The sequence below is a fragment of the Chamaea fasciata genome, unplaced genomic scaffold, assembly GCF_029207755.1.
Source record: "Chamaea fasciata isolate MVZ Bird 193981 ecotype frontalis unplaced genomic scaffold, bChaFas1.0.hap1 SCAF_22, whole genome shotgun sequence".
NCBI lineage: Eukaryota > Metazoa > Chordata > Aves > Passeriformes > Sylviidae > Chamaea > Chamaea fasciata.
Window position 1 is genome coordinate 1,866,492 of NW_027094107.1, and position 70,426 is coordinate 1,936,917.

General features: G+C 48.8%; 2 protein-coding genes across 3 annotated transcripts in view; both read left to right on the plus strand.

The window, feature by feature from the left end:
- Positions 1 to 1,834: 1,834 nt before the first annotated feature.
- NEXMIF (neurite extension and migration factor) lies at positions 1,835 to 49,192 on the plus strand. Its single transcript, XM_066202485.1, has 3 exons — positions 1,835 to 1,921; positions 40,366 to 40,490; positions 44,111 to 49,192. The coding sequence occupies exons 2-3, from the start codon at positions 40,415 to 40,417 to the stop codon at positions 48,388 to 48,390; spliced, it is 4,356 nt and encodes a 1,451-aa protein (XP_066058582.1). The 5' UTR covers positions 1,835 to 1,921; positions 40,366 to 40,414; the 3' UTR covers positions 48,391 to 49,192.
- A 21,081-nt stretch (positions 49,193 to 70,273) lies between these two features.
- RLIM (ring finger protein, LIM domain interacting) overlaps positions 70,274 to 70,426 on the plus strand; it is a 13,896-nt gene continuing 13,743 nt past the window's right edge. For both annotated transcript variants that reach the window (XM_066202459.1, XM_066202460.1), the window contains exon 1: positions 70,274 to 70,426. This exon is cut by the window's right edge and continues 8 nt beyond it. The gene's annotated coding sequence lies outside the window, so the exon portion shown is untranslated.

Consider the following 70,426-nt stretch of genomic DNA (forward strand, 5'->3'; position numbering starts at 1 on the left):
TCACAAATAAACACCCACACTCATTAAAAACGTGGGAAACGATACTTCGGGGGATTCTGCTGTCCACGAGTAATTAAAATCAACAATGTTTTTAGATTTCCCTCTCACTGAACAACCTGGGAGCAGAAGCAGGGGCAGGGAATTGCATGTGCTGGGTAGCTGGAGGCGCCCTGACTCTCCCACAGCCTCTGAGACGGTCGCTTGTCTTTCCAGGAGGTCTCAAATCTCCCTGGAAAAGCTGGGACATCTTGAAAATATGCTCGGAGCTTTTAGCACTTCCTCCAGATTATTTCTTCAAGTATTTAAAAATATATTTTATAGCACTAAAATAAATGTCAATGAGTCTGCATGGCTCGGGGCTAACAATAGTATTTCTATTTCCACCCAGCAGCCTGGCAGGGCATTTGGCGATGGAAGAGCTGGATGTGGAGACCTGGCTGTTTTCTTTCTGACTCGGTCCTTGATGTCTTGAACAGTTTTATTCTCTTGTGCTTTACTTTCCCTGTTTTGCTAAATAGCAATGAAAAAGCTTCCTCGCTTTGTTCAGGCACCTGGGATTTATCAAAGGCCTCCGGGCAAGTGTTAAATGCTGAGCTGGGTCTAAAAAGCGTTATTTAGTGTTATGTTTATACCTCTTCAATGTTAGCATGTATTTTTATATACTCCTTGCGGTGACCTTTGTGTTTTTCCAACCAAGCAGACAATCTCCTTGACTCAGGGGGTTGGTTTTTTCCACTGCCTGCCGTGGCATCTTCCAAGTGATTTTGTAAATACGCTTTTTTGGGGGGTGTTTTCAGTGCTCGGGCTGGGACTCACGGTGCTGGAGGTGCCAGTTGCATGCAGAGGGTGGGAGAATTGCCACGAGGAAAATAATAGCACGGCAATCCATTCCTCTCATTCCTTCACCTTCCTTGATTTTCTCAGCTACAACCAAAGGATGTTTCAAGGATCCCAGGCTGCCATGTTTGATGGGCAGTGATGTGGGGGGTACCCCAAGCCTTAAGGAGCCCGCAGAGGAGCAGGGCACGGAGTTGGTGTGGGGAGAGGTGTAGGAGTAAATGGGATGGCAGGAATTCAACCCTGGCGCCGTGTCAAAGGCAGCGAGCCCTGCTCGGAGCAGCTGCGTTCCCCGGGACTGCGGGAAGCCAAATGGTTTGTTTGTCTGTTTACACGGATCTGTGGGGCTGTGTAGGGGAAAACCACTTAGCAGAAATTCTGCTATTAAAGCAGATGGTGGGAGATTAATCTGATTTTTAGGGGGGTACTTGCTGCTACGATGACCACGTTACTAATTCCTTCCCGTGCTAGGAGTCCTTCCGTCATTCCAGGGGATGGGGGGGATTGTGTTTCCTGAAGCTCTCGGCTCCTTCCTCGCTTTCTCCCAGGCTGATGTGGTGTTTTGGGAAGAGCAGGAGCGTTTTGTGAGGGTTGCCGTTGCAGTTTCTCTACCCATGTGCTCTCCACGCTGTCCTCTGCTCCAGCCCTTTCCAGCGGCCTCCCGGCCCTCCTGCAGACCAGCAGCAGCCCCCCTCCGCTGCTGCTCAAACGCTGCTTGTTAGCCTAGATTTCCCTTTTTTTTCCCCTTCCATTTTAGAAATTGCTCTTTTTTCCCCCCTGCCGTATCACTGACAGCCGCATTCTCCTTGACAGTTGTGATATTTGTATGTGTGCATAAAAACAGTAGGAAGCATTTATGTAGGTGTCACTAATTTAATTTAATATAATCTGATCTGTGCGTATAGGGGAGGACTGCTCTGCGCTGAAAATGCTTCTCTCTGTTTTACAGTCTCCATCGTCATCAAATACAACTCCTGTCATTCTCCTCTTCCATTCACCTACCCAAAGACCAAATCTGGAAATAGTAACCAAAAGAGAAGCCCACGTCACGCACAGAGCAGGGAAAGGTTGAAATAATTGAAGGGTAAGTGATATTTTTTTTTTTTTCCACTCTTATTCTGTGTGTAAAGCTACAATAGGAAGTGCAAGACTGTGTAAAGAAGCTGTTAAGCACACACACAGCTGCTCTGGGTGCAAAGCAGGGGGGGGAAAAAAAAAACCCGACTGAAACGCTGGTTTGCTGATCAAAGGAAGGTGAGAAAGTGCCCGGGAGGGGCAGTTTGGAGTGTTGGTGCTGCTTCTGCCCGCCCTGGATCCCTGTGTGCCCCTGGCCGGCTGGAAGCAGAGGCTCTGCACAGGCTGGCATGGCTTTGGCTGGTCTGAAGGAGCTTCCCAGCTGAGAGGGAGCCGGGATATCGGAGCCTCCCGCTGCTGAAGAGCTCTTGTGTCATTTCCTTCTCTCTTCCCCACTTCAAACCCCTCTCAGCTGGGGTGGTGAGCCGTGTGCGTGGGGCAGGATGGTTGGGGTTTTTTTTTTTAAATTGCCTTGCTCCTGCTCTCTGCAGTCCCTCAGCTCCGTGAGCTTTTCCTGGAGAGCAGCCTGTGCCGGGATTTTCCGCAGGGAAGCGTTGATGGGGGCTGGAGGAGGCCTCTCCCTGGAAATGTTTGCCTTCGGGCTTTCCTTTCGCTGCGAGCGTGGCCAGTGAGATGGGAGGAGATAGAAAATCAGCTTCTGTGAAATTCAGAACCCTGGCTGAAGCATTAGTGAGCTCCAAATGGTGGGGAGTTCGTTTTCCCACCCCAATCCCAGCTCTGTGCTTGCATATATTGTATTTCCACACGTGTTCTCATGTAGATGGACAGGATCCGCCTTCACTCTCATTTGAGAACTTCTCTTTAAACATCTGGGTTTTTCTGGCTTATTGCTGTTGTGGGTTTGTTGGTTTTTTGGGTTTTTTTACCCCTGCAATGTTTGTTCATGCAAAATTCATATCGGGGAAGGGCATCTTAAATCCCTGCTTCTGAGTCAAAAAGGGAAAGTATGGAAGTGAAAAGAGAGATTGTATCGTTTAAGAAATATGATTCATGAATTAATCCTCGTCTGCTCCACCATCTGTGGTGTGTGTTTCAACACAGAAATCCTGGGTTATATCTCTTTAAAAAGCTTTCTTCTTGCTGATTGCCTGAGTTTGCTGCAGCTCTAACGGGGAATTTGCTTCTTTTTGGGGAGAGAGCGGTGGGATTTATTCACAGCCTGGGTGGGTTGCCCCAGCCCGTGTCCAAGCTGTAGGTCACTGAGGAGGCTGCCGAGCTCTGTGTTTTGGGAGGTGCCAGCTTGCTGTGAGATGCCATGAGCCTGATGTGCAGGCAAAGCTTGTGCATGGCTGTTTTTGCTGTGAAATCGTGGCTGGACCTCTGGAGCAAGAGATGGGCAGCGATGGCAGGAGGTGCAGGAACCTGTCGAGGTCCTTCTGAAAAAGAAGTGACTCTTTCTGAAATGGACTGGAGCTCCAGAAAGTAAAGCACTGAGGTAGTTCCCATCCTCTGTTTCCTGGTGATGTTTTTGTGATTTCTTTGTCGATAAAGAGAGAGGGGAGGTTTCCCATCTTGGTCCCGAAAAGAAGCTGCCATGTTTCGTGCCTGGATTTTTGTTCCTGGATTGCTCCTTTGCCTGGTTATGGGATTTGCCCCATCACTTTTTCTCCCAGTGAGATGCTGGTAAAAGCTGGAGTGTTTTTCCTGTTCTGGAGGGGGATCTGAGGTGCTGGAGGGTGGTGGGTGATGCTCCCACGTGGCCAGAGCCCCTCCTGTGCCAGTGCCACCGATGTGAGCACAGCCCTGCCTGGCTCTGCTCACGCTGATGGATGGAGGTGATCCAGGAGCTGAGGCCCACAGTGAAATACTGCGGGTTTATTGCCTTCCCATTCATCCTGTTTTCACGCCTTTCTGCCTCCCTGACTCATTGCCATCCGGCCTTTCCTTGCAGCTCCTGTTTGCTCTGGGAACACCCACTGGACAAGGCTGGAGCAAAGCTCTGATGCTTCCCATTGCCTTGGGAGCTGCTTTTTTAATTGAACATCTAAAGCCAGCACAGGAAAGGAAAATGCCTTTTCTCAGGAGCAGCAATAAGGTGTTAAAATGGAGGAGGACGTGGGGGATGCTCCGTCACGTGCTGAGCCCATCAAGGCTCTTCCATGGTCCCTAAGAAGTGTTTTCCCATTCCCTCCGTTATCACAAATCCCTTCCTGCCCACTCACCAGGGAACTCTTGGGTGTGCAGGTGCTTCATGACACAAAAAGTCAACTCCACAAGCACCCAGACTCCCAATGCTACCATAATGTCTGAAGGGAAAAGGGTGTCAGCAGTGGCTCAGCAAATGTTCAACCCAAATTGGAATTAGGCTGAAATATATCCCTATCCCAGGGACAGCGCCCAGGGAATTGGCTGGAGCTGTGTCAGGGCAGGGTTAGGTTGGAGACCAGGAAAGGTTTTTCCCCCAGAGGGTGCTGGGCACTGCCCGGGCTCCCCAGGGAATGGTCCCAAGGCTGCCAGAGGGCTGGGATATGGTTCTAAGGGACAAGATGGGGTTGTGTCCTGTGCAGGGCCAGGAGCTGAATTCAATCACTGTGTTAGTCCCTTCCAGCTCAGCATATTCCATGTTCCTGTGACACACCCCAGCATGGAAAATGCTGCTGGGAATGCAGGCCAGATGTGCTCCTGGCTCTCTGTCCATCTCACGGACACACCTGGACGTTCACAGACTTTGCCAGTGACTTGATCATTCCTTGTGTGCCTTTACAATATTTTGCCATTTTGTACTTTTCTCAATTGCCTCGATCATTTTTGTTTGGTGTGAGCTCCTAAGCTTGTTTGCCATCCTCCATCTGCCCCTTGCAAGTCTGGGAAGCAGAGATGGTTTCCTGGGGGGCTCTCCTGCAAACCTCCACCCCTGTCAGTTGTGTGCTGATGCTGGTAACCACTTCTCCAAAGTCTCCATAAAGCAAGGGTTATGGACTTTGGGCCTGGAGAATGTCCCGTGTTTACCTGCACGGCCAGTGTTGGCATTTTGTGAAATACTCTGAGCCCCCACAGAAGCTTTGCTGGTAAAAAAACCCCACCAAACCAACAAGAGGTAAAACAAATTCCATCAGAAATCGGAAGCAGAAGCGGTCCAGGCAGATTCCATCAGCCACAGGTTTTACTTTTTGTTCTAAGCTTTGATTAAATTCAGCAGCTTTTATTTAAAGTTAAAAAAAAAAAAAAAAAAGAGAAGTATTTATGCTCACCTTTATTTCCAGCACAGTGTGGGGCTGTAAATGAGGGGGCTGGTGGATCCCCCAGCTTCTCCTTCCTCTGCAGGGTCCCCGTGATCAGAGACTGTCCCCTGGCAGCGTGACAGTGCTGGTGGCAGAGGACGTGTGACTTTCCTCCAAAGGTTTCTTGTGGACAAAGAAAGGAGAAGCAGGGATTGCCCATCAATTCTTTAGGACCCCAGTGAAACAGCTGCTTGTTTCTCCTAAACAATTATGCCAAGACAGAAATTGGCTGGTGTCTGCGCGGACTTTTTGGATGGGGAAAATTAAGCAGTAATAGCTGGAAAAATAATATGGGCTATGAGATAATAGATGCCTGAGGGATAAAATTAAGCAGTATTTTACAACGAAGGAAGAGGGTTTGGCAATAAATAGTTTGCCTTTGACTTCCTTTTGTTTGCCAGAGGACTGATGTTGTTTGGGAGAGGTTGTCCTGGGCTGTATTTTCCAAGCCGATGTAGGAAAACAGTGAAGGTGTGGAGGGTTTTCAGTCCCTCCCAGGAAGGCTCTGCCAGCCCGGGGTGCAGCCCACACTGCCAGCCCTGCCTGCTGTTGGATGTGACAGGGATGGGACACTGGAGCTGCTGGGGGGAATCCCACCCTTGCAGGGGGATGTTTAGAAGAGAAAAGCAAGGTTTACCAAACAAAATGGGGACAGGGTTGGGTTTAAATGCCACGGGGAGCCCGGAAAGGGGCGTTGGCGTGTTCAGCACCCCAGCAGGGTCCCAGTGGAGGTGATTCCCACTCTCCCTGTGTGCTGTGCTGTGCAGAAGCCCCTTCCCAATAATGCCACCACGGTGGGATTTGGTTTTCCTCTGCCATCTCTCCATAGTGTGCTTTTCTCCAACAGCTCCATGAGCACCTGGCCAAGGAGGTCGTTTGGAAATGCTGTTTCCTCCTCCCGTTCCGCTTGCGCACGGGGAATGTGCCAGGGCGGGCTGGGAAAACACTGTGGTGGCCTCCTGGTGCCAGTGAGAACATCCCAGGGGGTGCAGGACTCTCTCTGCTCCGGGGGCACCGTCGTGGGCAGGGCTTGTTTCTCTTCACTTTGCATGAAATAAAAGCCCAGTTCAAACAGAGCTGCAACCCCTAATCCCACCCTCCCAGGGATGGATTCGGGTGCAGCAGGTTGAGATTCGAGCTCTTTAGCCCAGGCCCGCTGCTGAGAGCTTTTAATTTCACAGACCTCAGGGAAAACCTCCCTGCCAGGTGGGGGGATTTCCTCAGAGTGGAGGGGTCTCAGGAGAGTGCAGAGTCCTGGCTGTCCCCAGGAGCTCAGCTGGGAATGCTCAGCACCTCTGCAAAGGAGGCCAGGCTGTCTCGTGCATCCAGAACGGAATCATTAAGTCGCTGTGCATTAAGACTGTGTTTTTATTCATGGAGTGTAACGTGATTCGTTTGCCCTTTTGCTCTCGCGGTGAGAAGGCCGTCATCTCGTATGCATCGCTGGCTGCGGGCACAGCTCTGCTTAGTTTTTATTTTTAGGGGTTCTGGCCGGGAGGGAACAGACATTTTCCCCGTGTGCAGAGTGGCTGCAGAGCTGAGTGGCCACAACCCCAGCCCTGGTGGGCAGCGTTTAGCTCAGCTCTCCTTCTCCAAAGCTCCCGGTGAGGATCCTTCCTCCTGCTCCAGCCCCTCGTGCCAGGGCGGTGCTGGAGGCAGGAGGGACACGCTGGGGGAACAGCACCCTTGGGTGTCCCAGTGACACCCAGTCCCCACCAGCTCCTTGCAGAGGGGGGGTTAAGCTGTTCTCTGGGGAACCCAAACCCCAGGCTTGTGGATGTGGCACAGGATCCTGCTGATACGTGGTGGATGTAGGATGGGACCTTGCTCCGCTTGATGAACTGATGGAAAACGGGTGCAGGACACTGTGGGTGCTCACTGCTGCAGGTCTCCTAGTGCAGCCAAGGAGGGCAATCGTTCCTCCTTGCAGTTAAAAGAAGAAAGACACCAAGCAGGGCAAGAGCAAAGGATACAAAAGGATGGACAAAATGCAATTTTTTTTCAAGCGTTGGCATGGGAAGCATCAATTAAGCCACTAATTCCTAAAGAATATTAATGAGTGAACCAGTTGGAGGCACTACCTCTCGTAGTGGGACAGGCCCAGAGCACTCCAACTCTTCCTGTTGGATCTCCACCTGCAAAACAAGTCAGAATTTCCCTCCCAGCCCTGGCTGTGGTGGCCAGCCCTTTTTAATCACAAAGCCCTGAACTCTGTCCTGCTGGCACATTCCAGGTGGTCACCCTGCGTGGCCCAGTGACCACCTCAAAGTCCTCAGGTGACCCTGGGCTTCTGATGCTGCAGGGTGGCAGCACGTGTGAAAATCAGTGAGATTTTAGAAGCAAAGGGCAGGAGGAGGAGAGTTAACTCCATGTGTTTCTTTTGCTTTTTTGCCTCGTCCTCTCCTTCCTTGTTTTTATATCTCCCCCTACACACTTCAGAGCCCACATCCATGCTGGGAAGGACTCACAGAAAACAACATCTGAGGCACAGGCGAGGGGCAAGGCACGAGTGTAGTGCTTAAATTGATGATTTCCTTACACGTCGGCGATGGGGAGGCATGAAAGAGGGTCAGGTGTGGATAAAGATAAGGGGTTTTCAGAAGAGCTTGGAGCCACGAGCAGTTTGGGAAGGGGAGGTTTTCAGCCTCCCAACGGTTTGGGAAGACAAAAGAGGTGGAAGCAGGGAGGTAACAACGCCGACCTTCTCTGCTCTTTGTTTGCAAGAAATGCACAAATCGCTGCTGATATTGCTGAGTGCTTTCCTGCTGCTTTGTGGCTTGATTTGGAGCTGCAGCCCTTCCGAGCCTGGTTCCTGACTCCCCCCCCCCCAAAAAAAAAAACCAAAAAACCACCAAAAACAAAAGAACCAAAAAAAAAAAAACCCAAACAAATCTCGGCCAACAGAATCGTGATTGTTCCCTCCATGGTGGGAGGACCAGGACACTAACACCTTCACCTTGCGTCAGCCTTAGATCCTGGGGAGGTTTGGTACAGATTAATGCCTCTTGGAGGGTTCTAGAAAGGTCAGAAGCAGAAAAGAAGCTCTGATAGCAGTGCAGCAAGCAGCTGGCTGCGTTGGGTTTCTGTTTTATTTTACTGCCACAGTAACATCAGGAGCCTGGGTGTCAGTACCGTGCCCACCGAATGCCGGGGTCCCCCTCTTTGGGTCAAGAGACGAGCCCATAAGAAGGTGTTTTCTTCCTGAAGAATTTCTCTGAGGCAGCAATGGGCTTTTTGGAGGGTTTTGGTCCTCGTACCCAGAGATGTAAGGTGGGTGATTTACAAGGCACTGTGCAAATGCCAAATTGTTAGGCAGAACTGCTGCTGATTTAGAAGGCAGTTAAAGCTCTGAGTGTGCCAAGTGCCAGTAGAGTGTTTCTACAGATGGAATAACTGGAAATATTGGAGAGATTCCAAAGGTTTAATCAAATTCAACCAGGTTTTTTTCCCCCTTTTTTTCTTTTTTCTTTTCTTTTTTTTTTTTTTTCTTTTTTTTTTTTTTTTAACTGCAGAATTCTCTGAGGGATGCGGGTTGAAATAGTAGATTATTCCACTGCCTTTAGTACCGTGGGGGAGATTTTCACAGATGAACATAAAGCAAACACACGAGACTTCGAAGCAAACACATAAGTGGGTCCATAAACCAGGGCTGGAGCAGCAATGCCCTGAAATGCTGGACCCGAGTGGGGAACATCTCAGATATCCTGGCAGCAGGCTCCTTGGAAGCAGAAGGATGGGTTTGCAGTCCCACAGCACAAAGGGAAGTGGCAGCCACGGTGTCCCTGGTGCAGTTCTGCTGGACCCAGGCAGGTTTTGGTGGGATTCTGGGCATCCTCTCCGTGCTCTCAGTGCAGTGCTGGGACATACATATGTTTCTGCACAGATGCCCACCTTCCTCTAGTCTTGTTGACAGCCTTTCCAAGGCTTCTTATTTAGCCAGACCATATGTGCTTGGGCATGGAGATAGTGGGATGTGGAAAGAGCAGCGCATTATCCTTGGGCTGCAAACACCATCAGGAGCAATTCCCAGCAAATTCTGCCGGCGCAGGGATCCAGAGCTGCTGATCCCACCTCGCAGGAGCCATCAGAGGCCATCCCTGCCCTCATTTGTTAAAAGCAGGGTCCAGAGAGTCACTTCTCTTTGTTCTATCCCCAAAGCAGCTCTCGCCGTCCACTCCTTGAGTATTCATCCAAAGCACGGATGAAGGCCACCAGGGAGAGGGGAAACGGTGTCTCCAGGTGGAGCTTTGCTGCTGAGGACCAAGCTGGGGAAGGGGTTGGAAATTTTTCCCTGGGTTTTCCCTTGTTGGTACAGAAAATGAAGAGCCCATCCCCATTTCTGGCAGCAGGATTTTGTGTGGGGGACAGTGCTGGAGCTTTTACCTTGCTGGGTGGGTTTTTGTGGTTTTTTCGGCAGAATTTTTGGGCTTTGCAGAAGGCCTGGTTGGATGCATTAAGTGTCCTTTATTTATTCTTGTGAGAGGAGAAGTTTCCTGCTTTTCCTGGAGTGTTTGGTTTTGATCCTCCCTGGAGTTGGGGGCTGTCCCTGCGAGGCGCTGCCGTGCTCCCGGCACAGACCCCGCGTGGCTCTGAGCTGTGTTTCTCACGGAATAAATCCCTCCAAAGCCATTAGCCTCAATGCCACAGTCTGCTGCTCCTGCTTTCCTGCCCCCACCTCCACCCTGCCATTGATCCAGCCTGCTCCCTGTTTGCTGCAGTCAGGGCTGCCTCTGCTGCTGCGCACAAATTGCCTTAAAATTGAATTGGTTAAAACCATTTCATAAACATTCCCTCCCCTTCCTGATCCTGGCCACTGCGCCAGCCAGAGCTGGAGCTTTCATGTGGTTTTACCTGGCCAAGGAGTGGGGCAAGATTCCCAGTTTTATGCTTGTGTTTGTGTGGGTTTGTTGGTTTGTTTGTTTTTTTTTTTTAAGTCAGTGTAAAAATTAAAGCTGATGTGGTTATAGGAATCAGGTCCCTGAAGAAGCTGTTGTCTGTCTACGGATCTGTGTCCCAGGTGGTGTATCCTGCTCAAAGGATGTCTTGGTGTGCCTCAGCTCCTCTTGGCTTTGCAGGGATTGGGATTCTCTCTGTGCCATGTGCCACCAGCCCCTCTGAGATGAGAGCTCCGGTGCTCGTGCTGCCGTGCTGGGCCGTGCTCTGACAGCTTTGAGGCGCCAGGATTATTGTTTTCCTGCTGGTGTGGTTGTGGTCTGACCAGAGGCAGCTGGGAGATGTGCAGCTGTGGTATTTTGGAGGTGTTTAACAGGTGAACACCCCGGGGTACAGCAGGTCCACAGCAGGATGGTGATGATGCCCGGGATTTTGGAGCACATCCCTCCGAAGCACCTGGGGACTGCAGGGAGGAGGTGAGCTGGGGAGATGTGCTCACCTGCAGAGGTGTAGATGCTTCTGCCTGGGGCTGCAGGAGCACTCTGGGCCGGTGACAGAGGAACTCTCTGTATCAGACACATCCAAACGCGGCTGTGCTGATGGCAAAAAGCTTCTGTGAGGACTGTGGAAGGAAGGCTTGGAAATCAGAAACGGTTTTGCAGGTAGTTTCAAGTGTCACCCCGAAAAGGTGTGTTTGTACAAAAGGTGGCTCAGCGCTCCCAGCAGCTGGTGATGTTCCATTGTTCCTCATTCACCATCCGTCCCTCCAAGCTCCTCTTCACTCCCAATCCTCTCACAAGAGCCCTTCTGCAGCAGCGTTTATCTCGAGTGCTGCTATATCAGGATCCATCGCTCTTGTCACAAGATCATCCGCGCCCAGCCGAAGCTCTGAGGGTGGAAAAGTGACACGAGCTCCCTGTTCCCCTGGGCAGGTCTGGGGCTGGCTCAGGGTGAGACTTGCTTGGATCTTCCTTGTGGGGTCCCCGTCGTGGAGGGCCCGGCCCAACGTGATCATCTCCCTCCAGGAGGTGCCCAGGACCCAGCTAAGCCTCAGTCCTTTGGCCCCCTCTTAGCCACTTTGCAAATCCTTGTGGAAATCTGCCTGAATTCAGTTTTCTCCTAGGATTCCTCCTTCCTGCCCTTGCCCAGGGGCTCTTGGTCCTGCAGTCTCTGCCTCTGGAACACCCCTTGCGTGTCCTGGGGAATATCCCGGCTGGGCCTTCCCAACACTTGCAGGTTTCCTCTGGTGCTACACTGAAAGTGGTTTGAACAAGCTCCTGCAGGAATGTTTTCAGTGCCTAGGGATCCTCCCTAAACTCTCCTCTGACATCTCGTCTGCAGGAGGCGATGGTGTGAAAGGACAGCAGACACATCTGGCCCTGTGAAGCCTCACTGTGCCCTCCTCGCCCTGTGACCTGTCTGCCTGTGGTGACTCCTCCACCCTTGTCTGCCGATGGCAAACATGGTGCTGCTGCATCCAGGAAATTTTTCTGTGTCGTGACATCTGTACAGGCTTCTTCTTTGGGTATTTCCCTTGTAATTACGATTGTATGAAATCAGTGTGGTTAATGGGGCCCTGGCCCAGAGCAGCTGTGGCTGCCCCTGGATCCCTGGAAGTGTCCAAGGCCAGGCTGGACACTGGGGCTTGGAGCAGCCTGGGATGGTGAAAGGTGTCCCTGCCATGGCAGGGGGATGGAATAAGTTGTTCTTTAAGGTCCCTGCCAACCCAAACCATTCTGTGAGTCTTACTGACAGCCCTGAAGCTCACCCAGAGAGTCCAACACCAGCGGTGCAAATTTATTTGCACATTTTAGTCCAGACAGAGCCACCTGTCTTCAAGTGCAGACAGCAATTTCAGTTTCTGCTTAGGTGTTGTCATTCCTGTTGTCCTGTCAGGCAGGCAGGAGGTGTCACCTCAAACCAGGCTCAGCAATAAACCTTCTTTCAGGAAATCCTTGCTTTGGTTTACTCCTGCTCTGGGGCCAGACTGGAGCTGGAGGTGAGGTGCTGCTGCCAACATGTTGTGGTCCCAGCCCTTCTTCTCATCCTCAAACCTTCCTTTACATCTGTTTTGAAATGTCATTACCCCTGGAGCCTGATTCCCTCTCTTCTCCCAAGAGAAGGCAATTTGCCTGGACAACGCTGTGTGTCCGTGTTTTACAGCGCTGGCCTCGTGTGCCACAGCCTGCTGCCACCCCAGATCTGCTGAGGTTTGCTTGCCTGTGTCACCCTGCCCTTGCTGGAGAGGAGAGCACAGGACAGGCAGTGACACGAGGGTCAGCCTGAGACCCCTCACCTGAGGGGCCCCTGACCTCGGGCAAACCGAGTGCTGCTCCTCCTTGAGGTTTTCAAAGGAGAGAGATGGAATCCCACCCCAAAATGAGATTGTAAACCAGAATCTCCTCTTCTGGCACAGGTGCCCCAAAGAACAATGTTTTGAGCCTCTCTCTCAGGTTTTCCTCATTTTTTTTCAGATGGAAGAGAACATTTCTTTCCAAGGAAATAGAGAAAACATGAGCTGTCTCCTTCACTCCGTAGTGATTCTTTTGTCAGCTCCTGGTGGTTGTTCCCCTGCCTTGGGGCTGACAGGGAGGCACTGGGATGTCCCTGGAGCCGTCACCCACCTGGGACCTGCTTCTGCTCTTCCCTCCTTCCCCTTCCCACACCACCAAGTGCTCATCCTGTGGCTCTTGGCCAGACAAGGAATTTAGTATTCAGGAAGTTGGGAAGTTCGACTGTCCTTGGTCTAATTAGTTCCTTAAGCACAGGGGAGCTCAGATCACAGTTCAAATGGCTGTAATTTGAGTGAGCTTGAGACAATAGGAGAGGATTAAGTAGCAAAATTGTGTCTATTACTTTGGCCAAAAAAAAAAAGAAAAAAAAAGAAAAAAAAAAAAAACTATTCCGTTTGAGCAGAATATATAATTTTCTGAGCACGAGGGTTAGGTATTAATGTGGGCTTGGCAGAGTTCATCATTTGTAAGACTGCACTGAGAGTTCTTCCCGTGCTGAGATCTGAGATCAAGGCTGGAAGTCGAGCGCGGCTTTCTGGAAATTCTCCTCGGAACAAAGAACTGGCCTCAACAAAGAGGTGACTGGGGAAGATTTAATTGCTTATTTTTGTAGGAGGTCCTCCTAAATGGTCTTCTGGTCTTAAATCCTGTGGCTATCTATAAAATTTTGGAGGTGGCTTTTCTCAGAGAGGGGCCCTGCAAGCGTCTGCCTCCCTTTTCCAGGCTAAGAGCTTTCCTGAAGGGGATCCAGCTCCAGGGGTCCCTCCCCTCAAAAAGGCGTGGCAGAAATACAAAAAGCCCAAACACCCTGGGGATTCAAAATAATGCAACCTGGAGTGAAAGCCTTTGCTTTTCCCCTCTCTCCCTTGGCAGCAGATGTTGGAATCCAGGTGTTTTGCGCTCGGAGGGCTGCAGCAGCCGCAGCCCCGCGCATGTGCTGCATCCCTGGGAGTCCTAAGTGGTGTTTTCATGCTTTTAGTGGTATTGTGCAAGGCATGGCTGAGGGACGGAATCATTCTTTGTCTGTCTAGGATGGGTAAATGGTGTATTTTATCTTTTTATCTTTTTTTTTTTTTCTTTCTTTCTTTTTTGACACTGTGTGCCTGCATCTGTTCCGACAGGGGAAAAACAATGCTAATTGGAACATTTTGAAGGGGTTTGGAATGAACGAGAACAAACACTACCAGGCTGAGAAATTTAAAGGGGATTTAGTAAAAATGTCCGGGTGTAAGGACTTCCAGGAGGGGTTTTGGTTGGCTTAAACTTGAGAATAAAAGGCCTTTGATGGGTGATTTCTGCATGAGCTGAGCTCGCAGGATGGTGTGAGAGCGTGGGTTGGGTCATGGAATTATTTGGGTTGGAAGAACCCTTTAAGGTCTTTGAGTCCGGCCATTCCTCCAGCACTGCCAAGGCCACCCCTGACCCCATGTCCCCAGGTGCCACATCCTCCACCTGGCTGTTAAATCCCTCCAGCCATGGGGACTCCACCACTGGACAACCCTTTGGGGGAAGAAATTTTCCATATTATCCAACCTAAACCTCTCCTGCCACACCTTGAGGGCGGGGCTGTCCTGCTACCGCCTTTTATTTTCCTGTAAAGAGATCAGGTTTGAGCATTGCACAGATAATGCAGGAAAACCGCCCAGTTTTGTCCTTTCTTGCCGTCTCATCGATGTCTGTCACCTGTGAGGGGTTCATGAGGAGTTGGATCGGCAGATCCCTGCCGGAACCAGGTCCTTCCCATGCCAGCCATGATTCCAGGGAGCATTCAATAGGGCTCTGTCTGCGGCAGGTACTCGTGCTGCACTGGGGGTTGTGCTGAGGTACCAGGCAGCTGTGGTTGCATTTTCTGCATGGATAAAGAGGTTCCTGCACAGGCATATTTAGGACTTAAAAAGCTTTTGGCTGAGAATGTGCTGTCCGGGGCAGAGGGACACAGAGACGCCACAATGCTGCCTCCAGTCTCCTTTGAAGCCTGGGCAAGAGGTCATGTTTACTGGTGTTTTTTAAAATTTTGGCTTTTTTTTTCAGCTCTGCCCCTTTTTTTTTTTTTTTTGTCCTCTAACCTGAAGGCTTGTGCTTGCTTGGTTCTCCTGCTGGCCACCTTTAATAAATCAAGCAGAGAACGATGCATTGGCTGGCTTCACCAGCATTTCATTTATTCCTCCTGTGTTGGCTTCTTTGCTTGAGGCCTCCCAGTAGGCAAGGGGTTAAACAGCATCCTTATGGTTCTTCCAGTTACCCCATCAGGACTGTTTAAAAATTAGCTTCTCCCCACTTACTGCACTATAATTAGGATACAGGAGTTGTGGGGAATGATTTCACAAAGTGACTTGGTGTACTCGCCCGTGCACCCCAGGGAGCCAGGCAATTATGCATACATAATTCCACTCTTTGAATATTTTCTCTTTCTCTGCATAATTTCTCCCTATTCATCTTTCCAGTGTCCTTCTGAGATAAACTTAGAAGTCTCAGCTTTCAGAATTTAAAAAAAGCTCCTGTGCCTGCGTGTGCACTATTTGCATTTGAGCCAGCAGCCGTTCTCGGGGCTGCGGCGGAGGGGAGGGCATGGAATGGAGCCCGGGGAAGGGAGCAGGAGAAGCCCTCCAGTGCTCCTGGAAGGATCACAGAGAGCCTGCGAATCACACAGGAGAATCATTGAATTGTTCAGGGTGGAAAAACCCTCTCAGGTGGAGTCCAGCCGCTCCCCCAGCACTGCCAAGGCCAGCACTGACCCGTGTCCCCAGGTGCCACATCCACACGGCTGTTAAATCCCTCCAGGGATGAGGACTCCTGCACAGCCCAGCTGTGCCAGGGCTGGACAACCCCTTTGGGCAAAGAAATTTCTCCTAAAATCCAATCTAAACCTCCACAAAAGGTTATGGCTTTGAGCAACCCGATCTAGCGAAAGATGCCCCTGCTCACACAGCTGGGGGTTTGGTTGGGATGATTTTTAAGAGATTCCCTCCAGGGAGATTTTGGAGCTGCCCCTTTCAGGGATGTGTTTTGGTTCTCTTGCCCTGTGTGTGCTGTTCTCAGGGAATTCTTTGCAGCCTGGCAGGGAAGCACAAGTGACTGCAGCATCTTTCCCCTGCTCCAGTCAGTTTATCTCCATAAACTTGCTGTTGACATGATGCAATTTCTCCGGGTTGCAGCGTAGCTGTAGAGCAGCAAAGTTGTGATAAAAGACAACTTGTTGAAGGGATTCTTTGTCATACTCACGGTTCATCTACAATTCCTTTTTTCCTGGTCAGCAGTGTGGTGGTGCTTTGCAGTTATCCCTGCATTTGATGCCTGTTCCTTCTCCCCCCCCCTCCCTTTTCTGCCTGATTCAAGTTCCCCATTCATTCTCTCTTCCTTTTAGTTTCTTCTCCCTTTTTTTTTTTTTTTTTTATTTTATTTTATCCACCACCTTCTCAAGGCACTGAAGCTGTGAGTGCTTTACTGTGGTCTGAGGAAAAGCTACTGTTCTACTTCCCGAAGAAAGCTCATTGTGTAGTGCCATGAAAAACGGTTCAAACAACACAAGGGAATAAAGGCACCACATTTCTCTGAAAGTTTTTCTTTTCTTTTCCTTTTTTTTTTTTTTTTATTTTTTACTTTTTAAGGAATAATACATAAGCTGCTAGGAGAGGGCAGAAATGTCTCCTGCTTCTCTCTGGTCGTGCCTGTCAGGCTGTGAAATTCTAAGGAGACCTGCATTTTACATGGGAGCTTGAAAGCTGGACACCCCACCTCCAAACCTTTGCTGTTCTCGCCATTATCCTCATAAGCCTAACAAAAAAAAATCCTCAGATTGTTCCCAAATAGCACAGACTCAAAGCTTCCAAGGCAGTAGTGTAATTACTTGCTTTCTTTTTTGGTGCCAGTTTATTGCCATCTTATGTAAGACACTCCAGCACGTTCAAAGGGGCTTTTTAGCAGTGAGAGCTCAGTGATTCCAGTCTCAGCAGAGTTACCGGGGGCTGGCAGCAGGACAGGGATGGGTTTGGATCCTGGCTCCAGTTCTGCAAACGGGCAGAGGCCCTGGAGGTGCCAGAGCCATCCCTGCTGGACCCAGCCCTGCTGGATCCCTCTCAGCCCCCCAGCCCCTGGTACACGCTGGACCCAGCTGCAGCACCTCAGCCCTGGGTACATCCATCCCTTCCTGGCCAAAAGGGCCTTGAGGCACCATTTCAAATTTATTTAGTTAGTTAGGCAGTTAATGTGCATGGGGCTTTAAAATTATTTAAAATATTATATTATGCATATATTTATTTATTATATACACAGCACACACTATATGTCTATTACATATTCATTTATAATATCTAATATATATACACATACATTTATATTATGTATTTAGGAGTCGTATAAAATTAATGACACCTTAAGGAAATTAATGGGGTAATTATTATTATGACTGTTATTACTGCCATTATCATCATCGCCCCTATTCTTTTCCCTCCTCATCATTGTCATTATCGTCACCATTCCTGGTGTTTCCCTGTCGGCTGAACCTCACCCAGATGTGTTGCTGAGCCCCGGGGTGATGAGGAGTGATGCCGGTGTGTCTTCTCAGGGTCAGGGAGTGCAGGGCAGTGCTGCCTCCTGGTTTCACATCGGGATCTTTATCCACAGGGACTGCTCCAGTGAGCTCCTTTGCCCGGAACGTGGTGGAAAGAGGGAATTTTGGGGGTGAATTTTGTCAGCGCTTCCCATCTCTGCTCAGCATGGCCACTATGGCATCACACTGTTTAAATAAAAGGAACTTCAGATTCAGTTCTCTTTTCGCCACTGATGGATGAGGACAGTGAATACCCACCGGTCCCACTTCCAAGTCTGGCTACTTTTCCAGTGGTTTCTTTCCCACTCACACAGCTGAGGGAGCTGGGCAAGGGGCTGAGCCTGGAGAAAAGGAGACTCAGGGGGGACCTGGTGGCTCTGCACAACTCCCTGACAGGAGGGGACAGCCGGGGGGGATTTGGGATCTTATCCCTGGGAACAGGGACAGGAGGAGAGGGAACGGCCTCAGGCTGGCCCAGGGGAGGTTTAGATTGGATATTAAGGACAATTCCCTCATGGAAAGGGCTGTCCAGCCCTGGCACGAGCTGTCCAGGGCAGTGGTGGAATCATTGTCCCTGAAGGGATGTAAAAGCTGTGTGGATGTGGCACTTGGGGACGTGGGGCAGTGGTGGCCTTGGCAGTGCTGTGGGAACGGTTGGACTCCCAAGATCTTCGAGGCCTTTTCCTTCCCCAGTGATTCCATGATTGTCTGATTTTATGGCTGCAAACAATGATGCAAATTTGGTGCAGCTTAAACACAGAAGAGGGAAGTTCAAACAAAATAGCTCTTTAATTGAAGCTAATAAAGAGGAAATGTTTGCTTTGCTCATATCTGTGTTGTGCTTTTCTTAAGTCTGAAGCTGCACCTAAATCTACTTGTGTTTCCATGTGAACATTTATTCCTGTTTCTGTTTGTGCTCTGCTTCCCCAAAACACAGGCAGGGTGCAAGGGTAGGGATGCTCCCGCCTAGCAAAGCCACTTCGGTGGAGTGAAATGCAAATGTCGTTTTGTTTCCAGTAGTGCTGCAGCCGGTGGTGATTATTTTAGTGACAACACCCAGAAGGAAAGTCACCCTTGGTCCGTGCAGTGTGTAAGTGTCAGCTTTAAAGGCAGCAGAAAATTGGGAAGTGATGGAGAGTTTGTGCCTTGGTAGGGAGGAAATCCAAGGTGGATTTACTGCAGTCTCAGCCCTCTCTGTCACCAGCCCACGGAACAGGTGACAGACAATGCCCAGGAGCCACAGAGTTGCTGTGATGATCTGAACTGAGATACCAGGAGCTGAATTTCTGTGATTTCTCCTGCTTTTCCTCACGAGTTCTCCAGCAGGACTCTGGAAATGCCTTTGTGGAGCTGAGACAGGCTCTTCCTGGTGAAAAATAATTTTAGGAAAACAGGCCCAAGCAGCTCAAGTTGGGACTTGTGATCCCAGCCACAGCACCCACGGACTCATCACCTGAGGGGTTTGGAGAGCCCGAGGGGAAGCTCCACCTTTGGCAGGGGAGGTGTTGGGGACACGGGGGCTGTGTCCAGGCTGGTGACACACGTGTGGCTCACGCACTCGTGCTGCTCCGGCCAGGCTTGCCCAGAACTGCCAATCTGGAGTCCACGGAGTACTTTGGAAGCTGCATCTTGGCAAGCAAGGGCTGGTGACAGATGCTCACTCTTTGTTTTTCCCGGGATAAATACGGTCAGGCTTTTGGAGGTTGTTATTATTAGCATCGGCGTTCCAGGCTTTTCAGGACAAAGCGCCTCTGCCACGGCTCCTCTCCTCAGGACAAGACATGGAGGGGCTGGAGAGAAGGGAAGGGAGCTGGGGAAGGGGCTGGAGCCCCAGGAGAGGATGAGGGAGCTGGGAAGGGGGCTGAGCCTGAAGAAAAGGAGGCTCGGGGGGGACCTTGTGGCTCTGCACAGCTCCCTGACAGGAGGGGACAGCCGGCGGGGATTTGGGATCTTATCCCAGGGAACAGGGACAGAGGGAGAGGGAACTGCCTCAGGCTGGGCCAGGGGAGGGGCTGGTTGGATATTGGGAAGAATTTCTTCACTGGAAGAGTGGTTAATCATTGGGACAGGCTGCCCAGGGCAGGGGTGGAATCCCCATCCCTGGAAGCGTTCAAAAACCGAGTGCTTGTGGCACTTCATGATATTCTTTATTTGTCACGCTGGTGTCCAGGCGAGGGCTGGACTTGGTGATCTCGGAGGTCATTTTCCAAGCTTGATGATCCTGTGGTTCTCCTCTGCTTTCTCCATTGGTTCAGCCCCAGATTCCAGACTGCCAGCTCTCGGGCTGCCTTCAAAAAACCCCTCTTCCTCCTGCTTCTTTTCCCGGCAGCACAGATTCCCAGGGCCTTGTAAGGTTTTTTAAACATTTTCCGCGACAGCGCTGTCACCCACGGGGAGACACGGCATTCCAGCTCTTCCTCCACAGCCTACCTGGCAGAGGGAAAGCCTCTTCCCAACATTCCCGCAGACACAGCCTGCCTGCATCCAGCAGCTCCCCGGCCACGTGGGGCTGTGTGTGGCAGGAATAGTATTGCGCGTTGCGCTTTCGTTATCTGAACTCGCACGACCTATTTCTGCATCTGGCGGTCGGTGGGAGGCAGGAGCACTTGCGTTTGTTTCCTCACCTTGTTTTGCCTCCCTTGGAACTGACACAGGATTTAAATAGAGCATCTCCCTTCCCTATCCAGGCGTTTGTTCCCGTTGGTTTTCCTCCTCCTCCTCCTCCTGCTGCTGCCCACGTTTCCCTGCCTGTGTTGTAGCACCTGTTGTGCCACAAACTGGAGCGTGACCTTTTCCCAGCAGGGGTGAAAAGGCTCCCGTGGGGCTCTGAGCCCTGCAGGGCTGGGTCCTGCCCAGGTACAAGGGTACCCTGGGGGACAGCAGGGCAGGCTGAGATGGTCACAGGTGGCTGTTCTTTTAAACCTGCCTTAGCACGTGAGGTTGAGTAATTAACATCAGCAGCGTCGCAGCGTCGTTGCTTTGGTTGCTGGGATGCTGCTGAGGTGGGGTCATTCCTGCTGGGACGCTCCTGCCCGTGGTCCTGGTGGAGTTGCTGGTGCCTGCTGGAGCAGGGCACGGCAATCCCACCTGGTCAGCCAGCACCTGGCGTTGCAGATCACCAGGGCAGGGGGTGTTAATGAATATTTCACGTCTCCTTTGCCCAGGGCAGCCCTTTCTCCCAAGGGCAGATCTGGGGCAGGGATGGCAGGAGGGGAAGGACAAGAGGCAGCGTTTGTCCCCTTGGCTTCCTGCTGGCTTTGGGGCACAGAGGGATAGCCTGGAGTTGTGGGAACACTGAGCCTGCCACACACAGCCCCTCTGCTCCGGAGCCAGGCTGGGAGAGCTGGCGGTGTCCAGCCTGGAGAGGAGAAGGCTCCAGGGAAGCCTTACAGCCCCTTCCAGGGCCCAAAGGGGCTCCAGGAGAGCTGGACGGGGCCTTGGGATCAGGGATGGAGGGACAGGACATAGGGAATGGCTTCCCACTGCCAGAGGGATATTGGGATAGATGGGATGTTAGGGAGAAATCCTTCTCTGTGTGGGTGGTGAGGCCAGAGAAGCTGTGGCTGCCCCTGGATCCCTGGCAGTGTCCAAGGCCAGGTTGGACAGGGTTGGAGCAACCTGGGACAGTGGGAGATGTCCCTGCCCGTGGCAGGGGGTGGAACAAAATGATCTTTAAGGTCCATTCCGTCCCAAACCATTCTGTGGTTCGCCATGGAGGGAATTTCTCTTTTCCAGCTGCATCATGTGGAATGTGGACACTGATATTTAGGATATGCCAAAGGCAGGCAGACCAGAATTCCTTTTTTTGTCACAATACTCTTTGATTAAGATCATTACAGCGACTGGGAGCAGCACTGCTGGTACGAGCAAGTTGGTATTTCTGTCTCACAGGCTGCAGCTCAGTGTTCAAGCTGTCAGCCCAGATGCAATTTAAAAAAAAAAAAAAAAAAAGAAACCAACAAAAAACCCCCAGAAAACCAAAAATGGTTTTCATCCATTGAGCCATTTTAGGGCTGTGGTTTTAAAAAGTAGATTCTAACTTGCTGGGGAGTATTTTTATGGATGATATGCATCTTCATGTTGTAAGATTTTCAAGAAAAATCTCTCGTGCATCTTCTGTTTTTCTTTACTTTGTGACGTGAGAAGGTGCTCGTGCCTGTTAAAGGGACCTTTGATAGGGAATTGCTGCCAAACACATGCTCTTTGCGTGCTATTTTAAGTCCAATTTAGTTTGCCGTTCAGAACTGGGTTTTTTGCTTTTTTTTTTTTTCTTTTTTGAACCTCTGTAAAAAGAGGGGAACAATGCAGTTCCAAGCAAATCAACAATGCAGTTCCAAGCAAATCAACACCATTTAATGCAATGGTGACATCATGCAGGTAAATCAGAGCAGGAGCTGCAGCAACTGGGAACGTGTAAGGGTGGACTCAGGGAAAAAATACGAACAGACTGGATAAATGATAAAAGATGAGGAACATGGTGAATCCTTAAATGCTCAGAAATTGTGAGACTGGCTTAAACCACGCGATTTAAAAAGTAAATCCTGGTTTCTTTTATGTGTGTGCTGGGTTTTTGAGCTTCCAAGTCACACTTGGTTCGTATTTTCAAGCATTCCTTTACAGTTTGACGGGCCAGGCGCAGGCTTTGGTTCAGGTGAGACTGTCGGGTCTCAACTCCAGGAGCTCAAGCACTGGGAAAGACACCAAACAGTCAGAGCTGATCACACAGGGCGAGCTGGAAGCACTAAATTTAGATCATTTAAAATCTGCAGTGCTGCTGGATTGTTAACCGAGGTGAAAAAACCAAGCGCTTTGAGTTCCAAACTGAGCGCATCCTTTTAAACCCGGGCATAAATTCTGTGGTGCCTCACCTCCCTGCCACAATCAGGCCCAAGGAGCGAGAGGAACGCTGTCATTTTCCTCCCCATCTCTCCAAAGAACAGATATCAGGGATCTGCTAATGAAATACTGGCAGATCCATGCCAGGAGAAGCAACAGTAGGAGAAATCTGTGCTGGTAGACAGGGGAGTTGCGGCAGTGACATGACACGACGGAGCCAATTCAACCCAGAGATCTGGTTGCTATTGAGAGAAAATATTCCTGGCTCCAAGAAAGGAGGGCAAAAACCCTTTAGTGGGATGGAGTTGCACCATCTGTGACACCTGCATTCAGTGCTGGGCACGGGGGATAATAGGGAACGAGATTGTGCAGCAAAACATGCGTCATTTACCTCGGAATAAAGAGGTTTAATTTCTGAAAGGCTCTCAGCACATCTTGAGGTAAATGGGAGCCAAGGACGTTTGTCATCTGGCAGACTGAGGCACAGAACCGGACTGGGTAAGCCTTGGAGGGCTTGCACATGGAAATTTCCTGCCTGTCCCTGGGCTGACGGCGTGGGGAGGATTCCCGAGGGAGCCCGGCTGCACCTGGAATGACGGTGTGGAGCTGAAAGGTGGCTGGGGGGCCAAAGTCACCACTGGGAGACATTTCTGCCCAGTTCCTCCCCACCCTGCTTGGTTGTTGTCCAGGTGTTTGAGTGGCAGCTCCCTGCTCAGGGATGGGGAGCATCCTCTGCGCCCCCAGCCTGGCCCCTCTTCTTTGGGCCAGGCACCAGAGCAGTTTTGGATGAGTTATCTCCTTGAAACAAGCCTCTCTACTGCAGAAAAAAGGCCAGGAAATGTTCAATAGTCTCAGATTTTAAAGATGTCTTCAGTTGATGTGAGCCTTGGAAGTCTCCACCTTGAGCTGTGCTCTTCAGTTGCTCCCTTGCTTCCTTGGGTCTGGCTTTTTTCACAGAATCACGGAATCACTGGGGTTGGAAAGATCAGCAAGGAGGATCCAGGGCCCTGGCTGGGATTGGGTGCAGAATCAGAGCACTGCAGGGATGCCTGGGTGTCTTGTCCCAGGGGATTCCCACCTCTTCCAAAACCCATTACACATAAGTGGGGTCTGTCATTTCTAGCAAGTTATTCCCAGGCAAATAGCAGTGAAAATGTTTTATGGACTGAATCACTGTGAGTGGTTTAATTGCTTCTTTTCTACAGCACTTAATTCTTGCTGGTATAAGTCACTCCTCTGGCAAGACCTTTTATGTTTTTCAGGTGAGGATGAACCCAAAGCAGAAACCTTAAATCCATCCCATAAACTGTTTTAAACCAGAGGTTGTAGCTCTCAGGTTGCTGCTTGCCCCTGCAAGAACTCTGGTTTTCCTACACAGTCATGGAATCACAGACTCATTCAGGCTGGAAAATCCCTCTGAGTCTGTCTGTTCCAACCACTCCCCCGGCACTGCCAAGGACTCCCCTCACCCCTGTCCCAGGTGCCAGATCCACATGGCTTCTACATCCTTCCAGGGATGGGGACTCCACCACTGGACATCCTGTGCTAGGGCTGGAAGAACCTTTGGATGAAGGAATTTTCCCAATATCCAATCTACAGCTCCCCTGGCCCAGCCTGAGGCCGTTCCCTCTCCCCCTGTCCCTGTTCCCAGGGATAAGATCCCAAATCCCCCCTGGCTGTCTCCTCCTGTCAGGGAGCTGTGCAGAGCCACCAGGTCCCCCCTGAGCCTCCTTTTCTCCAGGCTCAGCCCCTTTCCCAGCTCCCTCCCCTTCCCTGGACTCACTCCAACCCCAAAATGTTTTTAAATATCGACCAAGTTGCAAATAAACCTTTGAGAGCAGAGCCCGAGCCCTTGGAATGGGCGCCAGGGCCTGGCTGAGCTGACTCAGGCGCTGACAGCCTCCACCTCGCCGTGCCCAGGCTAAATTGGCTCGTTTTGAAACCACTCACATTTCTTGGGGTGCAGCATGAGCCGTGCAGCCCTGAGCTCAGCACAGCCCATTTATCAGCTCCCGCTCCGAGGATTTTAGCAGGGATATCATGTGGGTTTAGCAAGCAGGCCGGGAGACGCCATCCGGCACCTTCCCCATTAACCTCTGCAGCGTGGCGAGCCAAAAGCCGTGCCTTTGGATTGCTGCAGGCCCCGTCCTGCTGGGAGAGCAGCCTGTCCCCTGCGCTTTAAATACACTTGGATACGCCAATCCCCGTTTTTAAGATCCGGGCTCGGAAAACAGACTCTGCCTGCAGCGCCGTTCGCGGCGTCACCTCGCCAGGGTAATATCCAGGAATCCTCCAGGTGACTTTCAGATGCTGTGCTAATGCCTTTTACTTAAACAAGAGCCATGGGCACAGCTGGAGGACTGGTTTAGGACTTAATTTATGCATTGCTCTGGAGTTTATTCGGTGGGCTGTTGCTCTCATCTCTCTTGCTGAGACAAAGGGTGGACATTTCACAGTGCTGGCTCATGTGAGACCCCACTTGCAGAGCTGCCTCCAGCACAGGAAGGCCATGGAGCTGCTGGAGCGAGTCCAGAGGAGGCCAGAAAGGTGATGGAAGTGACGTGACTCCTATCCTGTGAGGAAAGGCTCAGAGAGAGCTCAGAGCCCCTTCCAGGGCCTGAAGGGGCTCCAGGAGAGAAACTTGAGACAAGGGATGGAGGGACAGGCCACGGGGAATGGCTTCCCACTGCCAGAGGGCAGGGCTGGATGGGAGACAGGGCAGGAATTGTTCCCTGGGAGGGCGGGCAGGCCCTGGCACAGGGTGCCCAGAGCAGCTGGGGCTGCCCCTGGATCCCTGGCAGTGTCCAAGGCCAGGCTGGACATTGGGATGTGGGACAGTGGGAGGTGTCCCTGCCCATGGCAGGGGGTGGAATGGGATGATCTGTAAGGTCCCTTCCAGCCCAAACCATTTTATTATTCTGCGAGTCTGTGTCAGTGTCTCCAGACCACTTGCCCATTCTTCAGTCAGGAAAAGATCTCCACGGCATCAGCAGAAAGGCTGGAGTGGTGGTGACTTCTTGCATGTGACCACGTCTCTGCCCACTGCCCACCACTCTTCATCCCACCATGGTCATGTATTTTTTTCAGCAAAGACAAGATTTGATCAATTCGGCTTTGGGATTTTGCAGGTAGAGTTCACTAGAGGTCCAGGACCAGGATTTTGGTTCCTTTCTGTCCATCCTGGCAAAAGCTCAGCCCCGCTTTCCCTGCAGCCTCCGTGCCCACCAGCTGCTGCTCCTGCCACTGCTCCCAGAGGCAGAATCCCTGATTTTCTGCAAATCAAACGCCTGCACATCATTTGCATTAACTGAGATACCTTTGAAAGAGTTTCTACAGACTGAATTTGTAATTCCACATTTGGGAAGGGTTTTTTTCCCACCGTTATCAGCTCTAATGAAATCCCAGGTCAGTTTTAGGCAGCCTGTTATCTCTGTGATCTGGAGCTCTGCACTAATTTCCAGGAGTCTAAATCTTCCAAATGAACTTCCTCATTTTGGGGTGGACGTGGCGTTTCCCTGGCACGGATCCCTGGGGCTCAGGAGGAGCAAACCCCAGGCTCTTCTCCCTGGGCAGCACTTACCCCATGCACTTTTTGCCCTGACTTTGATTTTAAAAGGCTCTTGTGTGGTTTGCATGTCTTCACTTTCAGCTCTGTACCCACACTGCCTTTATGGTCAGAGGGATTTCGTTACGATTTTCTTTTTTTATGCACGGGTGTCACTCTTGCAGTGGTACCAAATGTTTCCTTCAGCAAATCATGGAATCACAGAGTGATTTGGGTTGGGAGGGAGTGTAAAGCTTACCTGGATCCAAGCTCCAAGCTCATCTGGTGCAGGTTGGACATTAAGAAAAAATTATTCACAGTCGGGGTGATCAGAACTTGGGAGGGGCTGCTCAGGGAGGTGCTGGAGTCCCCATCCCTGGAGGTGTTTAAGGAAAGACTGGATGTGGCACTCAGTGATACATTTGGTTCATTTATGTGCAGGACTCTGCTTTGTCCCTGCACACCATCCCTGTTGCTTAATTTGATTTAAATGAGGTTAAATAAAAACCTGCACGACGTGTTTTGCTGGACTTCCATCAGATTGCTCAACAATAGCACCACTTACGGTGTGTACAAATACGACTTTTCCACTCCGGGAGTGAAAGTAATTTATCAACAAGTGGTCCTTGTCCCTGTACCATGACAAGTCTTTGTGAAATCTACTTCTTAGAGCAGGCTGAGGTTTATACAACGTGTGTCTTCGTTACAAATATGCTGTATTTTTTAAATGTTAAGATGCAGAAGAATGAAAAGCAGGCGTGCATTTTGGAATAATTTTTGAAGGGGAAAGCTTTCCATTGTGCAGCCACTCCTTGAAATGAATAGATCTGCATTAAATGCGTTCTTGAACTTGGCGACGGACTTCGATTCCATCCATTGTGGAGGATATTTCACCAGCGTTAGGGAAATGGTGGAAGGGGGAGCTGCGTGATTTATCCTTCCATCTCCACCTCTGTGTTTGCCAGCCAGCAGAGAGGGCATTGTTCCTCTTCTCTCTTTAGTGGTTTTTTGGGACAGCCAGTGGTGGGAACACCCTTTGGCACACAGGTTTTTCTGCTGGAAGGTTTTTAATCCACACCTCCTGAAGAGCTGTTTCCCCCACTCTTGCTGGTGTCTGTCTCACGTGGATGCAGCACAGCCCCTTCCCAAGCAGGATCCTGCCCTCTGCACCACACACTGAATCCAAACAGCCACGGCTTGTCTGACCCATGGCAGGGATCAGGACCAGCCCTGGGGGTGTGTCTCTGCTTGGAGTTTGAAGGATGATTTTTGGTTTATCCGACCGGAAGTTTGGATTTTCTCTCATTAGAAATCTGAAGTGATGAGGTGGAAAATAAGACAGCACAGCGTCACAGTCTCGTCGTGTCTCCGTGGTGGGAGGTTCCTTGTCTTGGAGTGGGAGTTGATGCCCCAAGTTCTCCAGACCCTGGTGGAAGACGCTGGGATCTCACCTGCGCTGCAGAAGGGAGGGATCCATCCATCTTCATCTCAGGATGGAGGCACGGACTCTCCTTGCAGGCTGTTAGGACACAGAGGATGCTTTGTAAGGCTCTGTTGGTTCAGAGCTGGGGGAAGGCAGAGCTGAGCAGGGTTTGGGGTCAGGCAGGGGCACCCATGTTCTCCAGGCAGACCCTTCCCCCCCTTGTCGCAAAGCCCTGTCTCTCCCTGTCTCCACTAAAAGGATTTAGAGACAACTTGGCAATAAGAGGAATTTGAAATCTTTTTTTGTGTCTGTCGATATTTCCTTGGAGAGATTCCTTCTTTTTCAGCTGGATGAATGGCCTTTCCCAGGTGTGGCTGACACTCAGCATGTCAGAGCTGCAGAGCTGCAGCGTGATCCGTGTGTGCCAGCGCGGGTGGCATTGGGAAGGCACCTGCAGCCTGGGAAAGGCCATGGCCACCACAAAACCACTTGCTTTTCTGAAAGTACTGAAACCCTGAGTGTTGTTATTGTTGAATGGATGCGAGCGGCCATCTGGAATCACTGCAGAGCAGGGAAAAACTGGGGAGGCTGCAGCGTTCCAGGCAGGATGATGGCTCCAGAGCGGGCAACCTCAGCTCAGCATTCCCTGGCTGATCTCAGCTTTGTGTCTCAGCACTGATGTTATTTTAATACAGTTCCATGGCTGGAGTTGCTGTGATTAGCAGAGCAATTTGCAGCGCGTTCTTCAAAATTGCCAATCAATCGGAGCCCGAAATAGACGGAAGCTGCTGCGGGATCGACGGCTGCTGCCCAAAAAAAAACCCGGAATGGTTTGTGAAGTCTGAGCAGGATTCGAGGTGCCTCTGTGACACACAGGATCCCCAGGCTCCTGCCTGGCACCCCTTCTAATTGCAGAGTGGAGAACAAGACCGTTGAGGCTAAAAGGGAAGGAGGTGTTGGAGGGATTTTGTTAAATCCCTTGGAGGTGGCTGCGTCTCCTTGTGCTGCCACGGGATGCGAAGGTCACATCCTTCCCACCTCCTTTGATCCCAGCAGCAGGGCTGGATTTAGGAGGTTTTAGAGGTGAGGTTTAGAAGAGGAGCGACTTTCTCCTCTTTGAGATGATAATTGCGCACCCTGATCATCCACTAGCACTGACTTTGAGGGTGGAATTTGCTGGATTTTGCCCAACTCAGGCCAACAGCATTTGCAGCAGCTGCTGGAGCTGGAGCACCACAGGGTACAGATGGCACCATTCAGCCACATCCATGACACTCTTCCTCCCTGATGGTGTTTCTACTGCCAAGCCAGAGCCCGTGGGCTCCATTTTCCTTTGTGTTTCCCCTCTCTTTGCTGTTTGCAGGGGTCTGGGAGGAATATCAGCCAATGTTCTGTTAGGAGGGCTGGAGATTTTGGGCTGGGGAGCTCTGGGTGCCCGTCCATCACATCCATCTTTCCCTCGGAAACTGAGGTGTGCCGCCCCTTGGGCAAATTTGGGCAAACAGGGCCTCCACAAGGGTGGTGGTCCCTTAAATCCTGGCGTGTGTTTGAGGGTCAGGGTGACACAGGTGGGTGGCTGAGGGGACATGAGCAAAGCCCACCCGAGGGGAAAACCTCAAGGTGCATCCTGTGCGTTCTCTGGTCTTGGTTTTCCAGGGGAATTGCTACAAAACCATGAATTCATCCTTCAGCTGGCATTTATTAATGTGTTTTCGGTTGGGTTTTGACTTTTTTGAGATCTTACTCTTTACAGCGGGAAACTCAGAAGTATAGCCAGAAATAAGATGGGATTTGAAGTGATTTTAAATGTGGTTTTTTTTTAGCTTTGCTAAAGAGAAGTTGGGTTTTTTTTTTTTTTTTTTTTTGTTTGGTTTTACTTTTTCTTAGCAGTTCCATCACTGCTCTCAATTTATCTGGGGTACTTTGGAACTGACAATGAAGTGTCCTTGAGAGGCTGGGAACTCATCGCTGCCGACTCCTGAGGAAGTTTTTAAAAAGCCAGATTGTTTATTTTGAGGAAAAAATGACAAAGCCCTCATTTTGCAGAAAGCAAAGCCCTCAGCAGGGCTTGGCATGAGGAGGAGACAAAGAGAGGCCTGGAGCACCCAGCCAAGCTGAAGTTTCCCTCCCGTCACATTGCCCCTTGCCTCGCTCCCATCGTGAGAGCAGATTTGGATATGAGTTTTTTATTTTTACTGAAGAATTGATTTCATGGCTGCCCTAAGTGAGCAGAGCTGTGATGCATTAACTGATGTCAGGCAGGGGATGTTTACCTATTTATCTTGGCTGCGGCAGTGCCTGTAGTATTTTCTTCCTCTGTTCTCCAAGACTCATTAAACGTTACAAACACCAGTGAAGTCCTAATGAAACAATTGCATCCTCATGGCTTGATATGCAAAGTAACACCTCCAGCGAAGGCTGATAAATGCCTGTCTTTATGATTTTTTCTTCCCACTACGTTCACATGGAAGGGAAACATATTGACTTGCTCTGCTCTGGAGCCCAGCTTGGGAGAGCTGGGAATGTTCACCTGGAGAAGGGGAGGCTCCAGGGAGACCTTAGAGGGGCTCCAGGAGAGGTGGGGAGGGACTGGGGATAAGGCATGGAGGGACAGGACACAGGGAATGGCTTCCCCCTGCCAAAGGACAGGGCTGGATGGGAGATTGGGCAGGAATTGCTCCCTGGGAGGGCGGGCAGGCCCTGGCACAGGGTGCCCAGAGCAGCTGTGGCTGCCCCTGGATCCCTGGAAGTGTCCAAGGTCGTGTTGGACAGGGCTTGGAGCAGCCTGGGACAGTGGGAGGTGTCCCTGTCCACGGCAGGGGTTGGAATGAGCTGATCTTTCCGATCCTTTCCAACCCAAACCATGCCTTGATTTGTGCTCTCCTGCGCCGTGCCCGATGCTGCGGGTGGGATGTTGGGGCAGATCCCCGGCAGCCCCGGGTTGTTCTGTGTCCTCTCCAAGCTCAAGGCTTCATCCCTGTTGGCTTGGGCAGCTGGCTGCTGCCTTTGTCCCCTCTCTGTGCCCTGTGAGGCCGTGCCAGGAGCAGTGGGATCCTCCGGCGCGGCCGAGAGCCGCGGTGTTAGCGCCGGGGGAGTCCCGGCCTGACTGATTGGTGTAGCAGGGTTTGAATTCTGCACTGAATATGACTAATAATCCATGACCTGGCTGTGATTATAGATGAAAGAAAGCTGATGAAGAGACCCTGCAGTGGCACAGAAAGGAATTAGCCATTGTCTAAAGCCGGGGCAGTACCGGAGCATTTGGATTTCACATCTGAGATTTACGGGTGAATAATTCAGCACTCGAGAAAATGCTTCAGCCTCAGTGTGACATCTCCACATCTTCTTTCAGTGATATCCAAGACTTTAACTAAACATTGCTTCCCAGGGAGCTAGGGCAGCTGTCCAGATATTTTTCCTCTTAAATATCAGCATTCCAGATTGTTACCTGGATACGGATGGAGATTTGGACTGATATCTTAGGAGATGCAATCGCTCTCAATGCCGGATTTTGCCTTCAGAAATCGCCGCCGACGTTCGGCGCAACCCAAAATCTTTCCAAGTGAAATTAAGAGAGGTGGCTTTAGATTTAAGTCTTGTTTCCATCTGATTGTGTGATCTGCTAAGAGTTGTGAGGTGGGGATGGGGTTGTTCGGGAATTTCGAATAAATCAACCAGTTCTCAAAGGCAAAATGTTGGTGGATTTCTTAAACGTGAATAGGAAATCGGAGGGAAAGTAGGTTGTGTATAAAATAGCCTTGGAAAATGGCTTGATGTTTTCTATAGGGGCCCTGTAACACTAAAACTCAATCCAGTGCTGTTAAAGCTCTGCATTTGAGTGGAAAGGAAGAACCATCCAGGAATGTGTTAAAGTGTTCCTACAACCTCAGCTCCGCTTCCTCCAGCGTATACATTAGTATAAGTCTTTAAATAAATGATCACATATTATTCCTCAAATAATTCATCCATTTTCTGAATTATTAGCTAAAAACGGATGGTATCTTATAATTGTCATCAATTCCAGCTCCTTATCGGGCCTAATAAGTTCTTTTCTCGGTGTGATAAGTGTTTTGATCATTTCCTTTTCCTACCTCCCCTGATTTCCCTTTATAGTCAGAAGCATTCACTCCTTCGGATGCACATCACGGGATGAGACTGGGAAGCTGTTTTACCTGTAAAATCTGTGGACCAGCTGCGTCAGCTGTAGGAAACTACTCAGGAAAATAAACTCAAGTCAGTAGGTGCTGCATGTTTTCCCTGAGTGTAGGTCAGTTCTAGGCTCGCCTTGCCAGGCAGAGCCACTGCACCGAGGTGGTCTCAGGGAAAAACGATGGTGATGATGAGGACAAGGGTTGCTACCTGCTTGTGTAATTAAAGGTTTTAAAAGCAAAACAAGACGAGCAGAAGTAACCCCAGCTTTGTGCTCCGGAGCTGAGAGCACAGGCATTCCTTTCCAAGCACAAGGAATATGCAGGAATTGCATGAAGTTGGAAGTTTAAAAAGGAAATCGTATGGAAGGGCCCATCTGCTATCAATGCAGTCATTTATATGTACATAGAAAGGAAAAAAATCCTTATGAAACTTGGGAGTTGTTCAGGAATATTCAAAGGGTCTAGCCAGAAACTTGGATATAATGTGTAAGGGGATTTTGTGATCCACATCCCTGTGGAACATCACCCTTTTTGGGGGGGATTTCTCACTGTTGCCTCTTCTCTGGCAATCTTTAATATCTTGAAGCTGATGGCCCTGGATTTAGCACATGGCATGGCCCTGCTCATGGGAACAAGATGAGCTTTGAAGTCCCTTCCAACCCAAACAATTCTGGGATTCTGGGATTCCATGTCCCATAGTAAGGGAACAGCAGCTCCCTGAACCAGTTCTTCCTGTAAAACATGGGAGGAATGAGCCCTTCCTCCCCTTGCTGCAGCTCAATTCCTTCCTGTGCCTAAGCCAAGCACTCCATTGTTTGGTTTCCTATCTGTGCTTTTATGAAAATCATGTGTACTTTAGAAATTAACACTTTTTATCTGGAGTCCACGTCGGCTAATTGCTAATAAGAGACAAACGAGACTTGTTAAAATTTCTTTTTCTCCTATAAAATTTCTAATTTGAAGATATTAGAAAGGAGAAATGTTTACCCCACTAGGGTTACTGCAAATATCCTGATGAGCTTTCACATCCTCCTCCGGCACCAGCCTAATTACCCTCCTTAGTCCAAACTTTAATATATTACAGATCTGTACAGAAAAAAAAATTCCTCTTTCCTTTCTTTTTTTAAACCTGGTGTTCTTTTTTTTTTTTTTTTAACAGGGAAAAGAAGAGAATATTTCTTGTAGGGAAAGAGGCAATGGCAAAATTTGGGACTTAGACTTTTCTTCAGCATATCCCTGTGAAATCCAACTCTTTGTGCTGTTTTGGCTCTGCATTAATCCACACCTCTAAACAAAATTTTACACACCCTTCTTCAGCTGAGTTATTTCATAATATCCTGGGTGTGAGGGGACTCTCAAACATCCCCTTTCTTCATCAGCTTCTGTAATCTTAATGCACTTGACCTTGGCCTCTCCTATTTCCTGAGGAGGTTCACAGGAAGAGTTTGTTAAGCTTTTCAGACCCTGGTTTGTCAATGGATCCATAAATACAGCAGCAGAAAGAGAATCTGGGTGGCAAGTTCATTTAAATGAAGCAATTCTGCCCATCAAGAAATCTCCATGCCAAACTTATTCTTTATTAGCTTTTGTTATTTTAGAGCAGACTGATGTATAATTAGCTCTGGAGAGTCCTCGTGTTTTTGTGAGGTTAATACCGCGCCATCCTGCTGAATTTTCAACCTTTGCAGATTTATGAGAGTTGGAGTTTTTTATCATTCCACTCTGCTTTTCTCAGAAATCCAGGCCCTTAACATTTCTGATTTATCTAAACTTTATACCCAGAGATGGAGTGAAAATGACATGTTTGGAATACAGTTGCTTTTAAGGAGGAAAGGCAAAAAGCAGCGTCAAGGGCTGTCTTTGGGCATCTTTGCTACTTGAAGGGAGCTTTGAAAAAAGATGGAGAGAGGCTTTCCAGACCGGCAGACAGGACAAGGGGAGGTTAAACTGCCAGAGGAGGGGTTCAGATTAGGTTTGAAGAGGCAAACCTGCCCTGTGAGGGAGGTGAGGCCCTGGCACAGGTTCCCAGAGCAGCTGTGGCTGCCCCTGGATCCCTGGAAGTGTCCAAGGCCAGGTTGGACATTGGGACTTGGAGCAGCCTGGGACAGTGGAAAGTGTCCCACCCATGGCAGGGGGTGGGATGGGCTTTGAGGTCCTCTCCATCCAAGTCATCCTGTGATTCTATTAATTAGAAATGTTTTTTACTTCTGGCCATCACAGCTAAACCAAAGTTTGTGTTCTTACTCATTTTCAGGACATGAAAATCTCCCCCTCACTTGCCAGTGCTTTTCAAAACTATGCAGCTGCTGACACTAATTATTGCTTCATTTCCTTCCACTTCTATTAAACATGAGAGGATGACCAAAAAAAACCCCAGCGACTCTTCTTAATCATCCTCCCTTGCTCTTGGTAGGCAGGAATTCTCTTTATGCTTTTTGTCCTCAAAATCGGGTGCACTCATGGAAACCCTCGCGTGGCCCACCTGGGTTCCTGCATTTCTTCACCCTCATTATTCCCAGGGGAATATTTACCCGGCCCCATGTGCGAATTCACCCCACATTTGGTAAAAAGGGATATTTAATTCTCCCTCACTTGAATCATCAAGGTTTTCTCAGGTTCTTGATCACTGTCTGTGGGGATGTGGAGCTGTGCTCATCCGAGGCCAACAGCCTTTGTTTGTGGCCCTGGATCATCCTTTTCCCTTCCATTTTCTCAGTCTCTCTGTTCTCCATTTCCCCACGAGCCTCCCCTTCTCTCCAGTGATTTCTCCCTGACTCTTCCCTTTCTTGCTTTGCATTTTGGAGCTCTCCTCTCCGGGCTTTGGCAGCTCTGCCTTCCCTAACCCGGGCCAGGATTATGCTGAAACCCTCCACATTTCAGACGTTCCCTCATGCGTTTCAGCTCCTCCAGGATTTTAATTGCCACCTTTTTCCCTTTGTGATACGCTGCTGCTCTTGATGTCTGAGAATACATTTACAGAGAAAGCTCCTTTGGTATTTAACATGTGCTTTGTCAGGAAGGCTGTAATTTTGTTCACTTCCTTCCTTTTGCCTTAAAGTTGTTTGTGACAGGTCTTGAAACCCTCACACCTTATGTCCTCCCAGAGTAAGGTCAGAAGCTGTCATTTATTTGAGAGCTGGCTTTAAATAGCCTGTTCTTAATATCCTATCTGGGGGTCTGCTGGAGTTGGGGCTTGGGCTCTGCAGTAATTGTTGCATCTGCTTTCAGCTGAGGAAAAGTGGAGGCTTGCTATGAATATTAACAACTCATCCATCCTTTACACCTTCTGGGAACACACCAGTTCTGAAATTGTTTCCTCTTCTCGTGGTTTTTTGTGTTCTCCATTTTCTCTGCAAGCTTCTTCTTTTAAGATCAACTTTATTCCCCCCTCCCCCGATTTATTCATAATTGGAGGCTTTTTATCTGTATTTATACCTGAACCTGTTCTCAGATAATGTTGGCTCTATCAGGCCTCACCTTCTTGTAGGGTTTTAGATATCTCACCGCTGGGATTGACCCACAAAACCCTTCTTTGTTCCCTATTTCTCCTTCACTTGGGCTTTTCTCGGGCGTACTCACCATCATTGATGGGAAGAGCCCAGGGAACTGCTGGGAGATGCAATTTCCTGGTGAGATTTTCCTGGAGAAATAGCTTTGAAACCAGAACCCTCGAGTTCAACATCCCTTTTGTGGACTGGAGCAGCACTTCATGGTGGGAGGATGGTTTCAGACTGTACCTTTTCTTAGAACTTCACCTTTCTGACCCTGTCAGATCTGGAAACCTCAGGTACTCTGCATTTTTTTCCTTATCCTGGACAAAAATCAGAGCCCCTTGGCCTAGGTAGAAATGTAAATTCATGGAAACAGCTTTTCTCAGAGAGGTGCTGCTAGTATTAAAATACAATTTTCTCACCCTCATTTGCTGGCGAGTGAAAATTTTGAGCACTTCATCCTCCAGTTATGAAATTATAGTGAAAAAAGAAGAAACAGCATCCTTCAGGTCAGTGAGCCTGGCACTGCTGCGGCCTCTGGTGCCGCCTCACCACAATCTCCCCACGGGAAGTCCTGTCCTGTGTCCTGCTGTGGGACTGAAGAGGAAAAGAAAAAACCAACCAAGCAGAAAACCATCTGGCTCTTGTCCTCTGCCGAGGTCCAGCTGCCCGTGTCTCACAGGAGGAGGGGTGTGTGATGTGCTTGTCGCTGAGAGGAGCTCCAGGGATCTGGAGCCTGGAGGGGAGAGAGAGGTGGCCCAGCATTTTGGGGAGAACATTTTGGGATCCTGTTCCCAGCTAATTCCTGGCCCTGAACTCTGCTCTGAGCTTCTGCAGCAGTTGCCGAGGTCTCCAGGTCCTCACCTGAGACGTGGTGAGGAGGAGCATGGTGTGCTCAGCATCCCCCATCCACGGGGAGAGCTGAATCCTCTCCTACTATTACTCCACTGACTGTAAATATCTCGGAGACATTTACACGGTATTTCTTTTTTAAGTATATAATGTTTTCATTCAAAAGTATCACAATTCTTAAAAGACCTGTCAGAGGCTCTGACATGTAATTAATTTCTCTAAAGCTCTTTTTTTTTTGAAAGATTCAACTGCATATATAGAACACCTGCACTTATTCACAATTCTGCAGGAAAAAAAAAGCCACAGCTTCTTCTTCTTCTTCTTCTTTGCTTTCTTCCCCCACTTCTCCATAAAAAGATTCTCCTTCACTTTGGATGCTCCCTCTCCAGCTACCCTCATGTGCTGCACCAGTAAGCTTGTGGAAGCTGTATGTAAATAGGAGCTGGCATGTTGGGTTTTGTCAGGGTGTGAGTGACCTTTTGTTTATTCAGCTTGAAGACGAAACCCTCTTGCAACTTTAATTCCCGAGCAGCCATCAGCAGCTCAGGATCTTGCCCACCTCATGGAATTCCCACGTGTGCACATGGGCTTTCAGTCAGGCTCGTGGGCTGTTTCTTGTTTTTCACCTGGTAGATTTTTTTCCCCTCCTCTGCCTGGGCAGAGAGTATTGAGCTCCATGGTGTAATGGTGGTACCCAGGAAATACGAATGAGGTGATGTTCAACCAGCAGTGGATAAATACTTGTATTTATAGATTATATAGAGATATAGACACATAGATGTAGGTGGCCAAGCACTGGATTCTGTGGCAATGATAACCAACTTGTTTGCTTTATCCCCTCTAAGTGCATCCGGGGCATCACTGTGACCATCCCTGATTCTCCTGGGAAATGCCATGAGCCAAATCACTGCAGCTTCCCAAAGCAGAGTCCGCAGGGAGTCCTCAGGGGGAGGAAACCTCTCCAGCAGCTCCCTTGGCACAATTCCTCCTTGTGTTGGCATCTGGGGATCTGTGGAGCTGGAGAGGCCGAAGGGGATGTCATCTCCCCGTGGCACCTCTGACAGAGTCAATTAATCCGTTCACAAAAGCTGCACCAGTCTGGGCGAAAATGGCATTTTCTGGCTGACAAAGAAGCAAAGCAACTTGTTGCTGTCTTTGTGCAGGGCAGCCATTGAGCAGATGCTTTGTTGTTGTTGTATAAAAGGATGGCATTCCCCCTTTTGTCTTTGTAAAATTAGTGTTAACAGGAACATGCTTAAACCCTAAAGTTTGGATGGGCTGAAGTGAACAGCAGGCCCATCATTTATGTGACTGGAGGTGAGTGAGGGGATGTGTTCAGGATTTTTAGCTTTGCAGTTTGGGTGTTCCCTTCTCTGTTCAAGGGTTCCTTCCAACCCTGAGCATTCTGGGATTCTGCAGTTCTAGGAATTTCTAGAACAAGAAATCATCTGGTTTTACTCCAAGGAACTGGTGAAGGGACATTCCACCAGGAACTTGCTCTGTCTTGGGAGCAGAGGGAGCTGGTGGGGCCTCATCTGGGACATCATTTTCCAACCACATTTGCCTCCACTCCAGCAACACCAACACCCGTAAAACCTCTTGAGAGTCTCAGGAGGTTTTTTAAGAGAGAACAAAAGGGTCTTTCGGGTTTCTTGGCCCCCTGGGCTGAAGGACCTGCTCAAAGGCAGCAGGAGGTTTGTGGCGGAGGGTCCATTGTGGGGCTGTGCATGTGTTCTCCCAGATGTGTGCAAGTGGGCTGGTCACTAACAGGTTTTGTGTGGCCCTGTTAGCACTAGAAACAGGAAAACTGGCAGGAATTATGAGGAATGGGGAATTTCCTCAGCTGTGATGCTGAGAGTTTTTAGAGGCACTCGTAGTCTTTCACCTGACCTGTGCCATAGGGCTGGAAGGGGTTTCTCCAGGTCACTGAGCCCTGTGTATTGCTACCACAGCTCTGCATCCCGTCCTTCTGCCCATTAATTTGTCCATCTTGTGCTTAAAACTGCTTGGATTATTGTTCAGCTCCACTGCTTGCTTCCTATTGCTTCTTCCCCTCCATCTCCTTGCTAGCCAGTGACTTTCTGTGGTGCCAGCTGTGATCTTAGCAGGCCGATGCCCTGAAGTCCATGGTGCAATCAGCAAAAGTGCTTCTGAATTCTTCCCTGTGACTGAACGTGCTGTGCCTGTCCTTGAAGCACAGCCAGCCCCGCTGTGCTCCCTCCTCCTCCTCCAGAGGCCTGGAGTTCATCCGACCCCACGTCTTTGCCCGTCGCCTTCCGCCCGCCGTCCTCTTCCTCCATCCACTCTGGCTCCAGTCAAGTTCATAAACTCCAAGCTGGTGCCTGCTTTTCGTCCTGCCAGCTCTTCATAACAGCGTGACCCCAGCCATGCCTCTCTTCAATGGCCTGACACCATCTGAAATCTGTGTTCTCTCCCTTTTGTACCTCGGTCTGCAGATGACTCTTGTGTTCTGTGCTCTCCTGCTACCCAGTGCGTTCTCTGGGCACCTCCTTTATCCCCCAGATCTCTCCTGGTTTAGTTTTTCTTGCCTGGGACCCAGCTGTTCTTCTCCTCTTTGTTATCCCCAGCCTTCTGTTCCTTCCAGCCCCTTTGTCAGCTTTTCTTTCCCAGTTGCTGCTGTTTCTCCCCGTCCCTTTTGGGGTCTCACCTTTCCTGGTCACTCTGGTCCCAAAGGTCCCCTTGTTCAGCAGGTCTCAGCAGACCTGAATTGCCTGTCCCACTTGTACTTCATCTCTGTCTGACCCTGTGAGAAGATCCCCCATCTGGACCCTCCTCAGTTCTTTCCAGCTGCTTTCTGGAGCTCAGCTCTGCTCTTTGGGTCACTGCAGTCGAGGAAAAGAGTTGTCCCCAAGCACATCCCCTTTGTTGTTACATTTAATTGTCCTCATTGTCTTCTCCAGCCTTTGGATCTCATCCACTGGGAACATCCCTGCAGTGCTTCCCTCCCCCATGTCCACATAGATCCCAAAAAATCACAATGCTACGAGATTAAAGGTCTGTGAACTCTCCTTTTGTGCCTGTTTGCTTGGCTGTCTGCGTGCTCATTGCTTGCCCCCCCGCTCTCTCCATGAAGGCTGGCCCTTGAGTATCCTTCAGAATCAAGGAAAGATGGACTCCTTCCTCATGGAGCAGGCTTGGAGCAATCTGGAGCAGTGGAAGGTGTCCCTGCCCGTGGCACTGGATGGGCTTTAATGCCCCTTCCCACCCAAACCATTCTGTGACACCTGAGCCCCCTCCCCAGCAGCCACACCGGCCCATGTGTGGTTCTCTGGTCTCCTGAGACCCCTCTGGCTCTCCCGAGGCTGATGATATTTTATTAATATTTTCATTAATATATATTCTAAAACAATTTATTAACACTTCTGTTAATTAAGGCAGATTTAACAGGCAGGAGATACCAAGGAGGCACGAAGCCGTAGCCTGTCAGTGGCAGATGCAGAGCACCTTCCCCACTCAGACATTAATCTCCTTCATGGAGAAATAACTCTGATCTCTGCTCTGGCTTTTGGAGTCTCTCCTGCTCCAACGTGTCAGCGATGAAAGGCCACAGAGGGAGCTCAGGGTGTGGGGAGGGTGCTGGCAGGAGAGGGGCATCACCACAGCAAACCGGCTGGCATTGGAGAGCTTTGAGATGGGGATTTGCATCAAAGGAAAACTCTCGGGGTTAGTTAAATATTCCTCTAAATATGCAAAGGAATGGAGTTACTGATGCTTGTTATTCTTATCTTCCTCTTGGTGTCACAACATCTTTAAGTTGGGTGAAGGTTTCACTTACTAAGGCGGTTGTAAAGATTTCACGTTAATTAAGAGGACTCCACTGCAAATCTGAATATGAATGAAGTTTGGCTGCTGAACCCCAGGGCAGTGAGCGCTGTGGGAACAGCAGACACTGACAAATGTTGATGTGAAAAGTAAAAAAGCCAAACGAAAAAAAGAAAACCCCAAACCCAGAAAAACACCTAAACCAATGCTGCAATCTAGGACCTGTTCTGTGAGAGAGAAAAAAATTGAGTTCGAATTTCCAGAAGGGCATGAAATGGATTTTGACTTGAATTTGCAGTCGAAGGAGTGAAATTCTGTCAATCAGGAGCACCGATGGGGGTCCTCCAGTGCCACCCATGCCCGGGTTTCAGCTGCATCACTCTGTTGCTCCTGCTCCCTCTCCATAGGCAGGTGGTGGCTTTGAAGGGTGGAGGGACCTCAGTGGAGGAAGGGAGAAGATCTGGGCTGGATCCCCATCTCAGGTTCTGTGCTCTGGTGAAGCCTCAGTCAGCCTCCACTGCTCGTCACTCACTGGAGGTGGAGTTTCACCCAGTGAAGCAGTGGGGCAGTGGGGGCAGTCTTAGGGGTCTGGGGCCTCCAAGGATGGAGCTCTCATGGTGAACAGTGAGGCTGGAGATACTTTTCCACAAAAAAACTGCTTTTTTGGAGAAGTTTTTCATACCTGCCACTGCTTGGAAGTGCAGTGGCTGATAGTGAGGGTGAGAAGCTGTCACTCCAGGATCTGTATTTTTTTCCAGCCCCATCGCAGAGCTGCTGTTGATGAGCTGGGGTGAATCCTCTCCTTCTGATCCATCTGGAGATGGATGGGCTTTCCTGGCTGGATATGGCTAACGTGCCTTTGCACAGCAATTTTGGGTGATGGGGAGGGTCCAGCAGAGGGGCTGAGCACCTCTCCACCTCCCAAAGCAGGATTTGGGGAAGCAAATGCTGATAGACAACATTTTCACCTTGCTGAAAATACATGGGACTTGGCTTCTGGAGTGGAAAAGTGACAAGCCGAGAGCCTAAATAAATTGGATTTGTTCTCTTAAGGAGGATGCAGGCAGCGTGTGAGGCTGTGTGGGGGTGTTTTATTGTTGTTATTTTTTTATTCACGGTTCCTTGAGCTGATCCTGGGGATTGCACTGACTGTGGTTGTGTTTCTGGAAATGCGCAGGTTGGCCAGATGCAGTGGGGCATGGAGTGAACAGAAAGAGGTTAAATTGATGGATGACCAACAAGAGCAGGATTGTGCCTCAGAAGACCAAGAAACTATCCTGATTAATGGGGTGAAAGAAAATGGTAAGGAACTTAATTACGGTACATGAGGGAGCAGCGACACCTTGGAAGCCAACTTATTTTCCTAATCCCGTCTGTGCATTTGATATTAGCAGTTTGTGGGTATCTCTGCAATGTGGAGCAGGGGAGTAAATGGGTGTTTTCTGCACAGGGATCATTCCAGCCATAAATCTACACCTTTTTAGGCCTGAACAAGAACTGCTTTTACCTGTGCATGGGCATGGCTGGAAACGTTTATGTGCACATGCAGTTTGAATTAGAGATTTCAGTTTGGTTTCTTGGGGGGAAAAAGTCATCCAGGACTTTGTAGCCCCTCTCTCTGTTGGGAATCTTTCCCTCTCTTAGCATTATGATCCCATTAGCCAATATTAGCAAAATTTGGCTGAAGAATACTTAGTCCCTACAAACTGGGGGAAAATTAGAGATTTGGTAGGAGAAAGAAACCAGGATTAGTGGGAAGGGAAGGTTGGATTTGTGAGCTCGTTCTTCCTGTGTCCCATCACCCAGCACCTGGGATTCTCTATCCTGTAATCCCTTTTCTGCACAGACAGGTCGTGTTCCTGGCAGCCACCAACATGGGTGGGGAAGGATCAGCCCCGTGCAGCAGCCTCTCAAAATGCCCAACTTTGTCCCTATCTATTTCATCGATTCTCTATTTGCTTTCAGAATAACTAATTAGGAGTAACAGTGCTCAGCTGTCTGAAACCCTGATTGAAATAAATAAGCCTCCGAGCATTTTCTGAGGTCATTTGAACTGCAATCTCTGGCCACAGTAAATGCAGAGGGGAGGCACAGCCTGACGCTTTCATTCTTCAATGTGTTTTGTGTTTAATTTCATGCCTTTTTACATTTTGTATTGGCCCATAAATCTTGAGATAGATAGATTTTATTTATATATAAATGGGATCCTGTTAGATATCAAGGACTTGGTCCTCTGACGTATGTTCAGATCTTTCTGTCAGCTCTAAACAAGGTGGTAGAGACAAATGTTCTTGTTCTTTATCAAAACCTTAGAGCACCTCCAGCCCCGTGGGTGCCCATGAGGAGCCCACAGCTCGTGCCGGTGGCAGGTGAGGCACATCTTGCCCCAGAGATGTGATTTGGGAGGTATCTGTCCCTGTCAGCCCATCTCCTTCCTGACTACACAGGGTAAAGCTGCAGCTGCAGAGCTGCAAAGGGATTTTGCAGCCGTGGTCCCTTTGTCTGATCCAGTGGACAACAAAATCAGTGCTGCCCTGGTCAGTAAGGAGGGGATTTTTAGGACCTCATAGCACTTCCTTGGAATTCAGTTAAACAGGGCTTAAAAAGTGCTTTAATTACACATAACACTGTAGATTGCTTTAGGTTAGAAGAGACCTCAAAGCCCATCCAGTGCCCCCCCTGCCATGGGCAGGGACACTTTCCACTATCCCAGGGTGCTCCAAGCTCCATCCAACTTTGGACACTTCCAGGCGCAGCCACACCTTCTCTGGGCACCCTGTGCCAGGGCCTCCCCACCCTCAGAGCCAAGAATTCCTTCCCCACATCCCATCCCAGCCTCCCCTCTGTCAGTTTAAACTTTCAGTTTGAACACTGCTGTGTGGGAGTTGCTGCTGAATCCAAGGCCAGGAGCCAGCAGGAAGCTCTGGAGCTGCCACCTCCCCTTGCCCATGTGCCGTTGGGTGGATGCTGAGGGAAACTGGGAAAAGTGGTTTTGCTTCTCCAGCATTTTCTGTGTGAACTGTATTCCCTTGGAGCATCAGTTGCACGCTGGCCTGATTTCAGGCTGATGCGGAGCCACAGAAAATCAGGTTTTGGCATTTGTATTTCACAAGAGTTAAGTTCACTCACACAAGTATAAACCTAAAGAAACGCCCAGAGACAGTTTATTTTATATAATAGCAGCTTTGCCTATTGAATGCAGCTTTTGAGATTGAATTTCAGTTTTCTGCCTCCCCCTGCTTTGAGTCTTACAGCATTCACAGACATTCTTCTTTTATCCTGAAATTTTCCATGCTTCCTGTCAGCTCCAAGCTGATTTTTATTTTATTTTACTTCTGAAGTGGAACTGCACTGGTTAATTTGTTTTGGTGCTTAAGGAAAAAGATACCACCTCTGCACTTCTGATCTGAAGACTGGTGGGAGGGACTCAAAAATCAGCTTTTTTATTTATTTCCTTTTTTTAACCATTTTCAAGCAAACCAGTCTGGCCTTTTCCAAGTCCTTCATGTTGGAGATGATGACAGGCATTGCATTGCACTTCTGCTTGGAGTTAGGGAGTCTTTGGGAAAAGGTTTAAAGTCCTGGGAGCGCTGCGAGGCTCCAGCTGCAGTTGGTGCTTTGTTCAGACTTCCCTGATGGCTCCATCCCTAAGGCCCCTGTAGCACAAAACTTATGGGAGTGTTTGGGATGAAATTAGGGGGGCTTTGACCTCCTGCTTGGCACAGGAGGTGCCACTCCTTCCACGGCATCCTGTTCCTTTCCATCCTCCCCCCCGGGGGGTTTTCCATCGTGCTGGTGGTGCCCAGCACAAACCTCCCCTGCCCAGGCTGCCAAGGATGCAGGAGACTCACTTTCCTCTCAGTTTGGTGTAAGAGCACTTGCAGAGGGTTGCAGCAGCCAAATAAATCTCTTTGCATGCCCCATTTAATGCCACATCCTGGTGCTCCAGTTGTGTTTTAGAGCACTTGTCCCTCCTTGGAAAGCTTCGGCTCTCGCCCCTCTGCCTTCAGTGGAGCCACCAAAAAGGAAAGACCTGAGCCATGACAAAAGCACCGGGCTCCGAGACGGCAGAGCTCTCTGGCTGGGATGAATGCACTCACTGGAATATATTTTTTTTTAATACAGAGATATCAGAGCGTGTTCATGGATGAAAAGACATCGTATTTAAATTTCAAGGGTCATACCGTCCGTTGAGCCAGGAGTCAGATAAAAGTACATTCATAACTTTATTCTGCCATAAAAGAAGCGCAACGAGGTAAAACTAAAAAAATCCTTAGGTTAAAAAATCCTTACATGACTAAAAAGGCATTTTTAGCGATTAGGAAAGAATGGCAAACCCCACAATAATTCTAACAATAATTGCTTTAAACTCTGTGTTATCTTCCGCCTTCCCTTGGCATGGGCAGTGACAAAAAGACTGCTGGGTTTTTAAAATCGGCCATCACTTCCTGACTCCGGAGCAGTAAAGCAGCTCAGGTGTGTGCAAGCTCAGACCCCTCAGGGGGAGGGTGCTTTATTTCTTTAAGAATCTTAATTTCCCTGGTAATTTTTTCAATGTTAATGAGAACATTTTTATTAGGCTTGTTTTGTTATTTTTTTTTTAATAACATTGTGAGGTTTGAGAGGCAGTTTCCAGGTAACCGTATGGATATGAGGAGGGAAGAGCGGATGGGCTGCGTGTTTTAAACGTACTCTTGTACCTCTTCCAGCTGGCTGCAGGGAGCAGCGTGTTTACCTCTGCCTTCCACGCACATCACCACCTTAACCGGATCCAGGAGGGAAGGATCCCTGGGAAGGGCTTCCCAAAGGAGCGCTTGGGAAAAGTCCAAGACGCGGGAGAAAGGGTGCAGGGTGGCGAGCTTGGGTGGTAAAAAAAGAAGTAACCCCTGTCTCTTTTTCTTCCTGTCCCTCCATCCCCGCAGAGTCGCACGGCCTGGACGGCGATGAGAGGCCCTGCAGCGCCGCCGAGGCCGCGGCGCCGTTCCCGGCGCTGAGCGCGGCCGCCAAGGAGGGCCCCGCGTGCCACCGCGCCCCGACGGCCAAGAAGCCCTGCCTGCTGAGCCCCCCGTCGCCCCTGCGCCTCACGGATGTCCCCGAGCACGCCTCGGACGACTCCTCCGCCCACGCCATCTCCCTCACATCCTGCGTGACCAAGGGCATGAGCTCCTGGTCGCTGCCGGGCGACTGCGAGAAGGCGCCTTTCAGCATGATGGAGCCCGGGGGGATGTCGGCGCTGACGGGAGACTGCCTGATGCAGCCCAGCCGGACCTGTCTGGGCTGCTTCATTGAATCCAAGGACGGCATTGATGCGGAGCCGGGAATAAGCTTGAAAGTGGGGGATATAAATAGGGATTATGACACCTGTTCGGTCTCTGATATAGGGATTCACTGCATGAGCACAGGAGAAACCATGAGATATGGGGATCAACTGCTTTCAGACCAGCTTTTAAGCTTCCCTATGCATAAATCGAGGGCAGCGGACAAAAGAGATGCAGAAAAATCTGACAGTGATTCAGAGGACCCCACTCAGAAAAATTATTACGAGGGATTACTATTAGACAAATGCAATGGTGAGGAACCTTTACTAACAAATCCCAACCAGGAATGGGGCTATTTTGAATCTTTCATTAGTGAAAGTAAAATTGAGCTGCTTGACCTCTGCTCCAAAAATGAGCTTTCTGTAAATCTGTTTTCTGAGGAAGACGTGGACAATTACATGTTCGATGATGACGATTCCACCTTGGGAAGTGATGTCTGCTCCCTAAAGATTAGATACGAATCTTTCCAGGACAACGTGCGGGAGAAGACCACCACCCTACAAGAGGACGCCCAGTTCAACTTCTTCCCCAGCGTGTTCAGCAACTGCACCAAAAGGGACAGCAGGAGCACCCTGAAAAGGGGGCCCAGCGGTGCCACCGACCCCTCTCAATTCAAATCCGAGGAAGGCATCATCTGGGGGGAGGAGGAGGAGGATGGCGAGGAAGAGGACGGTGAGGAGGAGGAGAAAGCTGCCTTAAATAAATCTTGCAACAGCACAGAGATGGTGCAGTACGTGGGCTCCAAAAGGAGCCACTTCTTGGACTCGGTGAATTCCACAGAAGACTCCGGGGAGTTCAGCGACGACAGCACTTGCACGGAGTCCTCCTACGACGTGCTGCGGGATATCAAGGACTGCAGCCGGTACCTGGCCCGGGACCACTCCGGCTCCTTCATCCAGCAGAACTACGGGTTGCGGGCAAAGAGGAAAGTGCGATACAGCGACGACTACCTGTACGATGTGGACTCCATCGAGAACGAGAAGATCCTGGACAAGAAGGAGTGGCTCCCAGACGGGCCCAAGGAGGAGGATGACGACGAGTGGTGCCCCAAGAAACGGCGAAAAGTCTCTCGCAAGGAGCCCCCCGTGATCATCAAGTACATCATCATTAACAGGTTTAAAGGGGAGAAGCATATGCTGGTGAAGCTCAGCAAAGTGGATGCCAACGAGACAACTGTTACTCTGAACGAGGAGCTGCTCAGCAAATACAAGAAGCTGGCCCCACTGAAGGGCTTCTGGCAGGAGAGGCAGCAGAGCCGGCTGGATTTGCTCAGATCGTCTCTCTACCACAAGCAGAATTTCTATCTTAACGGCTCAGATGCTTCGTTCCTCCCTCACCCACGGAAGCGAAAATGCAAGCTAGCAAACAGGCACCGGATTCAAAGAATTAAAGCCATCGAGCAGTCAGTGAACAAGCTGGGCTCTTGCTCCTCTGATCACAAGCAGCCTTGCAGCAGTAAGGAGGACGTGGGCCTGAAAGGGCTGCCGGCGTTAGCCATCGCCACCCCCAGCTGTGCCAACGGATTACACGTCCACGACATCGCGGGCATCGCCGTGAAATGCAAACCGCAGGAGCGGGAGCACAAGGGGACAGAGCGGAAAGTGCTCCGCAGAATCAAATTCAAAAGCGAAGCCAGGTTGAAGTGCAAGAAGATCAAAGCTGCCACCAGTACGGCAGAGGACTCCCCAGCACTGGAAAACCAGGACTCCGCAGCGCGTCTGAAGGACGAAAACAGTCCCTGTGCTTCAGACAGCTCCCATCTCCCAGAGTGCCACGAGGATAAGGTTGCTAAAAATTCTCCTTTCCTACCATCCACCTCCTCTTCAGACAAGCCTCTGCCATCTGCTAATATCACCACCAGTGTACCCCTGATCCCCGGAGGGTATCTGCAGACATTGTTAGATGCTTCGGATCTGTCGAGCAACCCCGGTATCCCGTACTTCGCCCAGCACCCCTCCGAGCAGCAGCAGCAGCAGCACCCTCTCCCCAGCATCGTCCCGCCGGAAAAGCCCTTCCCGTCCCTGCAGCCGGCGCAGAGCTGCGTGCTCTCCCCACCCTCCGAGTCGGAGCTGCAGCAGTCGCCCGGCCACTTGGAGATGGAGCAGGGCGGCTTCGGCAGCATGTGGCCGGCCAGCAAGGGCAGCGAGCGCCAGGACTTCCCCAGGGACATGCCGGAGGCGGCCGGAATGCCGAGCGAGTTTGCCCCGGGCACGGATGGCCTCCCCGCCTCTGGATACACTCAAGTCAATCTGAATAGCGGCAAATTGCTATACCAAAAAAATTACATGCCGGATAGCCAACAAGTGCAGTCTGATGATTCTTATCAGTCATGTCATTTCAATAATGGAGAGGGGCGCTTTCATTTCCAACGAGGTACACTCAATACGGATGATGGCAGGCTCATTAGTTTTGATTCAGTGGGTTCATTGTCAGTTAGTTCTAGCAATTACAGTTCTTTAAGTTTAAAGTCTTGTGAAAAGGACGGCGAGGATGATATTAATGATGATTTCTTGGCCCACTGCAGTCCCAAGCTAGTGATCCAGCAGAGCATAGATGAGATCACCCCTTTGAAGGAGTCCACGGACCTTTTAGACATTTCCAACTTCACGCCTGATAGGTTCCGCCAGTCGTCGCTTTCGGAGATGTCCCCTCCAGACACTCCCAACCTGTCCCCGCAGATAGCTGGCTCTGATGCCAAGCCTCTGGGCACCCTGAAAGGCTTTCAGGAGGGCCCCCAGGCCTCCCTCAACAGCTCCGAGAAGGTCAAGTGGAACTGTGGGGTCCTGCAGACCGAGGATCAGGCAGATAATGGGTTTGCTTTAAATAATCACCAGTTCCAGTTCCATATGTTCAACGATGAAGATTCTGTCAGCCTTCTCGAAAAGAGTCCATGCTTGTCAACATTTAATGAGCCATCTGGTCAAATTAGCACCAATAGCAAAGTGTCAAAATCGAAGAGGAAAAGTTCATCCAGCAAGAATGTGGGTACAAACCAAAGCTCTTCCCAGAAAGCCACCCGGAAAAAATCACCCAAAACCAACAAAGGAACCGATAAGCCACAAGGGAAAAACTCCAGGCAGGCACCCAAATCCACCAGGAAAGGGAAAAATGCAGCAGGAGTCAACGGCGAGAAGGCTCCGGCCGTTGGTGGCAGGGCGGTCACTCAGCTGGGCACCGTGGCCACGGCCACCAAAGGTGTGGCCGAGGGCACTCAGCACTGCAGCCCGGCAGGGGTGAAGCTGGGCAAGCACAACGGGCTCTCTGGAGAGTGGGCGCTGGGAAAAGAGGGGGGCACGGGCTGGTCGGAAGCCAGCCTGGGCAACGCCACCAGCCTCCTGGACGACGACCAGAGGGAGTTCGAGGAACCTTCCAACATCCTGTCCAACATCGCCTCGGGAATGGCCGATGTCCAGAGGTTTATGATGGCCTCCATCGAGCCCTTGTGGGGGCCCGTCGGCCACAACAGCGTTCCAGACATATTCCGGTCGCCGGAGTCCAACAGCCTGAAATTGAAAACTCTTAAAATTTTGGCAGGGACGTCCCAAGAGTCGAAGAAGAAGGCGAACGGTGGCTCGCCGGGGGCGGCGAAGAACCACAAGTCAAACAACAAGGGCTCGAGCAAAAACAGCAAAGCCGTGACCTGCGACTCCGGTCGCCCCAACTGCTCCACCGGCTTCACCACGGACATTCACGCTCCCTTTTTTGATAAAAACTATAGTAACCTGAGCACTTTAGGCAATAATGGACCTACCCATAAAAAACTCTACCGTCATAAATCCAGTTCGAAATCACTGAGGGATGAGAACTGTAAAATCAAGCGGACGGACCGCGAACAGCCCCACAAGGACCCACCCGTGACAGCTGCTTTTGAGAAACTGAGGTAATGCTGCACCAAACTGGCTGGAATGCCCCTAACCTCCCTCCCACCTGCTAGGCCTGCTGTTCCTCAGTTTTTCCTTCCTGAAAGCAAAAGTTTGCATGAAAAAAAAACAAAAAAAAAAAAGACATTCCCCTTTTACAGTTTCGGTTGGTTTTGGTTTTGGGGTTGGTTTCTTTTTTGTTTGTTTGTTTGGTTTTTTTGATTATTATTTTTAAATGCATGAAAATACTTCTGACTTGCAAGCTACCTAAAAGAATGACCAATTTTCTGGCTTGGCTGGGGTTAAAAAAACTAACAAGGCTACTCTTTTCTGCTGTTTGGCTTCTTCAGTTTTTAATTACTTATTTATTGGGGGAAAAACAAAAACAAAAAAACTAAAAAAAAAAAAAACCCACCATGATTACACGCTCTTTTTAATGATTTTGACAAGGAAAGACTTTTTTTTTTTTTTTTGGAACATTTTGTAAAAAATAAACCACAAAAAAAAAAAAAAAAAGAGGTTCTGCATCCAAAAGCCAAGATCTCAAAACTTAAAGGCTCTTTACTTTGCAAATGAGAACTCGTTCCTAATTGAGCTTCACGTGGCAATTTTTGAGTGCTTTCTGGCCCCCTCTGCTGTTGTGTCTCCTAACCTGCATCATCTAAAGCTGCATCTTCTCTACCCGCCCGCCTTTAGCGCGTTCGCTCCGTCGTGGTGACTCCAGACGAGCTAACTAAGATGGCATCAAATGTTTGATTTTTTTCCTGCAGGAATCAGACTCCATTCTTCTTAAAGCAGAAACAGCATTTTTGGGTTTTCCTGTATTTGAAGAAGAGACTCCCTTTTCTAGAAAGACGGTTGATGTTTGGTTCTTTTCTTACCTTTTTTTTTTTTTTTCTTTTTTGGGTTGTTTTTTTCTTTTTTTCTCCCCCATCGGTTCCTTTTCAAAATCTGCCTTGTGGTCTGTTGAAATGTAAGTGCTGAATTGAAGAGTTTGAAATTGTGGGAATTTTATTATTTGAAAGCAAACCTAATCTGGTATTCTCTGTGAAAGACTGTTTTAAAAGTCATACTGTTGTACAGTAGTTTATGCACTATTACCCACAACAACAAAAAATTGTGCCAAACTATGAACAAGTGACTGTATTGTATATATTTTTACTTCTCTATCAACATTGGGTTGTGAGTGTTTTCTGCAGCTATGCCTTTTGGTTTTACTAGAAACATTCCAGTTGTTAAGTACTAACCACCCCCCTTCGAAAGCACCTGTAACTCACGATGAAAAACGATATTGTTCACTGATACAACTTACCAAAAGTTTTATGGACATGACTAAAAATGTGCCAAATTTACTTACCTCATTTCATGGATTCACCCTGTGGTTTAAAGCTCATAAAGGGAAAAAAGAAAAGAAAAAAAAAAAAAAGAGAAAAAAAAGGGGGAAAAAAAAAAAAAAAGAAAAAAAGGAACTTTGAAACCGATGCTGGGAAATGGTAACGTCCTCTCTTCGAAACCACGAGCAGAAAAACTTAATGGTGAAATGTTGAGTTTCATTATAGGAGAGAGTTGCAATGGTGGAGGAGTTCAGAAAACCACTGACGGTAAGTTTGCCAGGAACTCAAGTGTCTGCATCTAGAGACTACAGAACAGCTGCTTTTCAAGTGTCTGTTTTCTTAAAGCAAAACCTGTAGCTGAAGATCATTTGAAATGCAAAGTTACATTGCTAATTCTTTGTATCTCAGTTTTATATATTTTATAAGAACCTGGGATAAATTCTGAAATAGGTATAAAAACAGAACTAATAACATTTCATACATTGAGTGCTATTTACTTTTCCTTTGAATAATTTCTTAAACATTTTCGATGCAGAGCCTGTCGGAAGCGCTCTCCCATCATAGCTTTGGTGTCTCCTCCATGTCTAACCTTGCGATGCCAATATAGTTTGAACTTTCAAAAGCAGAGTCATTCGTTTAAAATACAACTCTGAACCTTTTCTTTGATTCATGAAACAAATACAACCAACGGAGCTATTTGTGATCTCACCGATCAGGGCCGGATCATGACTGGACTTTATTAAGACAGCGTTAAGTATTGAATGCTAAATGTATTCTCAAAAGGCCTTATTTGTAACCCTCCTCACCACACCCTCGCCCTCCACGAGAATAACGAACCCAACAAAGATCTATTTTCCTTGTGCAACTGAGAGCCTGTGCGTTTTGCTGCTGATTTCTCGTGAAAAACCTTGATATGCAAGAGCCCTGGGAGCGATTGGGAGCGGAGGGATGCGAGGCTTGGACCCCTTATGCAATAGCAGGCGGTGAGGAAGAGGAGCCGTTCTAGCAGTGGACAGATCACGGTGCTGATACGGCCACGGGCGTAGATGTGGTGTCACACAGAGGGCAGGACTGGGCTCAGGTTTCCTCCCAAGTCAGTTTTTTTCCACCCACGCGCCAGGCAAAGCAGCAGAATTGGTTTAAGTTAATTTAGCAGAAAAGCAGAGCGATCACTTAAAAATCAAAGTGGAGATGCAGAGTGTTCGTTGAGAATCATGTTTTCAGCTCTTACAGATCTTGGGGTGCAGCTTGGCTCGGCTCTGCGATCCCAGAGAGAACAGCTCAGTAGTTGCTTGGTATTTTATTTAACAGATGAAAGGACGAACTCTGGGAAAAAAAAAATTAATGAAAAAAACATCCTGTGAGTTCATTTTTTCATGGAATAAATGCTGGCCTTGCCCTGAGTGAGTTGCTCTGGATGAGTGGTCCCTGGCATGCAGCGTCCCACCCCAGCTCTGGCTCCAAGAGGGAGATCCAGAAGATGCTCAGGATTTACTCTGGAGGCAAGAGCTGTGGTAGGGCTCCATCCCTGGGCTCTGGGCTGGCCTGCAGCCACCACACTTTCCCCACTTCCACAGCAGCTCTCTTTTCTATTCACAGGCTCATCAGATACTACAAGCTCCAACCACTGCTGTGATGTTGGCATATCCCAGTTTTTCAGCATTCCCCCCCCCACCACGTGCTGCAGGAAAGGGGCTGGCAGCACCCTTTTTTGGATGTTCTGCCTGCTGCTCTTACAGAGACAGGGCAGGCCAGGGCTGGGGTGTGGCACAGACCTTCTTTGTGACCCAGAACCATCATTTGAAAGCACATTTCACCTGGCCTGCACTGTGCCCCTCACGCTTAATGTTATGAATATGGGACTCATCATAAAAGCCCTTGTAGTGGATGGGATAGCAATACTTATTGCATTTGAGGAGTGTGCAATAGGGCATGAAGATCAGGCATGAAACGTATCAACTGTTTTATCCATGAATACCCAGCTGGGCGTTTCAGAATAGTGTTAATCACAAATTCCAGCTGCCTTGTTGCACTCCTTCAGTCCTACCATTCCAGTTGCTGGCAGCTTTGGTGGTCATCCCGTGTCCTCCAAAAATCTCTGGCTGGGGAGATGTTCAGGGTCCCTCATGGTGTGGCACTGGCCCTTCCCTGTGTTGGAAAAGGTCATCGCTCTGCTGCTTGACCCCAAAATTCAGATATTGCCTTGAGCCAGCCATTTGCCCTCCTCTCTTTTGATCTTTATAGAGTATTTGGGTGGGAGTGGACCTTTGAAGGCCATCTAGTCCCACTTCCCTGCAAAAAGCAGGGACATCTTCTACTAGACTAGGTTGCTCAGAGCCCTGTCTGACCTGACCTTGGATGTTTCCAGGGGTGAGACAGCCACCACCTCTCTGGGCAACCAGTGCCAGCGTTGCATCATCCTCATAAAAAATTTCTTTCTCAAGTCCTTCTCGGCAGGGGCTGCTCTAAATCCCTTCGTTCCGCAGCCCGTGGATCCCAGGGACTGCCCCATGCCAGGTGCAGCATGTGGCACTTGGCCTTGTTGAACCTTACGAGGTTCCCCTGGGCCAACTTCTCAAGCTTGTCCATGTCCCTGTGGATGTCACTCTGTTCCTCAGGCGTGTTAATTTAACCTCACCACTCAGTTTGGTGCCATCTGCAAACCTGCTGAGGGGGCTCAATCCCAGTGTCTACTCCAGATACTCCACAGTGCTGGTCCCAGTACAGACCCCTGAGGGACAGCACTCACCACTGATGTCCTCCTGGACGGCGAACTGTTGACCATTACCCTCTGGATGTGACTGTCCAACCAGTTCCTCATCTGCTGAACAGTCCATCCTTCAAATCTGTCTCCCTTCAGTTTAGAAAGGTGTTGTGGGGGACTGTGTCAAAGGCTTCACAGAAGTCCAGACAAAGGACACCTGGAGCCCTTCCCTTGTCCATGGATGCAGTCACTTCATGCTAGAAGGCCACTGGGCTGGCCAGGCAGGACCTGCCCTTGGTGGGGCTGTGCTGGCTGTCCTGAGTCACCTCCCTGTCCTCCAGGAGCCCCAGCAGAGTTTCTAGGAGGGTCTGGTCCATGGCGTTCCCAGGCACAGAGGGGATGCTTACAGGGCAGTGGTTCAATGCTTTTGTTTTCCCAGTCATCCAAGACTTCACCTGACTGCCAGGACTTTTCAGATACTGTGGAGAGTGACTTGGCAACTCCATCAGCCAATCCCCTCTGGGCTCTGGGACGCATCTCATCAGGTTCCATAGTCTTAGGTATGTCCACGTTCCTCAGGTGGAGAACTGGTGGTGGAAAATCACAAACTTGATTTTGTCTTACAGTGGGAGGGACTTTTCTCCTCCAATCTCCGACCTGGTGTTCCACCACTCAAGGGAGATGGAAAGAGAGGTTGCCTCAACCTTCTCATCCATTGTGACCAGTCTGCCAATTGTGTCACACCTGCTCTGACCCTTCCTTTTCATGCTGACACTGTCAGCATGTCAGCGTGTCTCTTGCCACGTCCAGCTCCCTCTGCACCTTGGCCTTCCTCGTCCCACCCCTGAAGAACCTGACAGTATCCCAGGTTACCTGTCCCTGCTCCCGCTGCCTGTGCATCTCCTCCTTCCCTTCAGCCTGACCAGCAGGTCACGACTCAGCCATGCCAATCTCTTGCCTTCTTTGCCTGATTTCTTGCACCTGGGGATCAAGAGCTCTTGCTCTCTATAAAAAGCATCCTGAAAGATCTGCCAGCTCTGTTCTGCTCCCTGGTCCCTGAGGGCAGTTTCCCAGGGGATCCTGTTGATTAACTCACTGAAGAGCCGGGACTTGACTTTCCTAGGATTCATCTCCACCTGCCTATCACTACCTCAAGGTTTTCACTTCCCACCTTTGCCTCATCCCTCACCATACAAACTCTTGTTCTCCATTTGCGTTTTTGTTTTTCATGGCACTGCTCCCAGCTGTGGGAGGGCTGGGATGTGGGTCCCACCCAGCCTCTTGCCCAGTCCCAGTGCAACTTCATCCTCTCGCGTCTTCTCGTTGGGCTCCGGGAGCTTGTTTGATTCTTGTGAGCAATGAAGCCAAGCCACACAAAAGGTGTTTATTCTGCAGCATCCCTTAAAATGTCTTTTCTGCTTCATCTCTTTTCACTCCTACTCCAGTGCAGGATGGGAGGATGGTGCCAGCAGTGCTGCTGAGCCGCGGTGTCACCTCAGTCTGGGTGACTTACAATTGGCACTGGCGTTGGAAAGTAGGGACTGGCCACTTCCAAAGGTCGTAAAATCCGTTTGAGAGGAGAATTACACAGGGCAAGGTGGTACTTGCCACTCTGCCACAGGAGCACAGGTCTCCCATGGCACAGGAACAGCACAGAGGTCCTGCAGAAAGGAATCCTGCAGCAACCCAGCAGAAGCCAATCCAGCCCATGGCCATAGATTGCATTTAGAGGTTTTGTAAATAGAAAAATATCAGTGATGGGGATCCAATAAATGCCTTTTGGGTTTTTATTACAAAGTAACTCTTACCAGGTTTGCATCTTGCTTTTTTTTCTTTTCTGTTTTCTTTTTTTTTTTTTTTTTTTGAGCATAGGAGGGCGGATGTTTTTGAAAAACATCTTGAGAATAACTTGTGGACCAGAGGTAGCCAGGCATTTTGGGAGGAGAAGGAGGAGGGCAGGGGCAGCCACAGGGCTGTCCTTGCCGTGCTGTGCTGTCCTGCTGAGGCTGGGTTGGCTCGGAGAGGAGAAGCCAAGGCTGGCTGATGATAGCTTGGAGAAACCATTGCTGCACCGTTTGCTCCTTTAAGAAATCAGGATCGCTGTTAATTTTTTCGGCATTATGGCCCAAACAAGCCAGGAACCAAAATAAAGGTGTTTGGAGCATTGTCATCCTTTAGCTGCTGGACCACGTTCTTTCCCTAAGCTGCTGATCTACCAAAGCACTTAGCTGGGAGCTCCCTCCTGGGGGCTCCTGTGCCCCAAGTGCTTTCCCAGCCAGTGATGTCAAGTCCCAAGAAAAACTCCCTTGAAGTCAGTGTAAGTGGGAAGAGGATCAGGTGCGTGGACTTGGGTTGGTGCAGGATCAGGCCCTCAGTCTTTACTTTCTCGACCTGGTGTGTTGGACTTTGCCTGTGCAGCTCCCAGGGGGTCCAGTGGAGGTTGCATGGTTCAAACTGCTGACATCTATTGGAGAATGTGCCTCTTTATCTCTTCAGCGTGTGAAATAATGCAAAAAAAAAAGAAAAAAAAAGAAAAAAAAAGAAAAAATATATATATAAAATAAACCAAGTACAATGTCTGTGGTAGAAGCAAGGCTTTTCAAATCTGTTTCTCAGGTAAACAAGTGACACTAATGACAGTGGAGTAACAGCCATCTAAGGGAATTGGGATCTGAAGCAGGAGGATTCCCTCCATCTCGCAGGACGCTTGGGTTGCCAGACACGTTTACTGAGCCTTTAAACACTTGGTGCAAAAGGAAAACGAGAAATAAAATTGGTCTTTTCACTACCCTTCGCTAGCTAGACAGACAGACAGACAGACGTCCATTTCTAAAGCACAAAGGGAAGACTTAAACCTAGACTAAACCACACACACACACACAAAACCAAGGTACCAGTGAAACTCCTTTTGTCTCTTACTCCCGGTGGGAAGCAGGGTAGAAATCCAAGGAGCTGCTCTGTTCCGCTGCCCCGGCCCTGGCCGGGCACTTCGACTGCTGCCTCCAGAGATGTGAATGTACTGCTCCTTGAGTTCCCTTCCATAGAACTAGAGGCACCTCGTTAGGAAGTTGCTCCTGTTTTATGGTGCTAAAGAAAAACTTTTATTCCCCCCCTTGAGCATTTAAGAACTATTAAATGGCCCTTTTTATGAATGTAACATATCCATTTCTGTTCCACATTTTACACTGCAATTTTAACATGTTTGGAAATGATTTGCCTTTTTTCTTTTAGAATAAGCTTTATAAATATTCTGTAGAGTCAATTGAAGTATAATTCTTAAGGATCACTCTAAGACGCCTACAAAATCTTGTATATTTTTAAGTGTGCCAATTTGTAAAATATTTTGTAAGTGTATATTTTTCTTAGAAAAGTGCTGTGAAGTGTTTGTATGTGTGAGGTTTCCCTTTTTTTGCACCTTCGGGTGTTAATAAAAGGATGTATACTTAAGAGTTTCTGGTTTTAAAAACCAAAATACAAAGAAAAAAATTAAACTTTTGTTGGGAATTTTGTAATAAAAAGAAATGTTGTGAAAGAGTGTAGTGATATTGTGTAAAGGAAACTGGAAAATTTGTGAGCGCTTTGCTGTTTTATAGATCCTCTTGTAAATTATTCTTGTAATATTTTGGGTTTTGTTGTTCTTGTTGCAAAGGTTTTAAATATTTGTGACTGACTCTGTATGGTGAAAACGTCATATTGTTAACTTGCTGAGTTTTGTTATATTGTTTATGGAATAAATAAAAAAATTAAAAATCTCATTTTAAGATCATGTATGAAGAAGAAATTAAAACTGCCATTTATTGAATATTAGGAATCGTTTCTTTAACCAACTCACTGCTGTAGACGAGGATCTGTCTGGCTGCCCCCTCCCAGGGCACTCCAGGCCCCAGCCTAATTGGGCTGATGCTCGTTAGTGCGAAGCACATCAGGGACGGAGGTGCGGCTGTGGATGGGGACAAGTGGGAAAAAAGGCTTGGGTCACTTCTGCTGTACACTGGGGCTGCTTTTAATTGAGAAATGGAAACTTCACCAAACCAACCCAGAGTTCAGACTTCGCCTTCCACGGTTGCAGGTGGGGCTGGGTTTGCCTGAAGGGAGCGGAGCCTTTTCCCAGCCCCTGTCCCTGGGCAGGACCCCTGGCCCGGCAGTGTTCCCAGCACACTCCCACACTGGCCTTTTCCTGGGAAGGAGCAGACAATGCCACTGTCTTCAATTTCTTGTGGAAAAGGAATAAAACTTGGCTGTTTTTAAAATGACAATTCCTTTGGTTAGCACTTAATAGGAGCAGTGCAGGAGGGGGGCATTAATCCAGGCTGGGGCATTCCCAGCCCTGCCAGCAGAAAGCAGGACATGAACACTGTGTTCAGCAACTGAGGGCTGGGAAATAATCCCCAAAAGCAGAGCTGGTAGCTCTACAAGCTGCCTGTGTTCACAGAGGGGTTTCAGATGGGTAAAATGGGGCACAGGAGGGATTTCAGTGCTTCCAGTGGTCTTGTGGATCCTGGTGCCAGGATCCCAGAGCAGGGCAGGGCTGGAGTGGGGCCATGGTCCAGGGAAGCCCATCAGCAGCCCAGCTTTGAGAAGGGTTGGCACTAGAAGCTCTCCAATAAATAAAACACCCAGAGGGTTGGGCCAGGCCCACGGCCACCAAAACCATCAGGGTCTGTCCTATGCAGGATCAATCCCGTGACCCACGGGCTGGAATTAGTTCCTGCTCCTTTGTGCAAGTCTTGGAGAGAGAATTCTTAGGAGGTCCTGTTGCCACAGGGGCTGGGGCAATGGTTTGAACTGAAAGAAGGTAGATTCAGACTAAATGTAGGGATGAAATTTTTTACACTGAGGGTGGCAAGGCCCTGGCACAGGTTTGCCCAGAGAAGCTGTGGATGCCCCATCCCTGGAAGTGTTCAAGGCCAGGTTGGACGGGGTTTGGAACAAACTGGAAGGCTGCTGTTTCTCTGAGCTATTATTGCACATTTTCTCCATAATCAGGGTTATGTTGCTCAAAAAATCATTTTGGGGACCCTGTTCAATCTTGTGCATTCTCAAGTGCTGACACAACCCCACACTGGCCGGTCCATGTTTGGTTCCACATTAGGTTCAAAAACACAATTAAACAAGCAGAGCCTTCATCCACCAGAGTAATGCTACAGAAAGGATTGTTACATGGAGTTGTGTTTATCTACTGTATTTAGATTATATAAAAGCACATATAAATAAAGCATTTATAACTTCTGGATGAACCATCATCCACGTCTGTCCATGGCCCAGTGGCTTCTCCTTGTGAGTGAAGGCAGAGTCAGATTTTAATTGGGATGTAATTTAATATCACCAGCTTCTCTGTCCTGCCAGTGGGAGCTGCCGTCACTGGGGAGAGTTTGGCTGGGTACAAAGCTGCCCTGGGGACAAACCTGCCCTGGGTGACACCAACCTTTCCTCAGTGTCTCTAGGGTTGGCTGGTGGCCTTCACCATGTCCCAAAGTAGCCACAGAATTTTGCAGACAATTCCACAGGATAGTTTAGAACACCTGCAGCATCGGCAGGCTGGAGGCCTCTAGAAGGTGTCAGGTAATGACTTAAATTGTGGATTTGTGTTTCTTCATGCAAGGAAGTCAATAGGGGGGGAATGGGAATTTCTTTGTCTAGGGTACTCATAAGTCCTTCTCTTAAATATATTTCAAACTTAGAAATATATTTAACTTCCCTGAAGTCAACAGAGAGCACAAACCTGCCCAAAATCTCAGCCATGCAGACCCCAGCAGCCATCCAAGCTGGGCCTGTCCTTTGTCCAGCACAGTCCAGCTCCTGCGCAGCTGATCCACTGTCAACATCCCCTCCCAGAGGCTTCTTACACCTCCCAACATTCCAGGTGTGATCTGTCAGGACAGCTGCCACGTGGTTTATGTTGATAAATGCCCACAGGCTCCCCCATCCCCCAGTTTTTATGGAATTACACCTATAGGAGTAGCTTTTGCTTGGCAAATGTACTTTGTGTTGCAGCACAAGCACTGGTTCAATAAAGCACTTAAACATACACTTTATCTTGAGCATGTTGGAGATTATATCCCTCTTTAGCGAAGCATTTAAGTATGTGCTTAATTTAAGGAATTAATTAAGGATTTTAATTGTAGACTTCAGTATGTGCTTACCTGCTTGGCTGAATGTGGGTGAGATTACTACAAGCTGAAGATTTCGACATAAAGTCGGTGACTAATTCTGTCTGAATGAAGGTGTTACATTATTCTCACACAATGCAGTTAAAATCTAAATAGGAGAAAGGCAAGAGGCAGTTAACTCGATTCTTTCGGCTGAAAGCAGCATCCACCAGCAAATCTGAGTTGATGAAAATCTAATATTATTAGTTAGAATCGCTAAAAAGTGGCATTGCAGATCAATAGAAAGGAGCACCTTAGAAATGAGTCTCCAGCTCACGAGCTTTAATTATGAGAAAGGAAGGATTCAGCCATCCTCTCCCTCTCATCAGTGACAGCGACCTTGGAATGTAAGTGGCCACCAACTAATGGGCTGTGGCATCATTTCTCCAGTCATTAGGGGATTTAAGTTGATTTGCCAAGAAAATAGAGTTGCTGCAATTGCATCACCAGCCTGTCTTTTGGACCATTTCCATAACTTTTGAACTCTGTGACAAATTTCATCTAATTGAGGGGGAAAAAAAAAAAAGAGAGATTCCAAAAATATCAAGCTCCAACAAGTTGAATGCAAAACAAGTGTCTGGGTTTCTGTTCCTCCAGTAGCACTTGCTGTCACTGAAGAGCCTTCCCCATCCCAGAACTGGGACAGTGCGCTGGTTTGGGGTGGGATGGAGTTCCTTTTCTTGACAGTGCTAAAATGGAGTGTTTTTATCTTTGTGTGTGATACCACAATGTATCACAACTCCTAACTGGATTTTTCTTTTAAAATTTATATATTGAGCCATCTTAAAATGCAGAAAGGGAAGTGATTATTATCCAGAGAGACCAGCCAGCTGATACACCTGGGGGGCACCCATCTGAGAGCATCTCCTGCAGATGAGTCGGCCAGGGGGATACCCCAGGCAGTCAAAATGACAGTGCAGGTGCTTATTGATCCCTTTAACAAACACAAGTGAGTTTCTGTGCAATTTTACGTCTCACATCTCTTTGTTTCCCACAAGAAGCATAAGAGACGCTTCTACTTCTTGTCTATACCTCCACCTCTTTTTTTCTTTACCCTCAGATTTCATTTTGAGATCTCAGACTACATGATTATGCCGTATTAGGCTTCCAACCTTTTAATGGGAATAACAATAGGGGTGAGTGGCAATAAAGGCAGTTCCAGACAGCAAATCCACTCGCTGAGAAAAAAGGTACTTAACGCTCTCAGGAGCTGGAGGTGTTTTACCGCTCAGGTGTGTGGCAGACGTGCCTCAAGAAGGGTGGTTGGAAGCTGGGATGTGGATATCAAGGAAAACAGGGAACACAGAGCCACACTGTCTGTTCAGCCTGGCAGTGACTGTTTGTGTGAGCTGAGTTTGCCTCTCAGCACCACCACTTCAGGGAGGTGCCCAGCATCAGGATCTCTTTGCATGTCACGCATCTTCTCTTCTCTGAGAGCAGGGGAAAGAGAAACCGATGGCAATTAAAGAGTGGGGATGGGAAAAATATCCTGAGCTGTGACGACCTGGATCCTTGGTGGCTTGTACTGTGCAGTGTGGTGTGAGCACAAGTACTCTGTGTGCAAGGCAGGGCTGGCGCTGCCGTACTCCTGTCTCAGCGCAGAGAAGCAAAGCTCTGCCAGTTCTGAGCTGTAGAAGGTACATGACCTGCAGATGAGTCAATCTAATTTTATCCTGTAGCGAGCACTGGCGCACCTGTATAATGAATAGCACATTATCACATCTTTGCTTGACTATCTCAATATATTAATATAGTCTTCATAGCCTTCGGTTATCCTGTTATTTAATCTTTAATCTAATGTATTTGGAGCAACTGGCTAGTGAGATGTGGCCCTCTTTATCCTTCTAAGGACAACAATAGCAGGAATAAATGTTAAACTAAAGGAAGGAATGAAAGAAAAAAATAGCAGCTCTATTTGTGCTATGTTGAGATGCAATTCTTGGCAGCCCCGGAGATTCAACAGTCTGGTATTTATCACGACAAAACGCAGAAATGTCTGATGATTACACGAAGGGAAATAAAGAGACTGAGCATAAACTGCAGTCTGAGAGATAAGGGCACATTTTTACAGCAGGCAGCTGCTAAAACAGGGCTGTGTGACACCAGCTCCTGCTGCAGCAGAGGAGGGGTCACAGGCCAGGGCAGGGACAGGGGCAGAGCTGCAGCCAGGGATAAACGGGGCAGTTTAATACTCAGAGGGAGAATTAGGCAGCCTGCTTAATCACATTATTTACCACCAGGAGGATTATTTTTAAGGAATGTATCTCTCCTTCATCTCCCATTGGATAATGCTGCAAAATGCTGGCATTGGCTGTGGAAACTATTTAGGATCTTTCTTGCTGAAATGAGCCCCTGGTGTGGTGTTCAGTGAGAGGAACCTGTCCAGCAGTGCCCGGAGCTGTCCCTGTTCCCAGAGGGATTTAGCATCACCCCAAGTCCCCAAGGGCATGGTCTGGATCCTGGGTTTGAGGCACCTGCTCTGCCCTGGTTCTGTTCCAAGGTGGGTGCCTGGCAGGACCCCTCTGCAATGCTTCCAGTCTCTGCTGGGGTTATAACACCAAAATGATGGAAACCAAGAGCTTGAAAGTCCTTCTTACTGAATCCAAGAGCTCATGGAGCTCCTGGTGTGAGTGAGACAGTCACTGCACAGCTCTGGCCAAGGTTGTTTGACCTTAGGGCTGGGATTTGAGGACAGAAAGGTGCAGATCTCTCAATTATTGCCAAGTGTGTGAAATCTGCAATCCCACAGGGAACACGCTGATGTGGAGACTCGTGTTGGTTAAGGAGAACAGTGGCTGGGTGGCCAAGCTGAGAGCAATCACCAATTTAATTTTAGGGCTACAGTTATGAATTGGGTTATGATTCCTGCACAAAAAAGGAAATGTGCCATTGCCTGAACTGCCCTGGACATCACACAGGCCACGTTCTTGATTGAAGGATGAAGGACGATGCTGAAATGCTTTGTTCTGTACAGAGGGACAGAAGCTCCTGGGTTTTAGCAGCTGAATCCCAGTGGTGGAAGTCCTTCATTTCCCTGGCATGAGCACAGAGCAAAGTAGCACATGATCCCTGTGGTTTGGCTTCATTTCAGCTTTTTGCAGTGTGGCATATTTGATGTAGGACTCGAGGGAATGATGAACTGCACTCCAAGAACAATTCAATGAGAACATGGACATGCTATATACGATACAGATCTTATGGTCTTAGTAGGGTTAACAAAGGGTTGTACCATGAATCTCTCTGTGGAGAATTCTTCTGATAGATGCTTTCCTCATCCTTTCTGCCCCAAATAAAACCACCATTTTTTTAGGATCAGTTATCTCCTCTTGTGGAGATGAGGACATTGCCGAGTTCCCCCAGCAGCCTCCAAGGATGGAGAGCAGACCCTGTCACTCAACAGTGCCAAAGGTATCCAAAGCAATTAAAGAAAAATAAGAGTTGATTTGAAGAATGTGATGATCATTCATCCAGCTGGGGAAAAACCAGGATTTTATCACTGAAATATTAGAAAGACTAGCATTTATACTCTGATAAGTATTATGGCACCGCAAATGATTTGAGATCAAGAAAACAATAACGTAGCAAAACAACGCAAGAGGCTAAGGCTGCTCCAAGTGGGCAGGGAGGGACTTTGTAACTGCAGTCGTGGCCCAAAGGAAGAAGCCAGGTATCTCCCTGGCCCCCCATGCCTGCTTTTCCACAGCAATTTTGCCTCCCAGCATTTCATGCCCAGCTCCTTTTATAACCATTCCTCCAGCTCCTGTTGGATGTTCACCCTTCCTAGTTCTCATGTGTCCAGTCCTGTTGAGGCAGATGAGCTATTGCAGGGTTAACTTCAATGAGGATGGCGATCTCCAGGTCCAGGAGATGGAAAATCAAAGATGTGTAACAAAACAAGGTGTTTTTGAGGGAGAAGCTGAAAATTGCCATAGCCTGTAATTGTCTCTGCTCATGCTTTGGTGGCCACTCTTGGACAGGCAGTTTTGTCACTCTGCTCAGTTTCTCACTGCTCTAACAAGGGACAAGGAGCTCCACTGATCTTTAAAAAGCCTTCAGTAAGTGCCACGTTTTTCTTTCATGTTCTGGATGTCCCTGCTACAGCACACACACATCAAACCCTGTCCATAAAGGAGTAATTAAATGGCACTGCTAAAGGGATGTCATAGGATGGGTCTGACTACAGCTCACCCAGAAATGTCTTCCCAAGTCCCAGGCATTTTGACATGATTCTCCCCCCTTTCTGTGAATTTCTTCCAGCATTAATTTCAGCCAGTCCTGGGATTATTTGAAAAAGGGCCTTGGGGGACTTGTTCAAAGGCACTGCCACCACAGACAACTTTGCTTTCTGAACTGAAGCATATCACTCCTATCTGTCTGGACATATGAGCTGCTCAGCACTGCTTCATTAGGCAAGTTATTTTTAAATTCCCAGAAAGAGCAAAACATTGAGAGAGGAATTAGCATTTGCTGTTGAAACAGCTGCCAAACAGAAGAGGCAGAAGGCACTCGGGTTCCTCCCCACTGCTATCCCTGGGATTAACCAGGCACCAGTAGCCAGTCACCGACACAGACTGCACATGAGACGTCAGAAATCACACCTCAAGACAAGGATTGGTAAGTGACCATCAGAACTCTGTTCTGGATGTAAGTAAGAAGGTGACCATTAACACTGAGTAAGAAAAAATCTTGGAAATCTCTGTCTTCCTCCAGCCCCATTCTGTGTTTCACACTTTTTCCTTCCCAAATTTTTCACTTAGGGATTTTAACTCCATTCTGGATTTCTCCACACAAATGAATGAAGCAATAAAGCCTGCCCAGAGTCTTTGCTTCCCCTAAACAACAAGACCCAGTGGGCACCTGACATTTCCGAATGCCCAGGGACTGCAATAAAGCTGATGCTGCTTGATTGTATTCTTGCTCTGTAATGGGTTTAAGTTTCCCAGTGGCTGATGGTGCTCTTACAGGCCACAGTCAAAGCAGAAGGCTTGGCAATGAATTGTCTGAGGCACGTTTTGGTGGCTGTTTGCAAACGCTGACTGCCCTGCTGTTGGTGCTGCTGAGGGCAGCCAGGATTCACACTGATAATGTTAATAATGCAAAAAAAAAGTGTTGAATATCGGAATGGGGGATAGGTTAGATAAAAATAGCCTTTTCACCTCTCTGGGAGTACACAGGCAGCCCAGCCAAGGCAGTGTGCAGGTTGTGCTGCCTGGTTCATCCCTCCCTTTGCCCCTACCTTCAGCCACAGGGTTTCTGTATTTATCCAGAACAAATCTAGCAGGAGCTGTTCTCATAACCTGCTCCCAATTTCTGCCTAATGAAGGCCAGCAGATTTCTCTGAAATAATGCTTGTTCAAACCAGAGTGTTTCCTTTGGAAAAAAAAAAAAATGATCTCATTAAGTATTTCCAGTGATTCTTCAGGGACAGGCACTGTGCCACAGACGGCAAACTGGGTGTGGATTGCTCCAGGGGACAGCTTTCCCCGGTCCTAAAAGTACACAGTGACCTGTATTGATGTCCAGCTGCCAAACACCCCTCAGCCAGATAAATGATGGAATCACAGAATGGTTTGGGTTGGAAGGGACCTTAAAGATCATCCCATTCCACCCCCTGCGAGGGCAGGGATACCTTCCACCATCCCAGGCTGGCTTCAGGCCCCATCCAACCTGGGCCTGAACAATTCCAGTGATGGAGCAGTCACAGCCTCTGAGACTGTGCCAGGGCCTCACCACCCTTTAGGGTTAAATATGTCATGTGCCTTCCCAGAGACTGCATTTAAAATGTCCCTTCACCTTTTATTTCTTAGTAAACTCTGTTCCATGGGTGCTTTCTCACCAAGGTGTGTTTTCCAGCCCTCAAGGAAGACTTCCTGGAGCCCTCACAGAGGTAATAAAACCTTACTTGTGTTCCTCGGTGCCTCGCTTTATGGTTCCTTGGAAGCATTAACTCCCCTTGGCAGAGTATCTCATTAGGAGCTCATCTTCAGCTGATTATTCCTCTTCTGAGTCACTGCTTTCCATGACTTTGTCACCCACCCCTTAGTCCAGCTGCTGCTCTATTCTTAGGCTAATGACTTTACATTTGGTGGCAGGAAAAAAACATGTTGTTTATTTAAACTCAGCTCATTAAGTGATCCAGATTAGGTTTGGTATTGGTGACCTGCCCCAACTTCTGTGCAGCTGCAGATCACCAGTAATGATTTGGCATTTTTTTTGCAGGTCAGCGATCACAACATTAAGTGGTGTGGGGTCAAGATCCGGCAGGAAGGGAGCTCTGCCGTGCTCAGTGTTCTGCTTACAATTACACTTGGAGACCTATCAGTTAGTTTTCAGTCCAATTAATATTTGTCATATTGACACACCGTTCCTCTTTCTCAATCAAAGGACAGTGAAAGACAAGATCTGGTCTCTTACTGGCTGAAGGTTTCTTCAAACAGCTCTACTACTGTAAACTTTGGTATTAAGGAAAATATCTGGTTAACAGGACAAAACCTACTTTTCACAATGTTACAGTATCTCCTTGAAATTATTTATTGCCTTATTATTTATTTTAAGTTGTTATTTTTTTCTTAGGTATCCTTGATAACAGAATGTCCAGGAATATCTCCCATTAACCTTTAAGGAGACAAATGGCTGGCACAGATCTCCTGTGGCTCTTCCCTGGCAAGTGCCCTCCCCTGTTTCCCCTTGTGCCCAGAGCCAGGGCCCCACCCCAGCCACGCTCCTGGGGGCAGAGTCCCTGGTGCTGCCAGTGCTGGGCAAACCTTTGGATCTGCGCTGTCAGAGCCAGCGGCCTCGCACTCCGCCCCACCCTGTGTGACCAGGATGTCCCCAAACCCCGCCCGCCCCTGCTGCGTGGGAACACCGAACGCAGGGCTCCGCAGTGCCGAGGAGACTGGGTTTGCTGCAGACACAGGAGAAAGGGGAAGAGCTTCGAGTGTTCTAATGCTTAGAACCGTTCACCGGCACAGGGGTGGGACTGTCCATGTGGGGACTGTCCATTGGGGGCTGTCCCTTTGGGATTGTCCCTTTGGGCACTGTCCCTTTAGGGGACTGTCCATTTGGGATTCTCCATTTGGGACTGTAACTTCAGGACTGTCCATTTGGGAACTGCCCCTTTGAGACTGTCCGTTTAGGACTGTCCATTCAGTTCTGTCCCTCTGGATCTGTCCCTTTTGGGACTGTCCCTTTGGGCACTGTCCCTCTGGGCCTGTCCCTTTGTCCTGTCCCTTTCCCTGCAGCCCCTGCCCTGGCCCTTTCTCAGTGCCCCGGGTGCCGCAGTGCTGGTGTCTCCTGGCAGGGGAGGCCATGGAGCAGGGCCTGCGGGACTGCTGCAGATCCATCCGCATCGGGAAAATCCTCATCCAGAGCGACGAGGAGACGCAGCGAGCCAAGGTATACTACGCCAAGTTCCCCCCAGACATCTACAGGAGGAAAGTGCTGCTCATGTACCCGATCCTGAGTGAGTGTGTGCCCCCAGCACGGACAGCCAGGCCCCTCTGAGGCTGCTCTGAGCGCCGAGTGCCCGCACTGAGAGAACATTTCCGCAGTTCAGGGGCTTTGGTTGGGTTTTCTGCCTGGTTTAGGTGACAGAGGAGAGAATTGATCAGGCTGTGCCAGGACACAGGTGACAGAGGAGGGAATTGATCAGGCTGTGCCAGGACACACATTACTCAGCTGCCCCAGTGGGAATGCAGAGCAAATCGTTTGGGCATGGCTGCTTTGGGGAGAATGGCTGAGGTTAAGACTGGATATAAATTAAATTTTTTAAGTTTTGCCATGAAAAAAGACTCAAACAGTAGTTTTCTCACACTACTAAAAGATGTTTTTTGACTAATGTTATAATCCTAGAGGCAAATTACTTAAAATTAAATAAAGTTAATGCTAGCCAAAAAAAAAAAAAAGTTTATCTGGTAAGCATGGTAAGGAGTTCATCAAGATGAGGTAACTTTTCAAGTCTAGGATTTTATTCTGTCCTACCTATGGAGCTTTTAATTTCCATTTGACTATTTTAGATGAGCTTTCTTGCCTCAGGGTTTTAATAGAAACCACCAACTTGAGTGCTTAAAACCTGGCAGAGCTGGCTTTTTCCAAACAGAGATGAAGTTCCTTCATCAGGAGACAAGTTTTCTTGAATTAATACCTGCAGAGGTGAAAGGACAAAATCATAATTCAATTGCACATGGATGGTCATGGATGGCCTGGGACAATTTTGTCAACCAGAAGGAGAAATAAAACCTCACTTTCTCCCAGTTGACTTTGGTTAGTTCTGGCCTGAGCAGGGCTCAGGTGCAGTGACAAAAGCACTCTGGTGACATGAACAAGCACCTCCATGTTGGGGTTGTATAAATTGCCACACTCTGCTTTACCTACTTCATCTTCTGCAGCCTGAATTTTTTAGGTGCAACTGGATTTATAGCACCTAACTAGGTACTGACAGTAAACACCAGAGAAATCATGTGGGATTAAGCGCATTCAGCAGAAGTTCACACATCCTGCATTTATCACAGACTTTGTATGTAACTTTCTGTCAGAAGCTACAGAAAGACAAAGTCAATTTAAAAAGTAAACAGCGGCCCAGATTTAAGCCCAGGTAGCTGGGGAAAAATCAGAATTCCTGCATTTACACCGCCCAGCTGGCTTTATCTGCCCACTCAGCTCCTGGCTCTGCCTCTACTTTGAGTATACAAGGATCTGAATTTGGTAAGTCTTTAATTTTGATTTTTTTGCTCAGGTTTAGAACTCCTAAGAGATTCAGATTTCCTCAACTCACTGCATTTGGATTATTACTTAGCTATATTGTGAATAAGTTATTTTAATATCTTTGTAGAAAAAAAAATAAACCAACGTTTTTTCATCTATCACTGCATACCTAATAACCAGTTCTTAAAACCCAGGGGAATTTAAAGGAAATTTATTTACCCTCATTGAAGGAAACGACATTAAACTTACCATGGAAGAGTGTTACAATTCTCTTTTGCTATACATACAGTAGCAAATTGAAAACACTTTAGTAGGAATTATACCAGGCTTCTGCTGTAGATTTTGGATTTTTCCCTATACTGTGAAGTTCTCTATGCAAATATATTTCCCTCAACAAGCTTTTTGAAATATGCTGCTGCACCGATCCTGATTTTGTCAAAGCTGTTAAGGAGATGTGTGTGCACAGGTCATTAATTGTTATTAATGTCAAGTGGATGCTGAAATCCATTAAGTGGTTTTGAAAAATCAGAGCTTATCCTGTACCTGATCGACTCTGTGAGGGCATTTGCAAATAAATCCACCAAATCACACCAAGGGAGAGGCTTTTCCTCAGCTGTGTGGGAGAGACCTTTCCTCGTCTGTGTGCCCTGGACCTCAGCTCCAAGCTTTTCCCACTAAGGAAGGTGTGAGTCAGCAGGATCCAGCTGCCATCTCTGCTCCTCACAGGTGTTCATCTCCCAGCAGACTGGCAAATGGCTGCCTCAAGAGTCAGAGCTCACGCACAGACGTGAAGAAGAATGTTTTATTCCTCTGTTGCTTTGCCATTTGATGATTTTAGAGACTTTTGGTAAGGTTAATCAAGTGAATGTATTTTGTTGAGGGGGGAAAGAGACAAACAAAATGACGTGTCAGATGTCAGGAGGCTGTTCCAGGAGCATAAACCATCATCTTATCCCTCCATCCAAACAGAATATGCTCCACCTCCCATTTGCTCAATAATCCCTAATATTTTGCTGCTTAGGTTACTGGTGTCTAAACAAAGCCACTTTTATCCTGCTCTGGCCTCGCCTGGTATCCTGAAAAGGAGGGGAGAAAAGGCAGGATTCACTTTCCTGCATGATCAGCCTGTGGCAGTCCCCTCACCTCTGGTTTCCTTTGAGGTGACACTGAGGAATGTCCTGCAGCTGTGCTAATTGCCAATACTCACACTGGTGGCTGCCTTATCAGTCGTGGGCACAAGGCTTCCCGTGATAAACTGGATCAATTGTGTGCCCATCACCTGCTCCCTGAATTATCCACCTTTGACAATGGAATGGATTTTCTGCCAGCTTCAAAGGTGGCTGTCAAATATAAAGGTGTGCCCACGCACTCAGCCACGGGTGTCTCTGTTTGGGGGAGACACTTTCTCCAGCCACTTGAATTTTTGGGGGTTGGAGCTCTGCCTACATAAAGCATCCATTTGTCGTGGGTCAGGAGCAAGACAACTTTTCCCAATATTTTGGTGCATTAAAACCACAAAATTGCTCTGTGGCATTAAATTTACTCTTCTTAGTTTTGGGTTTGGTTGTATTTTTTTTTTAATTTTACTCACATTTAGCAGTCAAAGCAGAGCTGTTAGTTTACGGTTTGACCTTGCAGTAAATCTAACTTAAATTTCGGCAATGATGCAAAGGACTGGTCTGATCTAAACTCACTCTCCCAACCCCAGTTTACTTTTAAAAACATAAAAGTGAACATTCTGCAAGCAAGTTTTATGCTGTATTAGGTGTCACTAGTCTCCATCACTCCAGCTATGTGGTGTATCAAGTATCACCTGTCCTGCAGCTGTAATGAACTCAATCGCTTCATGCACCGGTTATTTGAACAAAAATATAGTTGGGAAGCTACACCTGCCCCAGATGAAAGAGGGACTCCTTCCTGCTCCCCATTTCTAAGGATTTTGGCATCTTCCTTTCCTGGTCACAGGCTGTGGCAAGTAAAACTGATGAGAAACTCATGAGAAACTGAGAAATATGCCCTGTACTTTCCCTTCCCTGTTCTCTCACCTGAACACTGGGGCTGCCTTTGAGTTCTCAAGTCCGATGGGGGAAATTTAAAGTGTGAATATATAAACCCACTTCATTTCCATTAGAAGTTGGGCATGTATTGTTGAGTAGAAACTCAACAGTTTCCCCAACCTTTAAATGCAGCACCCCGTTCAACTTCACGGTGTTCTTTTTATAATGAACCACCAAAAGGGAAAACAAAGGTGTCTCGTGGGCTTCCTGAAACGGTGTAAATCCTCAGGAACAGGTTTTTTTCTCTACGTATCAGATATTATGAAGATGATTCCTTGCAAGACCTTCACAAGATACAACTTTTCAGGCATTAAAACGGGATCTTTCAGAACTCAGATGCTCTTGATAATTCCAGTGGTGAGGGGAAAGCTGTAGTGTTTAAACCTACATAACATGGGAAGTCAATCAATTTAGTAAATTAGAGCTCACATCAGAAAACAGGAGTATCTCAGTTTTCAAAGGGCATGCCAACTGCATGTAGTACACAACACCGTGTGAGAGGGGAAACCCTGACATAGCTAGAGGGGAAGGAATGCCCATGGTTAGAAGGGAGAGGAGGTGAATATCCCCACCGACAGACGCCAGCACTGCCAATATTTATTTGTTTTGGCACTGTTGGCCACCATCGGCCTTGCACGGAGTCACCTCTGCCTAGCGCGCACACACCTGAGGTGACGTGAAACGGCCCCACACTTAGAGGACCGCGGGGACACGGACCCTCCACGGGCGGGCAGCGCCGACCCTCCACATTCCCCGGGGGCCGCGACCTGAGGAGCAGCCATGGCATCCCCGCCACACCCTGCCCCACCCTCAGCCTTTGCCCCGCACCAAAATGGCGGCGGCCGCTGAGGGCCGGGGCCGCGCGCGCTGGGCGGGGCCGCCCTCCCGGGCCGCGCCTGCGCGGGGCCGCGCGCGCCTCCACTTCCGGCTGCCGGCGGCCGCTTCCGGCCCCCCGTTCCTTGGTAACAATGGAGCAGAAAATGGCCGCCTGAGCGGGCAGGAGGCGGCGCGGCGGCGGAGCGGCACGGGCGGAGCGCGGACGGCCGGCACCCAGCCCCGAGCGGCGCGGGCAGCGGCGCACCCACAGCTGGGCGGGCGGCGGAGGGCGGCGGC

Bases quoted from the DNA above. Each gene is read 5' to 3' on its own strand.
- NEXMIF (XM_066202485.1), top strand. From the start codon at position 40,415: ATGGATGACCAACAAGAGCAGGATTGTGCCTCAGAAGACCAAGAAACT. The intron at 40,491-44,110 runs GTAAGGAACTTA...CCATCCCCGCAG, and splicing joins TAATGGGGTGAAAGAAAATG to AGTCGCACGGCCTGGACGGC.